The 72,089-nt window shown below is 39.9% G+C and overlaps 1 protein-coding gene, 1 long non-coding RNA gene and 1 pseudogene across 4 annotated transcripts; all 3 read left to right on the forward strand.

Annotated features, from left to right (window-relative positions):
- The first annotated feature begins 2,626 nt into the window (after positions 1-2,626).
- On the forward strand, positions 2,627-2,776 carry LOC120301412 (annotated as a pseudogene).
- Positions 2,777-17,882: 15,106 nt separating this feature from the next.
- LOC120301382 lies at positions 17,883-19,088 on the forward strand. The gene is made up of 2 exons (XR_005554873.1): positions 17,883-18,456; positions 18,791-19,088. It is a non-coding gene; the product is annotated as an uncharacterized LOC120301382 (long non-coding RNA).
- Positions 19,089-22,664: 3,576 nt separating this feature from the next.
- Positions 22,665-53,461, forward strand: GATA6 (GATA binding protein 6). 3 transcript variants are annotated; one of them, XM_039328546.1, is made up of 7 exons: positions 22,665-22,858; positions 24,489-25,469; positions 36,904-37,070; positions 44,101-44,226; positions 45,726-45,813; positions 45,903-46,012; positions 51,805-53,461. In XM_039328546.1, the coding sequence occupies exons 2-7, from the start codon at positions 24,554-24,556 to the stop codon at positions 51,973-51,975; spliced, it is 1,578 nt and encodes a 525-aa protein (XP_039184480.1). In that variant the 5' UTR covers positions 22,665-22,858; positions 24,489-24,553; the 3' UTR covers positions 51,976-53,461. The 3 variants fall into 3 exon arrangements, with proteins under 3 accessions (XP_039184480.1, XP_039184482.1, XP_039184481.1); XM_039328548.1 differs by lacking the exon at positions 22,665-22,858 and adding an exon at positions 23,786-23,894; XM_039328547.1 differs by lacking the exon at positions 22,665-22,858 and adding an exon at positions 23,903-24,035.
- The last annotated feature ends 18,628 nt before the right edge of the window (positions 53,462-72,089 follow it).

Consider the following 72,089-nt stretch of genomic DNA (forward strand, 5'->3'; position numbering starts at 1 on the left):
GAACAGGCTCACATCTCCCTCCAGTCAGGGAACTCCTACTAGTAACCCAGAGCTGAGAAGGTCACAGAGAGCAAAGAAATCTCCTAAGTACCTAGAGGATTATATAACATTGCTGGCAAAGCAAAAGCCAGCAAACAGTGGAAGCACTGGGGAGCGGAACGCTGTATAGAACAAATGATTATATGTTGGTAGTAGTTTCAGCCCGGGGGAAAGGGGTGTTATGTCCCGAGCCTTGCAAACGGCTCGGGCGTTTGCAGGCAGTCCCAGGCAGGTGCAAGGCTGCCCGGGACCAGACAGGCTGTCGCCAGCGCCGTGCGCATGCGCGGGTGCTGGCGCGGGAAAAGTAACACATTTACCTGGGAGTTGCCTATATAAGAGGCTGCGAGCGTTTGGGAAGCTAAGAAGCCATCTACTTGTAAGCTGAACGCAGAATAAAGAAAACTGAGAACTCCAACTGCTTCTCGTGTCTGCTTTGCGCCAAGGACTCAACAAATACTACTCTTGTTTCAGGCAGCCACGTAACACTGTGGCTTTACTCAGCATCCCAGAAGATTAAAACTAGCCAAAACTTCAATGCCCCCTCCCCAGCCAGATCTAAGGTCTGATACTGCTACATAGTTTATTTAAAAAACAGCATTTTTATAGCATTATTTTATAGCATTATTTTTTCAAAGCTAATGTTATACAAAACTACCATAGATTAACTGCAAGGTGTGGGTGGGGAGCATACTTTTGCTTCTGAGTTCTCCTATAAAGAATATATGAATGTTTTGGTGAAGTAGCTTGCAATAAATCATTAACTTTTATTCTTTTTCAATAAATATGTTTGGATCCTTAAAGCTGCATACGTTGGGGTCAAATTTATTATTTTATGTATTTATAAAATGTATAGGCTGTCCATCTTATCTCAAGGTAACTCTGTTTCTGTAATTATTGCAAACAACTCTTTTGTGTTCAAGATTCAGAATTTGAACTCCTCACTTAAGACCTGTTTCACACATTAAGTCTACGTATTGTTAAAACGTTTTACACATAAAGCCATAAAGACTGTGTGTGTGTGTGTGTGTGTGTGTCTACAATAGTGAGCAGTAATGAGTTTCAATTCCATCAGTTTCCAAGTAGGTTGCAGTTGTCAATGATCCTGATGAATCAGGGATTATATTTGGTTTGGGTGGTTAAATACTATGGATCAGCCTTGTACACAATTTATTTTCTGAGGATGTGCTGCTTATGAAAATGATTTAAATTGTTGAGATTAACAAAAAAAAGTTTATAAACCTGTGGTAGATTGGACATTATTTGGGGGAAAGCTTCAGTGAAATCTATTTCTAAGCTGATATGTGTAAGATGGTGTTCATAGAGCTTTACCAGCTGAGGAATTGTGTCCCCACCACTAATGCCATCTATAAATCCTTAAATAGTATTACAGGCCACTTTTCATCATGCCAGGACCCATAAACTTTTCAAATTCAAATTCGAATTTGAATTTGTCTCATAAACTTTCTACTGTGCATAATGCAGTTTTGCACAAATAATTTGTAAAATCTGAAGTACACAGTGACACTTGAGTACAGTTGAGTGGAAGGCTTGATTTCCTTCCTGTATAGATCTGGAGCCATGTCTGATATGCCATGCTCTATTAGTGTTGATGGAGCACGTGTTATACCTAATATAGATATATTTCTACCTTGTTAAAATAACTGTAGTCAATAACTGATAACTAATATTTACAGACCAAACTCAGATTTTTTTTCAACATGGATCTGTATGTTAATATTAGTATTAATTTTATTATTGGTACTACTTGTTCTAAAGAGCAAAGGTGTCAAGTACCAGGAAAATCAGGAGATCCAGATAGTTCAAATGGGTATAAAAATTTATTGTAAGCTTTGAGCTCTCTACAAGAATCTGAATTACTAAGGGCCAAGGGAAATTAGCGGGAAATAAGAGTAGAAGGAATTCAAGGTGGGCTGGACTTAGATCTCTTGTGGGCGTGAAGGGACTCATACAGATGACACATTTATCCCCTCCCTTAGGCTGAGCCTGGTCATCTACGTCAGGTACTGAACTAGTGATTGATTTATTTTAACTTTCTAAAGATTTGTTTCTGAAGAAAAGAAAATTTCACTACTGATTTTAAGTGACACTATATTGGAATGTTCAGGGGCAATAAAAAAGGAGGCTGAGGATACAGGTATCTTGTGCTGTGGATGCTCATCCTTGTACTTGAAGTTTCAGCAGGATTATATATAAATAACTATGGTTGCTCTCTGGACCATCTGGTAAGGATCTACTGGATATGTCTTATTTACAAGGCTTCTAATTATTCTAAACAAAGAGTCGGTTTAAGAAGATGGTGTCACTTTTTGTGCCATGTACATGAAGTGCAAGAAGATATTATCAAGAGATTTGGGCTATGTAATGAACAATATCCAGATGACACATAGTTCTATTTCTCTTTTTTCTTCATTTTGTTTCTGTGCCCAAGGCTAGGAGGTTCTGGGATGTTCATAAGCAGCAGACCGAGACCTACAGTGGCTCTCTTACTGTGGTTCTCTTGTAACTTGTATGTGAAGACATATTACCTGGCGATTATATAAACATTTTGTTAAGAAATTTAAGTTGTATTCTTACCTGGCAGGGGAGACACCTTGATCATGAAGGAGATTTTCCCAGGGTGAGGCTCATCCATTGAAAAGGAGTTAAAGTATGTTATGGATTTGATTGTTTGTATAGTTGGGTAATGTTAGTTAGATTATGATTGTTTATTTGTAACTCTGGGAAGTGGGGGAGGGGGGCAGGGGGGAGGGATTTGGGATATATATTGTATAAAATCTTTAAAACTTTTAATAAAAAAAAGAAATTTAAGTTGTAAGAGCTTTCTTAAAAGAAACACTCCTATTGGCATTGATTAATTTATAAAATAAAAACAAAGTATGTTTTATTTGGGAAGTAAATCAAACATTCATACAACTATCACTATGTAATACGATGGCAACCCTTCAGCAATTAAGACTTCACTTAACTGCTTTTGTGGAGCTGCCCTCCCCTTTTTTAAAAATCCTCATTATCCCCTCCATTAAAAAGTGATATTTCTTTTTGCTGAATTATAAATGGGCATTAGGAAATTATGGCTCTTATTAGACCCAGTCCATTAATTTGATAATGACAAGTTTACAATTTTACCAATCACATAGTGGCAGCTGAATGCCCTCCAGAATGCATGAAGTAATTGCCATTTCCAGAGCACGGCACAAAAACTGCCTTCGTATGGGATTTTATTTATTTAAAGTGTTATTTGATTCCTAATGAAGAGAATATTTTTTACATTCCTTTTGACAGAAAGCTAATGTTCAAAGAGCATTCAGGGAAAGAAGTTCAAAAGGTTATTGCCTGCAATATTTAAATGAAAATAATTTGAATTCTTATTCTCACTTTTGGTCAAGCCTTGAAAACATAAACCACTCTAGAAGGGTCAAGCCTTCATGGAGGATATCTTCAGAATCTTCTTTAGCAACACTTCTTTTCATTCTTTTACTTGTCCAACCACCCAGTTTCTCAGAAAATAATATGGCATGAAAAGATTTCTGAACAATTAAGATAATTTCCACTGGTTGAAGTACATTGGCTTTAGACTTCTGTATAAAAGAGCGCTGACAGCTGCTGGTTCTCCAGAAGCCACTTTAGTGCATCCACATCATTGGCTGTCTGGGGCTGTGAGGAACTGAACTTTAGCTGTCTTTAGCTGTCTTTGGAGGACAGCTCCCCACTCCTGTTACAAAGAAGAAATAAATTTGAAATTTCCAAATAAGAGTTATTTGGAAAGTCATATATTTAGGCACAGCCTATCAGAAGCTGTAGAGAATCAACTATCTTAGCATGCTTAACACTATAATTTTTATGGACAGCAATAAAGAAAAATGATTAAACAATAGCAAAAGTCAGTATTACATTCCTTTCCCTTTGTTGGTGCAGCAAAATCTGGAAAAGGATGTGATATAAGCTCCATCCAGGAGCTCCATCTTTAGGAACTCCAAACTGGTATGGTGACCCATCTAAAAAGAAAAAAGTACCTCTGGACATAACCCTTAAATATATACCCTCTTCCCAAACTCAGTGATTTGTACTACTAAAAAAAACGGACATCATGCATGGCATGGTGACACTCCCCACTTAATGGGGATAAACCAAGATGCTCAGAGAAAAGGAAGTGCTGCAGGATGGCTGGTGTGTTCTGCATAGTTTAATGACACTCTTAGAAATTCCAGGCAGTTCTCAGATGATATAGCTGCCTCATGAACTCTGTGCAATTGACCTCTTCTTTGTTATTTTTTTTTTTTTGCAGTGCTCTGTTTTCGTTGGATAATATAGGAACAGATCCAATGTATATTGCAGTCAATATAAGTTGTGCTTTTTTACTGCTTAATAGTCCCAAATGAATAACTGACATCAAAAGAAATAATTAAATGATTTTGTTTTTAAAACATACTAGGCACTTTGCACTCATGCCATTTATTTCGATGATTAATGAATTTCATTTCATGTGTTGTGAAAATAAAATGCTGCTAAACTTCCTTTGCGAATTTCGGTATCTAGTATGTCATTCAGGATTTAGCCATTAGTTTACCATACTATGTTTTATTTTCTTTTGGATTTTTTAGTCTGTAAATGTAGAATTCTTGTGGATCATACAGATAAACATGAATAAACAATAGTATTACTTTGTCTTAAAAATAGTTTTCTGTGCATGCCATCCCTTTTTCTTTCTCTACATAACAACCATAAATGAAAGACAATTGAAATATTACTTTGATAGTCTCGCTTACTAAATTACATTATCTGTACTAGAAAGTCTAAAACATATTTGTGACTGACATATTTGATTCATGACTGAAACTCAAATATCACATGCTCTTCAATTTCTGTTATCAACTGCCAAAGTTCTTTTACCAGGTTTATGTTGTGGGGAAGTATAATGCCTGAGTGTTGGATTAAAACCAGGAAACCTGCATTCAGATCTTCATTTAGAAAATCAGTGAGCCATCCTAAGCTCAATTATCATCTATCTCACAGAGATGTTATCTGAAAGAAATGAAAGGGAAAACAGAAGGAATACTAAATCGCACCTTAAGTTTATGAGAGAAAGGTGGGATATGCATATATAAAACCAGACTTTTTAATGTTGTCTGAACTTTTCTAATCCTCCAGGTATGTTGGGATTCAGCTTCCATGTTGATTGGGAATTTTGAAAGAGATATTCAGAACATCTAAATGGGATCCAGTTAAAGGGATTAAATCAAAAATATGATTCTAAGTTACAAAACATGGGAGAACAAATAAGAAAAATAAACACAAATATAAAAATGGCATGGATTAGGAATTATTTGTTTCTTTGGAGCCATTTTTTAATGTAAAAAGCTCTTGCTATTGTCTTCTGATTATTTCTTTCTAAAGAGTTTTTTTTTCTATTTTGAGAGTGGTTGTTTGATTATGTTGTTATTTAATGACTTTTTAACAAACCATTGCCTGTAATCAAAGCTGAGACATTGCTATGCTTTACAGTTCTAACTCTGCCACAATGTCCTTGAAGTCAAAAAGAGAGAAAAATGAAAGAATATGAAGCAAGGATTATTGAAATAATACTTAGCAAAGGGATAAAACATATGGGAACAAACAGATGCAGAGAAAGAGAAGAACATTGGAAAGGAATTCTGTGAGAGGCAAAAAGACAATATGAACTATTGGCTAATAGCAAGAAAGTGAAAGAAAGAGAGAGAGAGAGAGAGAGAGAGAGAGAGAGAGAGAGAGAGAGAGAACAAAACAAAGAGATAAAAATACAAAGAAACAAAGTACAGACAATTGATGGAGTGGAGGAAATTGTGAAATTGTCTAAAGTACTATTTTCAGTGCTGAAAAACATTACTGAAACTTCCATTACACTCACTGATGTGTCCAAAGTCCAAAGAAGTGGATCTCACATCAGAGCAAGCTCAACAAGGTCACACTGCATGAGCAAATCATAATATATACACAACAAATAATTGTTAATACAAAGGTTGCCCTAAACTGGTAGGTAAGAAATAAAATTGAAATCAGGAATCAGAAAAATTGAGAGATTCTTTCCCTCGTATCTCTCTTAGTGGAGCTTTTAGTGGAACTTTTTGTTCCCAAGTGACTGGCAGCCTTCTGAGTAAAGTTGCTATTCACTTGCTCTAAATTATATTACTAAAAACAACTGATATAACTACAGGTAGTTCTCGACTTACGACCACAGTTGAGCCCAAAATTTATGTTTCTAAGTGAGAAATTTGTTAAGAAAACTTTGCCCTATTTTACGACCTTTCTTGCCACTTTTGTTAAGTGAATCACTGCAGTTGTTAAATTAGTATTACCGTTGTTAAGTGAATCTGGTTTACTCATTGCTTTTGCTTGTCAGAAGGCCACAAAAGGTGATCACACGATCCCAGGACACTGCAACTGTCATACATATGAGTCAGTTGCCAAGAATCTGAATTTTGATCACATGAATATGAAGATGCTGCAAGGGTCATCAGTGTGAAAAATAGTCATGTCACTTTTTTCAGTAATGTTGTAACTTTGAACAGTCATTAAATGAACTGCTGTAAGTTGAGAACTACCTGTACTGTAGTGGTGGATTTTTCACAAAAGGTCTATAAGCTCAGCTTTGTTCTCTAAAGCAAAGAGTTCATGATGATGTTTTCAGTTGGCAATGATGATTGATGGATCCCAGGATTCAAGCAAATTAAAAGAAATAGAGTTCTAAAAGCTTGGATTTTTATGTTCCTAGCCTATTGATGCAAACTGTATCCCAAAATATGTTTATTCAAGGTATCTCCCCCATTCTTGAAATTGTGCTCCCATCACTATAATATCGGAAACCTATTATTATCATGACTGAAAATGCAGAAATCATAATTCACTATCACATTCACTTCATGTTTCTTTTCTCAGGAAACTCCTGCATGTGATACACCAGAGTTTTTCTCCCTGTCTAAGCAGTACTTCACCAGTGCAAGCAACAGCCAAATGAACGTTTTTCCATTTCTTGAAAGTTGTTTCCCATTGTACAATCAAAAGGAAATTGTTTTGAAGATTTTTGATGGAAGTATCAATCAATAATTTATGCTAAAGTTACCAATGGAAATATACACACACACACACACACACACACACACACACAAACACACAAATATAAAAATATGCAGAGTATCATGATTAAGAAGGTTGAGAAAAGCAATCATATACATTTGTCTTAATGGCAGTTATGTGAAATTATAAATATAGTCATTTTAGATACTGATTAAATCATTTTAGACAAGTTTGCTTTGAAAGTCAGTATTATAATAAAAGAGATGCAGCTATAAGCCACAGTGATGTATATTGGGACTAGAGATATGTTTTTCCTACCTTATCTTTCTCTTATATTTGTAATAGGAAATCTGTAATCTTCCAGATGTTGCTGAATTACAAATGCAGCAACAACTGAAGAGCTGCTGGGTCAACATGTCTTTTTCATGAAGCTTACAGAAAATAAAACTGTTAAAGCAGCACACTTTGCAAGATCTATATTTCCAAACTTTGGAAGAACATTGGGTGTAGAAAAGGCAGGAAGATTTTTTTTTCCCCAAGAGGACTGAAAAGGGGATTTTGGAGCCCCTCCATACATTTTGGCAAATTATTGACTTATTCACAAGACAAGTGATAAGAAGGAAGACTGGATTGTTTGTTGTGTTTAAAAGCAGGCATCATTGAATTCCAGATTTTTTTTCACAATTGATGATTTTAATATATTTTTAAAAGTTTTTATGTTGTAAGCCACCCAGAATCATTGGATATGAGATGGGCGCCAAATACATACATACATACATACATACATACATACATACATACATACATACATACATCAGCCTATCTCCACCTACACCGGTTTATAATACAGTCCTTTCAACCGTCCCAAGAAGATTCCACACCCATTTGCACTCTGATTCAGGTGATCCTGAGAGTACAGATAAACCCCTGAGTGGCTTCAATGACTCTCAGAGAGCTAATGACCAGATGACTGTCAGGAATGTAAATCCTTATATTCCCCACCATTCAATCAGAACTGAAGAAGCTTCTTGGATGAGAAGTGAAATGTTTTCAAGGGGAAAAAAAACAAGAAAATCCAGTTGCTTTTTTAAAAAGCACCTCTGGGTCTTCATCCACAATATAATATATAAGTGAATTGACATGGGTATGAAAAACTATGCTTCAAATCTTGCCTACAAGTAGTCCTCAACTTATGACCATACATTAAGTGAGCATTCAAAGTTATGATGATGCTTGAAAAAAAAGTGGCTTATGGACCTTGCACTTATGACCATCACAGTGTCTCAAAGGTCATGTGATCACAATTCAGGCACTTGGTAACTGGCATGTATCTATGATGGTTGCATTGCCTCAGAGTCTTGTGGTGATTTACACAGCCAGATTCCAATTAGCAAAGTCAATGGGGAAAGTCAGATTTGCTTAATGAAATATGCGCAGTCACATCATGACTCACTAAATGAATGCCTTACTTAACAGTGAAAGTTCCAGTCTAACTGTGGTCATAAATCAGGGCCTACCTGTAGTTTTGATAGTTCTTAGGTGAGTTTGGCAATGCATCACAAGATGCACAGCCAGACATTCATTTTTTCCCAAGTCACCCTCCCTTGTATTTGGGAAAGTAAACAGCTGATCAGAGCTCTCTGCAGAAATGACAGAAATGAAATCTGCCAGACAGAGGTATTAGAGATATTTTAATAACGAATAGCCTCCTACATGTGTTCATTTTCAAGAGAATATTAAAGTTTTTTCTCTCTCTCTGTTTTTTATCTGAATCAATTTTGAACTATTTATGCTGCTGGCAGCCTTTTTAAAAAATCTTATCTGCAGCAAACATTTTTCTTTCATTGCTTTACTTATTTACCCCCTATTGTGTTTTTAAATCTATATGTGGTGTTCTGGCTTGTGTAATATTTTTATTTTGCTATCACTTATAACTGAGGATAATATCCCAAAAGATTATTTTAAAAACCCCAATATTAATAATTATGCAATTGTTATAATAAAACAACAAAGCCTTTGGTATTACAATTACAGGTAGTCGTCGACTTACAGCAGTTCATTTAGTGACCGTTCAAAGTTACAACAGCACTGAAAAATGTAGCTTATGACCGTTTGTCACAGTTATGACCTTTGCAGCATCCTCATGATCAAAATTCAAATGCTTGATGACTCGTTCGTATTTATGACGGTTGCTTTGTCCCCATGTCCTGTGATCACCTTTTGCAAACTTCTGACAAGCAAAGTCAATGGGAGAGCCAGATTCATTTAACAACCGGGTTACTAACTTATCAACTGCAGTGATTCACTTAACAACCATGGCAAGAAAAGTTGTATAATGGGGCAAAGCTCACTTAACAAATGTCTCATTTAACAACAGAAATTTTGTGCTGAATTGTGGTTGTAAGTTGAGGACTACCTGTATTTATTGTGGCTTTCTACTAAAAAAATATTCCTCCAACACAACAATCGACTGTAGATCTAAATGAGCTCCTGAAACCTCAATCCTCATTTTTGTTGATGTTTGTTTGTAAATGGGGAGTTGACCATGTAGATTTTATATTCATTTCCATTCAAGAAGTTTCCATGCTTGTTTTAGCAGGTTGTATATATTTCAGGGCAGCCCTTTCTAAATTGACTTTCCCCAATATATTGGGTCTCTCTTCTCCTAATTGCATAGGTTATTTTTATTATTAGCTCAGGATGATGGGAAATTATTTTATTTATTTATATTTCAAAGTATACAATTGCCCATTTCAAGTCATGACTCTGGAAGGCTAACAACAGTTAAAAAGCATAATAAAACCTACAAATAATAAGCAACAAACAAACAATCAGAAGCAGAGGTAAAAACAGAAGAATTAGCCTTGGTGGCACAGTGGTTAGAATGCAGTACTGCAGGCTATTTCTGCTGACTGCCAGCTACCAGCATTCAGCAATTCGATCCTCACCGGCTCAAGATTGACTCAGCCTTCCATCATTCCAAGGTTGGTAAAATGAGGACCCAGATTGTTGGGGGCGATATGCTGAGTCTGTAAACTACTTAGAGAGGGCTGTGAAACACTGTGAAGCGGTATAGAAGTCTAGATGCTATTGCTATTAAGTTATAGTCTAAGGCAACGTTTCTCAACCTTGTGAACTTTAAGGCGTGTGAACTTCAACTCCCAGAATTCCCATGTTGGCTGGGGAATTCTGGGAGCCAAAGTCCGCGTATCTTATAGTTCACAAACTTGAGAGACATTGGTCTAAGGCATTGAATAGTCTAGATTGAAAAAAGTTACTTTATAGGTTCAGGTTCTGTTAAACCAGGGTTTTATAATACATAGAGTAGGATCTGGAATTGGTGTGGGAAGAAGAAATATTTTAATTCAATTCAAATGCCTATAGTTTAAACATTAAACAATAGGTGATTAATGTTTTATGTAGCCATTTTATATAACCTATCCTTGGGAGGCATTTTGCCTTTGGTGGCAGCCTAGAAATATTTTTAATAAATGAATTAATGTTTGCAAACAAAAAGCATTGCTGCTGAGATTATGGAGTTATGGTGAATGGAAAAGTCGTGTAGATTTTTTAAAATAATAACCAACAGTTTTGCTATTATATGAACACAATTTGGCAGCTGGTGCAATGCTGTCAGCACAATAGTACTAATGTGCCTATCAGACTTGCATTTATCCTTATTTGCATCATTATTTAGAAGAATTGATGTTAAGATGTTATCATCTTAACAGATTTTGCTCCTCTTTTCATATAAACTAAACCCCTGACTGACCAGATATTCTTTTTCACAGAAAAATAGTCAAAAGGTGAAGATCTATAAAATAAATAATGTGATATATTTATTTCATCTGGTTTATTATCTGATCATTTCTAGATTCCTCCTATTCTCCACTTAAGTGGAAATCACCCAAAACTATAAGCTCAAGTCTGAACCTTCCTTTGGAAGAATGAGGTATGGTCTAACCATCAGGAGTAACTTTTTCAGCTGATGTACAAAAATAGAACTGGAACTGAATAAAAGAATATTCTGTTACAATTCTAAATCCCCATTCCCTCTTTCTGTTTTCAGGGAACCTTCAGAATAGTTTTATGTCTGTCTACATTTAAATTAAGATTTAATTTAAATTTAAGATTAAAGTTAATTAATTTAAAATTAAGATTAAAGTAACCATCTTCAGTGGGAGCAGTCTTGATTTATGGTATACCTTTTCTTGCACTGATCTACTATGTGTCATCAAAATACAGCTTAGAGGTAAGAAAGTGAAAAGTGTGAAAGTGTGAAAGTGCTTTCTGAAATAGGAAAATCCCTACCCTTCGTTGGTCTGGCTGGTAACAGGTTTGTAGAGGGACTTCACTGTATCTGCAAACTATCATCATAAACATCAAGATTGTGGCTACAGTGGTGTGATCAAAGCTCTACCTGTTTTTTGTGTACATTGCAACACACACACAAAAATAGGCACTGTTTTGATCACATTGTAATGGGTGCCATATTGATATTTTTGACCATACTCTGCAATTTCCCCTGAGAATTTTCACATGAAAATAGAATTATAGTTTCTTGCTTTTTTCCTCTCTTCTGTTCCCATTCTTTTTTTCCATGTTTGTTATATATTTCAGATCAGTGTTTCTTAAAGTATATTTCTAGGATCCCTGGGGGTCCTTCAAGACCCTCTAAGACAGCAGTTCTCAACCTGTGGGTTGCGACCCCATTTGGGGTCAAACGACCATCTCACGGGGGTCACCAAACAACGCAGTCCGCCATTTCCCCCCCCCCTTTTCCTTAGCTGTGCTACTCTCTTTTATTCTATTGGCTTTTGAAAGCCAATAGGAATTGTCCAGGCTGTCTCTGCCCTGCTGAGCCCGTCAAAAGCCCCAGTCTGCAAACGGTGCTGCAAGCTGTCTGCAGCGAAGGCGAGCTGTCTGGAAGCTTCCACCCCTCCCTGCTGAGCAACTACTAAAAATGTAAGTAAAAGAGGGCCAGGGGTGGGAGGTGGGAGGCCGGCGGGCGCAGGGAGGGTTGCTGGCGCAAGTGGGGCCCGGCAGGTGCCTTACCTCCCTTGGGCTGGGCCAGCTGGTGGCCCAGCCGGTGGTCGCCCTGCGCCGTTGCTGCCCCTTGCCAGCTATGCCTCAGCCAGCGCAGGGGGCGGCACCACGCATGTGCGGCGCACCCGGGCAGGAAAGTCCTCGACTTACGACCAGTTGGGTGGTCCTCGACTTACGACCGGTTGGGGTTGCAGCATTAAAAAGGTTGAAAACCACTGCTCTTAAGACATGGGTGTCAAACTCATGATATCATGTGTTGCCACGTATTGCGACTTTTTTCTCATTGTCGGGAATGGGGTGGCCGTGGTTTTGGCGTGACTCATCCAGCCCATGGGCCAGGAGTTTGACACTGATGCTCTAAGACATCCTCAAAATCAAAATTATTTCCCAGACTATATTGAAAAATAATACAATATTAAAATCCCATCAAACAATAATGAGAACTGGTAGTAGCAGCAAATGTGTTAACTTGAATTTTTAATAAAAAATTAAACAGGTAATACAAATAAATATAATTGTTACAAACAAAAGCTCTTTGGTATCCCCCATAATTTTTAAAAATGGAAAGAAATAATGAGAGAAAAAGTTTAAGTAATACTGCTTTAAATTAAAGGTTTGTGGACAAAGTATTGTGCAATTCCAACAATTCATACTGCCATGTATAACCCTGTGGAGAACAGCTAAATATGAGAAATGTGTGAGCTGAGATAAACTTAACTGACAACATTTAGTTATAATTGATGTCAGTAACCAAAATATGATAATGTGTAGTTATACCCTTAGTGACAGTCATATTCACAAGATTCAGCAATAAAGATAAAAATGGCCACCTATGTGAGTCAACCAAAAGTTCAAATAACACTGGTTTCTTCTCTATGCATTTGCAAAAGGAAAAAAAAAAGTCCAAATCAAAAGCAGAGTAATTCAAAATAAATACAACGCTAAACCCCCAAGAAGGTCAACTTATATGAGTAACCAATGGGGAGTCTGGAGTGAGATGAAAAAGTAACTATGAGAAACAACATTTCTAACTGAATAGTTGCTTATCAAAATCACTCATCCATTGGTGCATGATTTAAAGGAGTGCAAAATTTGCCCAACCCCATACAAACTGTGTTGTGTATATTTCTGTCCCTGGAACACTAGAAACTGTAGGGAGATTACAGTAAGCAAATTGGTGGGAAATACAGATGTTGATATATTTAATCTGGCAAGCTGAACCTTGCCAGGCCTCTTTCCTCCTCCTTTTTTTTCTTCTCCTCCTCCCTTCCTACTAATTGGTCATACAGTCAGCCAGATGTTTAGACTGATTTGGCATTTTGGTCTTCATTTGGCATTTGAGTTCTTCATAAGGATCCGGTAGACAGATATTATTATTCCATTCCACCTTTCTTGTATATAACTCAAAGTGGCAAACCTAAACTCTTGCCTCCTGTGTTCCCCACAACAACAACCCTGTGAAGTTGGTTGGGCTGAACTGGCCAGAAGTCACTCTTCTGGCTTTCATGGCTAAAGCAACACTAACATTCAGTCTCCTGGTTTCTGGGCCAGTATCTTGAACACTACACCAAACTGCTCTCAAAAACCTTAGGGCTTTAATGAAAGTTCCCTATACCCTCACCTCCTTTGAGAGGTGATACACACTGACAATATGCAGTTTACATTAGCCTGAAATAAGTGAATGTATGACCAGATGGAGGTACGCTGGATACCTGAACAGGAATAGAGCCCTAGAGGCTCTTCAGAGGTCCTTTTCAAACTAGCCCTGTTCCATTGTATTCCTATCTAAGAAGCATACCCAAGCAGCCATGGTTTAAGAGGTCCTTCTAATAGTGTGCCCAGAAACAAAACACAACTAGGATGAAATCACAGAATTTTCTCTCCTATCTTCTTCTGAAAAGCAGGTATAGATCAAACGTCGTCGAAGTACTTTGGCTGCACTTCAGTCCAGTAAGGGTCTCCAATGATTTAGTGTGGAGGGAGAATGTGAGGGGCAGAAGTGCACTACTGGGGAGAGGGTTCATCTCCCCAGCTACACTTTGGGCTCTGATTTGAAACAAATGGCCAGTTGGCTAGTTGCTCTCCTGGACTGCAAGAGTTTTTCCATGATGAAGCGTGTGGGGAAAAATGTACTTTTCATAAGCTGAAATTTGAACTAAAAATGAAAACAAGGTTGGAATAAAGCCCCACCCAATGAATCAGAAAAGGAGCGCTAACGTTTCAAACCCATTCAGACTATAAAGTTCAATGATTAAAATCATCAGCTGTTCTCAGCTTGTGACACATGGTGGAATACTCTTGGCTTGCTCTGTGTGGCAAAGGATGCTCCTGAAAGCAACTGGACCTGAGCTTACCAAAAGAAAATGTGGGATTGCAAACTCATGTAATCTACAGAAAAACCAACAGCAAAGGAGAGTGAGCCTTAAAATTGAGCCTTTTAGTCTGCTTAAAAGAATAAGTTTTCTGTGAGTTCAGTTCAGTTCCTGGAGACTCAAGGGACTTCTCCATGCAATTTTCTTAGCAGCAGCACCAATGTAGTTTACCATTACTTTCTTTTTGAATGGTTTTCACTTCCCACTCAAACCTACAATCCTGGTGGTCTCCCATCCTAGTACAAGGTCCAACCCTACTCAACTTTGTGCTTAGATGCATTATGCCAGCAATTCATACCTGTACTATCTCCACAAAGCACAAAATGGTATGTGAGGTTTTTCTCCCCTTAGTCATAAGTAGCTGGTTAATTATAACCACAAATTGGTGAAGTAGGCTAAGTTCTATGATAGCAACTTGCCTAAACCTTTCCTGTGAGATTTTGAACCTTGATCACACTAGACCCAGTTAGACAATCTATTCCAGCATTTCTTAACCTTAACAACTTTAAGTTGTTCTGGACTTCAACGCTCAGAATTCTCCAATCAACATTTTAACTTTCTAAGCCAGCCAGTATGTTACATTGCTAAGGATGAGAAGGATTGTTTATTCTAATTATTCTGCCATGTTCCTACTTGGTGCTAAACCAGGCAAAAAGGTGAGGGAGTGGTTCCTTGAGCCAAGCACAGCCCATTAAAACAACCCCTTTGTTTTTGAAAAAGCCTAAACATGTTCCTGCTTTGCATTTTAATTTAGTAGGTTAAGTACTAAACACTGCAGATGTTGTAATGAATTGTACCTTGAATAATTGCGAGAGTTTTTATAGCTGATCGACCAAAAATCAGAACAAGGCACCAATTTCCACAGTAAAAACCAGAGGTGATAATTTGGACTAATATAAGGAAGTCATCTTAAACCCAGCATGCTAAAGATTGTGACGGGCCATATGGCTCCCAGCAAGTTTATTAGAATTTATTTTATTAGGTTATTTGCATTTGGGAAACTAACTTTTTTGTTTAAAACTTTTTTTTGTCAATTCCTTCTGCAGTACTCCCAAAGTTAATACTGAAAAACAGAAAACATTCCTTTTTACTACTTTTGGTGGATCACTAAGCCTGGTTGATTAGATGTATTTTCTAGGATCAAAATAAGTATCGCTTTTAAGGGAAGGTAATTTAGACCAAGAGAACACAAAGGGTTTTGAAGGACTGGCTCCGTGGGTGTTGGGCCAGCTCGCAAACGGGTGGCCTTGATAACCTCACTTTGAGAGGGGAGTGGGAGGGCAGCCTTCAGGCGCAACTGAGAGTTGGGCTCAGCAACTCCCTCCTTATCAGGCCACCGGCCTTGAGCAGCGTTTTGGATAGCTCGACCTTCGCGTTCCACAAACCCAAGGAAAGAAAGCATCTTTCCGCTTCACGATCCAGTCTGAATGTTCTTCTCGGTCCATCCTCAGGCCGGCACCTTTGGGCTCCAATTGCCAAGCCCGGATTACGTCCGGACCACCTCGAGATACTTTTCAGGGTAGGCAAATCAAAGCTCAACACTGTCAACTAAGGAAAATATGCACTTATTGTAGCTCTCTGCACATGTTCAGTTAAAAGCGTTTTTCTCTGTTCCTTGCGATTGGGTGACAATGGAGCAGGTCAGATTGACAATAGAGCATAGTCAAACATAACAACAACGGCCACGACGACTCTGACCAAGACGATGATAAAAGTCGTGGAGTTCAATCTCTGCTCTGCAATTCAAAAGCCGCTACTCGGTTACCCGCTTACTTTAAGAACCTCTGGCTATTCTCCGGCCCGGATTCCAAATGAGCCACGGGGTCCGTGCAGACGGGGAGAGGAGGGCTGTTACGGTTTGGATGAATAAGACCCCTCAAAAATACTGACCCAGAAATATTTATAAAAAGCAAATATCCCGACTCGAATATTTTCTCCCGCTCCCATAGTGCCTCGGAATTTTTCAGCCGTAGTAAAATTAAACCGAGGTAGGGAAGGTTGTTCATTAACGTCCATGAGCAAGCTGCAGAGATTTGCAACAGGCGATCCCCCGATCCGGATAAAACAAGCTGTAGTTCTCCCAGAGCCCAGAAATTCGCTTTTGTTGGAGTTTTGTTCAGTATCCTTTTGCCGATCCGGAGCATTTTTTTTTCTTTTTTCTTGCTTTCTAGCGAGTTACTGTAATTCGATTGAGCTCATCGGGTCCAATAACCCTAAATGTTTCCAGCGGTAACAACTTCTTAGGATGGACTTCAAAACAATGAAGGGAGCGCTAAAAATAATATTTAATTTAAAATATAATGGTGAAACACGAGATTGCGCCCCGGGGAGAAATCTAGAATGTAAACACGCTCCTGTGTAAAGTTGCTCCAATGGATCGGAGCCTGGGAGATCAAAGATTAGCAACCAAGAGTACACTGCCTAGTTTAAGGTTCCGTAAATTCCGTCATCTTTAAGCTTTTAATATTTATTTATACCCCGCTTTTATTATTATAAATAATTCCAGATGGCGAACATACATAGTACTCCTAATTTCCCCAGAACAACTCTGGCCAATTTCCAGACTTTAGGTGGCACTAGAACTCACAATCTCCACTAGAGTCAAATTGGCGGTCCCAAACATTCTTCGTTGTACTTCTTCTAGTTTGTATATTACTTGACGGTAAGCACTAGAAATAAAATGGCAGAAATGGGCCCTAGCTCGGTTTAAAACAAAACAAAAAGCCTTTCACATTAATGTCAAGAGCTCAGACACAGGGAGGAACAGAGGGGCAAAGTAGTTGTGTATGTGAGGGGGGCTCCCAGGAAAAAAAAAGCCACAAACGTCTACACCGGCAAGTCACGCATAACCGTTAGCGGTTACTTAAGCCCAATTTTTGAGTTCTGGCAAAACAACCACAGCTATATTCTCAGTGGGTTCCGCCAACATGCATGGCGCGAATGTGGTTGGCCTGTTTTCGGCTCAGCAATGCGACAAATCGGCCAATAATGTCCCGCGAAAGGAAGTGCTCGCAGCGTGAGGTTAAAAAAAAAAAAAAAGTCAAGATGGCAGCCGCGACGCACCTAAAAACCGTCCACGCTTCAATGACAGCGTCTCGGCTGCCATCTTGATTTTTCTGACTATATTCAGCGAACACCCTCTCTTGTGGAATTTGAAATGACACTTTGTAGTACTGTAGAAAAAACTTTGATGGACTAAAGTGCAACAAGGTCGTGGCTATTAGCGACTGGGAAATAGCTCCCTTTTCTACAACCCAAAAGATCAGAGGCCTCTTATACACCAACCCTTGAGTGCCAAGAACACCGGCCTCTTTACTCCCAAGTAAGTGCGTGTAAAAACCTGGCGCGCTCCAGTCCGCGGGATGTTTAGCAAACCGTCTTGCAAAGCGTCTGTTTAGTGTTCCGTGCCGAGTGGTTTGTTTTGCCCGATTCGGAGATCGAGAATTGCAATATGTTGGCCAGGCGAGAGAAAGCGAGCCCGCGCCTTTTTTTTTTCAAACCAAGGCGGCGTTTTGTGCCGCTTGATTTCCTTTTTTGATGCACCAGTTTTAAGAGGCGTGGACTTTTCCACCTCCTCCTGTACTTGGGAGTAAACCTCAGTGGACTTTGTGGAACCTATTTTACAAACCAAGGTAATCCGGATCAGGGCAGGCTAGAAAGGAAAAGGAAATGAAACGAAGGGCTGGGAAATGCAGGGCGGCCTGGCCCGGCGCTTCTATATTCCTGCTGGACGCGCCCCGTGACGTTTCTCTTCCGGCTCTACCTTGGAGTTTGCGGGGAGCGGGTGGATGAAGGCCGGCGAACTTCGAACGGCCTGGTTTATTCCAGCTCAGCCGCCGCCTCGGAAGAAAAAGATTTTGGATTTTCAACGGCGTTGTGATTGTATAAACGGGTTTGGATTCGGATTAAAAAATGTCATTCTAAACAGGTATGCTCCAAAGTAGATCTCATCAAAGTCAGTCAGAGATTGGCTCCAATCACATAGATAGGATCAAGCTGCCTGGATCTTTTTCTCTGAATTCTGTACCACTTAAATCATTAGTGATTTTCAATACTGGCTACAACAATAACTACACAACAACCTGAGTGTGCTGAGAAAGAAAAAAACTGCTTGTTCTGTGGACATTTTTGGCCCTGAATGGCCCTAGAATAAATTGTATTGAAACAGCCTTTCTGGCAAAATTCCAATTCCTAAGTTCATATGACAAGTGCCTTTCATTCATAGGAAACAGCTTTATTAGCTTTTACCTATTTGATTTCAGACACAAGGCTTACTGGATAGAGACCGATGGGTGAAATGGAAGAGGACTTCTGAGCCCTGCAAAATAACAGATTCTTTTCACCAACAATGGCAGAGGGGATTTCACAACCTGTCTTGCTGAATGCTGTCATCAAATTTAGAAGTTGAGTGCCATGAAAATGTGCATCGAGCAGAGAATTTGGGACATCAATTTCAGACATACAGTATACCACAAATGTGATGCAATGCACCATCTCATTGACCCCATTTGTGTTGAGCTTGGAGATTTCCTCATTGCTGCTACATCAATAAACCTTAAAGAGGATTACATGATTGACTGAATTCCTTCCACGATGATTTAATTCAAATTCTTAAAAACTTTCCAAGTGTCAAATTCACCTAACATTCTACTCTCTGTGTCCCTTTGGAAGTCATAAGTTTTTCATTAGTTTTATAAACCTGACTAACCTTGAAAAGGCTACTGAGATAAAAATGAACAAAATGTCTGAGAGAACATTCTTTCTCCCCAGTTTGGACCCAGAACACTAAACAAACAAAACCTGTCATTGTTTGAAAGTTATTCCAGCCTCCTGGTCAAAATGAGGGATGATTCATATAGACATGTAAGTGAAATGCATGTCTGCTTGGAATTAATCTTTTAAATTAATTTAGGCAGTAAAACTGAACAATTAAAAAATATACGATCTCAAGATTTATTCTTTCCAAGTACAGAATGGACAGAAGTATAAAAATATTGGTAGTGGTATATGCAAGGAAATGATGAACCTACAAATTAATATGAATCTGTTGGGGAAATGTTACTTAGATAAATCTTATCCAACAAAATAGCATTTACATTTGAGTAGTCATATATGAGTGAGCTTTTATTCACTGTTGCTTAATTATTGTAAGAAGCTGCCAAAGCAGAATATATACATCCACAATCCTGTGTATATCTGCAAAACCATGCAATTTGCGAAGCCAAAGGAACTTTTAAGAGGATTCCTGCCTCTCCAGTTATGATTTCAAACTTCTGGCTAGCTGGCTGACTGGCTAGCTGGCTGGATGGGTGAGTTTCACACATATGCACATGCAGGGGGAAAAGGACAGGGACTTGATGTGTGTCTCCAATCTCAACAGCAGAAGGCATCACTGATTGAAAGAACTGGGATTATGGTAATTATCCCCTCTTTTTGTTTTCTTGTTGGATTGGTGTACAATGTAGAGTGCATTTCTTTATTCATGATTTATAGCTCTTTATAACTCTTGTAACTGTAGTATTCCTGTTCTTCTGGATTAGTAATGAGGGCCGGGTTTATATCACCACAAGGATAATTGGATGAGGCTCAAGATGCTATAATCATTTGTGAGGAAGATGGATGAGCTTTAAGGCTATATATGGTTCTAGAACTTCAGGTAAGCACATTGGCAACTTCTAGCTGTGAAGCAGGTCAGGTCCATGGTTGACCTCAATTGGCCCAGGAGACTTTTGCTTCTGAAAGAATCATGACTGTCAACAGGGCCTCTCAAAAGCCCACTTGGGATGCCTGAAGCAGAAAGGTACCTGGAACAGTTGATCTAATTGTCAGAAAACGGGGGATAAAAAACAAGTCCCCTTTGGAAATCTTACATAAATATTTTAAAAGGTGTGTGTAAGGAATTTTTTAAAGTTAAAATTGATTATGAGAGGAAAAAATCCAGCCTGCAGGAGGAGGAATTTAGTTGATCCCTTCCAGAAGAGTTTGGGAAAGTTGGACTGCCCCTATGATCCATTTTTACATCTCAGGGACCTTCCACTTGAGAAAGGGTGGGGTTTCTGAGCAAGAGCTTTTGTGAGGAAAGGTGGTGTCTTGTGGGCAAGGCAGACCAACCACTCCTCAAACTCTCATAGGCAGAGCTGCTCAACATACAGGTGTTTGCCTCAGTTTCACCAAGCACATAAGTCTCCTTGCAAACACCACCTGATTTTTGAGTTCAGCTGTAGAAAGTGCTGGGGAAGAGCACTGGAAGGGTTCTATCATTGTTTCTGTTTCATGGCCTTGCAATGGAGGTGGATATCTCAACAGTCCAGTGCAGTCTCCCACAGCCCGGTCTGCCAGGCAAACTAACCTGAAATGGAGGGTTAATTGCAATATTGTTTTTTTAAAAAACGGGGAAATACTTCATTTCTATTTCTTTGCATCCTGTGCTTCTCCCAGAAGTTAAAGCAGTTTACATGGAAGGAACTCTTGGTTTTATGCAGATAACCCTGTGAGGTAGGCTAAAAGGAAATGTGGCTTGCCCTAATCACCCAGTGAACTTCCAGGACTGTAGATGGAATTGAACCCTGTCTCCCTGCCCAATGTTTCAGCAACTACTTCCAAGCTAGGGACAGGGTGGCACACAGAGGGAGGCTCTGGGACTGTTAGATTTTCTCGGGCTTCCATTTCTTAATTCTGGCTGTTCCTTGGCAGAGTCACCTCTGGGCAGAGGAGCCATGGGGGGGGGGGTTGAGAGGAGAGACAGGTTTAGCGTACGAATTCTTAAGCCGGGTATTTATTCCAGCAGTTTCTAAATTTTCTCTGATTTTGTGGCGTTTTGTTTGGGCTATAAGTTAAGAAAATGCTCCCGCTGTTTTCTGCCTATTTGGTTTCGTGCTAATAAAAGGTGTTGCCAGCCTTGGTTTCGAAAACTTTTTCTGAGTACAATTGGAATGTGCTTTTTGTCCCAAAGGCAAAAGGTCCATATGACCCTTCCATAAGCCTGTTTAGGCTTCAGGCGACTCGTTTTCAAAGGCAATAATTTCCTCTGGCGAAGCAGTAATGTAACAAATGCGTACTTTAACCTTTTAATCAAGCTTTCCACTGAAAGCAACAGTCCAGTTTTCACAAGACGTCCCTTCTACTTCTAAACCTTTATTGCTCGTTGCTCGAAACAGACTTGGTACGAGAGCGAGCGAAGATGGTATTCATTCACCTGGTGAGCCTCTCCTACTTCGTCTTTCGCTCAGAACTCGCGCTCGCCGAAATTCGGGTTTGCGGCGGGTCGGAAAAACCGCCGAACCTGGACACAAATGGGTCCGTTTCTGAACCAGCTCTGGAAGACAGACATCCTCGATCGCTTCAGAGGGACTAAGTTCTTTTAACTTTCAGTCACTTTCCTGGCCAGCACTGTATGAGTTTGGGTGCCGTTAAGATAAGAGGGGTAAGCAACGAGGGAGACACGCAGGCAAGGACCCGGAGGGCTGAGCTGGTGACTGGAGCGGAATCCTTGCAGCTGCGGTCCCTTCCGAAACGCACAGATCTGAACGGCCGTTCACCCTGGTAACTTTCAAAAGAGAAGGGACTCCCATTTCCCTGGAAACGATCCCCTTGCTCCCCTTTCTACTACCTTTCAGGTATTGCGCCTGGGAATCATTGAAGTTGTGTCCAAAAGCCCCAACAGAGAAGCATGTGTGGGGAGGATTGGCGGAACAAAATGTTTGCAAAAAAGTCTAACAAAGAGATGGGGAATTCTTTGCCCGACCCATCAACGGAGCAGAAGAAACCTCACCTTTTACGTTATAAGAAAAACTCGGTGCAGGAACGGGGTAAGAGGGGAGTATAAAGACAGAAAATGAAAGCGACGAAATAAAACCCAAACAGCAAGACCGTCTTCTCGTTTTTTAAAAAAGAACGATCCACCCCAAAACGGGGGAGGGCATCTCCTTGCCGTCGCCTCTAGGTAAATTTCGCTCCAAGCGCCCTCCCTTTCCTGGCTTGGCGCGCACGCGTTGGTGGCTCCCCCCACCCCCGGGCCTGGGCATTGCCTCTCCTCCCAGGGCCGGACTGGCCTTCCCGGGGAGGGCCCGACGCTGGGATTGGCATCCTCGCCGAGAGCCCGCTGGCGCCTGACACAGCGCGCCTCTCTCTCGCGCGCGGGTGTTTGTTTAGGGTCCCCTCGAGCCAATCAGGCTGGCCGGCTGCACTTTTCCGGCGCGGCTGTTGGAGGAGGCGCCTCGGTCGCTCGCTTGCTCCCTGCCAGGCGCCGCTCCGGTCCGCGCTCTGCCTTGGCCGCTCGCAGTCCGCCGCAGCCGCAGCAAAGAGGAGCCTCCGGAGCCGCGGCTCAAGAGGTGGGTGCCACCGGGGCAGGAGGGCGCTTCTCGAGCCCGCGCCCCGCCGGACGAGGCGGGACCGTCTTCTTCCCGGGGGGGGGGAACAATCGCCTCCTCGCTCCGCCAGGACTCCTTATCTCTGCGGCCGCGCTCTTATCTCGCCTCCGGTAGGGGTCGCGAGAGGCGCGGGGGCCTCTGGCGGTGGAATTTGGGCGCCGGGAAGGGCAGGGAAGGGGGGGGTCGAGGCGCTGGGGTGCAGCCCCGGCGGACGCGGGCCTTTGCCCAGGGGGCCGACGCCGCGGCCGACGCTCCTTTCCCCTCCGGGTCGCGGCGTAGACCGCGCCAGGAAAAGGCGTAGATCGCTCTAGGAGAGGCGCCGCGTTTCAAGTCGCGGGCGATCTCTCGGCGAGGTCTCCGGGTAGGGCTGGGCTTGGTCAGGCAGGGCAAAGCAGGGCGGCGGGGACGCGGGGACGCGGAGCGGGGCTGGCGCTCTGTTGATTATGGACGGCTGCCATTTCTAAGGTGTGCCGGAGCGCGGCGGGGTTTGGAGCTGACCGGGTCAACCTGGGCAGCCTGGAGGGACGGAGGGAGAGAGAGAGAAGAAAACGTGGAACAGACTGGCACCGGGGCCCTCCCCCCTTGAGATCCCGAGGGAGAGAGGCAGTTTTGGAAGGGCCGAACCTCTAAGCTTGCGGTCTCTTCCGCCCAAGAGCTTCGCCTCTACCTGGCCGTCGGGGTCTGCATTTCGGCCCCTCCGGCTACCCTGAAACGCCTTCCCCGCCTTCTCCTTATTTGCCTTGCTAATTGTTTTCATTCTGGAACGAAATTCAGTGAGTCATTAGCTGAAACCGAAAAAAAGAGCCCAGCCGGAGCGGGGAGGGTTGCGGGGCTTGTCCTACCGGAGGCGCTCCAAGCCCCAACGCCATCACTTCCCCCCCCCCACCTCCAGCCCTTTGTCACTCATTCGCTCTGTAAGCTACGTCAAAGGAGGGAGTGCCTGTTCGGAGGCAGACAGGCTGTTCTGGGAAAATTCTTGATCCTGGAAGATCCAGAGGTGGGACAAAGCGAGGGCCAGCTCGAGATTTTAGTCTGGCTGAAGCGCCGCGTTTTCCTTGCCGATGGGGTCTTCGGGATTTTGCGCCAGAGTTGCTCCGAAAGAGTAGCTCGCCTCGGTTTTACAGAGGGGAAAACCAAGGTTGGGGGAGATGTTCGGGATGACCCGGGGGGGATGGCGTTGGACCGGCGTCTCTTTTAGAGGCACTAGCAAAACGGAACTCCCCTTTCGAGGGGGAAAAAAAAAAGGAGGCAGGAAAGGATCCAGCGATGCCCTTAAATAAAGCAAGCTGGGCTGTGAGATTTCTGGCGGACTGCGGCAGCCCCCATCAATGTATATGAATTCAAGCATAAGGGCGTTTGGGCGAAGGCCAAAGGGACCTTGAAGCATCTTGCCCCCGTCCAGCTGCCTAGTTAGAGCGGTCCAGGAATTGTTTACCGATCCTAATAATGAGAGCAAAGCATTCCACACATGCTCAGAGAACATGTGATCAGATAGAAGGTTGGGCAAAGCGGGGGGGGGGGATTAGGAATCGATGGAAAATGAGCCTTGGCTAACTCGCCTTTCCTTTTCTCTCCTTCTCTCCCCTCGCAGAGGCTTGTCCTGACCGGTACGCGGAAGCCAAACTGCGAAAGGCTTGCTCAGCGCCGCAGGGCTGGATGGCCCTGGCCGAGGGCGGCTGGTGCCTGCTGAAGCGCTGCGGTCCCGACGACTCGCCCTGTCCGTTGGCACCCCGGGAAGCGCCGGGCCCGTCGCCGTCGCCGTCCTCGTCCTCGGGCTGCTCCCCCAGCGGGGGCGGGGGCCCGCCCAGCCTCAGGAGCTTCAAGCAGGAGCCCGGAGGCGCCCTCTCCACCTCGCAGCCGATAGGCCTGGCCGAAGGCCGAGCCTTGCTGGGGCCTTTTGTGTCTCTGGCGGCGGCCGCGGCGCCCTCGAGCCTGCCCAGCTGGGAGGACTTGCTCCTTTTCGCGGACCTGGATCAGGCCAACAAACTGATCTGGTCAAGCCGCGCCTCGGCCAAGCTGAGCCCGGATCCCGCGCCTCCGCCGCCGCCCGCCGTCGAGGACATGTACCATCACCCGCACGCCCACCCTCACTCCCAGAGCCTTCAGGGCGGCACCTATGACGGGACGTCCCCGGGCAGCGGCGGAGGCGGCTTCATGCCTTCCACGGCCGGATCTCCCGTCTACGTGCCCACCACCCGCGTCGGGTCCATGCTGCCCTACCTCCAGAACCCCTCGGGCGCGGGACAGGCCGGGGGAGCGTCAGCTTGGCCCCCGCAGGGCGGCGCGGAAAACCCGTCCTCTTCCTACGGCGGCAGCGGCGGGGGATGCGCCCATCCAGGCTCGGGCCGGTTCTCCTACCCAGCTGGCAGCCCCCCGGCGTCCAACGGCGCCCCCCGGGAACCGGCCGCCTACAGCCCGCGCGAGCAGTTCCGGCCGCTGAACGGATCCTACTACAGCCCCTACGTGGGCGCCCAGTTCAGCCCGCCCGGCTGGGCCAGTCCCTTCGACAACTCCCTGCTGCACTGCCTGCCCGGCCGAGCCACCACCCTCGCCGTGAGGCCGTCCAGCGCAGGTAAGAACCCGGGCAGGCCGGGCTGGTGGGCAGCCGGGACGGGGCCCCGGAGAAAAGTCCGCGGAAGGAAAGAATCTGGGTTTGCCGGGAAGGGCAAAAGCGGTTTGCTTGCCAGTTAATGCAGGGACCCTCTCGTGGGCCCGGTGGTGGTTGGCAAGGCTTTATTTTCTGATGCTGCTTTTCGGGATTCTGTTTGCCTTTTGGTTGTTATGTGGTTCCTGTTTTACCACTGTTTCGATTATTATGAGCATGGCTGGATAAATGAGAGGCGTATGGCGTTGCAGAAAGCATGGAGAAGTGTGAGCGAAATAATGTGAGTAAATACGCAGAGAATTTAGGTGGATTTAAAACTGCTGGAAACATGGTGTAAATGAGCCAGCGGTTTTCATTAAACACTTGAGCACCAGAAAATTTTATACCGTGTGATCAAATCGGAGTGGTTATCCATTGCTCTTTGAGTGAAAAGGGGTGGTGGGTTCAACACAGCCACCAATGGAGTGGGGCCAATACGAAGCACCCCAACTTGAAAGGGCTCCAAAGTTGGAGGTAATCAAATTGCATTCAACACTCATAGAGGAGACCCATAACTCAGAGTAGCTGGGAATGTTCACTTTTTTACTCATCTGGAGGCAGCTGTCAAACCTTCAGGCATCCTGGCTTCAGAATCAGGTCCCCTTGCTTTTCTTGGTGACATTGGAAGCAGGTATTTAATGTCTTTGTGTCTCTTTATAGTGAGAGAAGGTTGAGGTCTCTAAGTATTTGAATCCCTTTTTATGGGCCTTGTATCCAGATTGTCAGAAATGGGGGTATGTGATTGGGATAAATTCCTTTCCTATCAGCAAAGCCATTGGGATGGCACCTATAGTGGAATGATATCTATAGAAAAGCAAAAATAGGTGGGAGGGAAACAATGTTTGAAATTTAGAAAAGCCACAAGTATTTGTAAGAGGGAGGAAATTGTTAAGAGTTTGGCTGTTGCCTCCAGTATAGTTAGTCATAATTAAATATGTTTTGCATAATGTGCTAACCCTAAGCTACAAATTATGTTTTAATGTATGGTATGCATCCAGCCTCTGAGAGGTCCTGGAGGATGCAGGGTGCTTAATTGAATCCCACAATTCTCACTATAGTTTTCCCCCTTTTCTTCCCTTCACTGAAGTCCATAATCCAATAAACAGGAATATGGAAAGTTTTTTTATTAGATTTATTGAGGTGAATGAAAAATATGTGAACGGAGGGGCCTTTCCTGTCCCAGGCAAACACCCTGTCTATAAGTGGTGATCTGGGAAGGGGCAAAGCAGGAAAAGAGTGAACCTCCTTATCCTCACAGGACCCCCTCCAGCCCCATACATGGATCACAGACTTGAGACCTGATATTATCTTGGAGTGCCAACTTGACCTTCAATGCAAAGAAACAGGAGCAGTATATGTTCAGAGGGAAGACCACACTGAAATCCTTGACCCCATAGGATTTTCAGAATAAGTCCTAATGTTGTGGAGGGGAGGAATATATTTGTGGAGGCCAGCTCTGTAGTGAGCCCCAAAGTTAGGGGAAAGAGGAACCAGAAATGCACAATATCTTTTAAAACCAAACAGAGGAGCAAATTTAGGGGGATTCTCTATTTATCTCAGTGGAGCCAGCAGAGATAGCAAGGGGTGAGTCTGCTTTTCTTTCAAATGCTGTGTTAGAAAAGACACTCCACCCCACCCCCAACAAAAGGGCTCCACCGAATAGGGGAGGTGATTGCATAAGTTAGCTGATGCTTTGCTTATTTTCCCAGATAAGAAGCCGCCCATTAAATTTATTCAAAATGCCTTGGCATTCACTCTGAAGTCTTTCAGGGCCTGGACTGAGTATTAAGGCTATGTATGGTTCAATGTAAGTTGGTTTGGAAGAAGCATTATGAGTCCTGTTTTCTGTGTGGAGAAAAATGTCCAAGGAGGCAATCTTATAATAAAGCTGCAAATGATTTAGTAAAAATATACACGTTTCAGTTGAACTTACTGTGCCCCCAAAAACAGGTGGGAATCTGGACAGCACACCTTTGGGATGTTCACACAAGGGATTTGACAAGACTAAAATGGGTTTGGGTATTTTGTGGTTGAACTGTGATGTGGGAATGCAGATGTCAGCTCAACATGTTGTGTGAAGCAGAACTTCCCATTGTGTCACACTGCACTGTAGTGTGTTCTGTTTGTCTGAGCAAAGCCTGTTATATGTGGTTAGCAACTGTGTTTTACTAACTCAGGTTTAGCCTGTTGCTGAAAATATTTTAATCATTCTAAGAATCTGTTAGGATATGTCCTTTTATTTTAAGATAGAGAACCCAGGAAATTAAATAGAATTGAATAATTTATGAGGGGAAGGGTTTTTTTTTTTTAATCCCAGATGGGAGAAAATGAATAATTCTGAGTATCTCTAGATTTTAGTTTTAGAATAATATGCAAATAAGAACTAATAAAATTATTGGGTCACTTGAGGTTTTTATCAGAGACAAATCTGTATTTTGATTTCTGCATCTGAAAACCTGAATACTACTGTATATCATTATTACTTTTTTTTTCCTATTGCCAACACAGTAAATGATGCTACTAGGATAGATTTAAAAGGAACCAGTTCAAGGTTAAATGTCGCATGGTAATTTTCCTTCTGTTCATAAATTAAAAAAGGAAATGGGATACAATTTCTTTCAGAAATTTCAGGTTACTATTATCACTCATTGATAATCAATTATTTTAAATGGAGCGTTTAACAAGAGTTTAATTAAATCTACACACCTGGAATATCTCCAGGCAACCCCTGGACAGAGTGCTTTGTTCCAGTAATATACTTTGAAAAAGCAAATCTTCCTAACATATGTAACATAGAATTAGGTGCATTGCTGTATTTACTCCAGCCCCACCCCCTATATTTTACTGATTGAACTTCAGCATTCACTCCTCCACCCTCTTTTCAAATGAGAAACTAACACGTTTGAGGGGGGAGTACAGGTTTGGAAAATGATACACCCAGTGCATTTCACAGAATTTTAATGAAAAAGAGATAATTTTAATTGAATCTGGAACCAGGAGTCCAATCGTCAAATGCCACTTCCACATACACACTAATTCGTATTTTTTAAAAAAGGATTTTGCATCCCGTATAGCGATCTTTCCAAGATTTCCAAATCATTGAACTTCGATTCCCCCCCCCCCCCGAGATTATGCGATGTTAAAATAACGTTAACCTTTGCGATCAAACGCGACTTTCGGCTGCAGTAACACAGAAACGAGTTCTTTTCGTTATTGGAGAAATTAAAGGAATTTATTTCGAAACCGAAAATCCCACCGACTTCCTTGCCGAAATAGGTCGACCGCAACCAGGGTACTTCCCTCCCCCTCCTCCTCGGGAAATATGTGGGGAAGAAAATACACATAGAAATATGAAAAGAAAGAAAGAAAGAAAGAAAGAAAGAAAGAAAGAAAGAAAGAAAGAAAGAAAGAAAGAAAGAAAGAAAGAAAGAAAGAAAGAAAGCCAGTTAACCAGGGTATATTTCTTCCCAGCCCTGGTGTCCCCCTCCCCCAGTTTCCGAGACGGCCCCCCCCCGCCAGCAAACAGATGGCGCAGGAGAGGGTCTGCCCAGCTCCGCAGCCGGCGCGAAGCAGCCAAGCTGTCCGTGCATCGGCCGACAGCGCGGCAAAGGTCGCCGCAGGGCGGTAGGCGCCGTCGAGGTGACCCAAAACGGGAAGGGGGAGGGGTGTTAAGAGAGGATCCATGTTGACGCGGCGATTGGAAATGGCAAGATCGAGTCTCCGGCGCCGCGGGTTTTGCTGCCCTCTCGGCTAGAAGGCGGGTTCACACGAAGCGCTGAGAACAACAGTAGTGGTTCTGGTTTGTTATGGCCTAGTTATGGCCTAGGCCAGGGGTAGGCAACCTTGGCTCTTTTATGACTCGTGGACTTCAACTCCCAGAGTTCCTGAGCCAGCTATGCTGGCTCAGGAATTCTGGGAGTTGAAGTCCACGAGTCATAAAAGAGCCAAGGTTGCCTAACCTTGGCCTAGGATTACTTCTCACCCAAGTGGTGGCTAGCTTCGCTCAAACCATGTTTATCCGAGCGTGGTTTAGTGCGACGTCGTCTCTCGGCCTAAGAACATGGGACACCTAAAAACAGAGGCCATTCGAGCTGCTAAGCCGCAATCCGCCCTTGAGTCCGGACGGCCTTTTGGGCCTACGGGAGTAATTTATTGAACCCGGAGTCCCTGCGCTTGCCCCTACGTCTCGCTTTGGGAGGAAGCCCTGGGATGACACAAGGGCACCGACTCCCGAAAAAAAGCGGCCGGGGGCTTTTCGCGAGGCAGCGGGTCCCACTTCCCCGGGCAGAACGTGGTCCTGCCGAAGGCCGCGACTTTAAGCCGCAGGGCCTGCCCTTAACCTGGTTCTCTGCCAGGACTGCGACGGGGCATTTTCTGGGAAGGATCCTCTGCTTCTCTTCTCGTGACCGACCCTCTTTTGAAAATCCCAGATTTATCCTCCATTCTTTCCCGCAGCCATCTGTGCTTCGAGCCTGGCAGGAGTATCCCTGGCTGAGGGGCTGCAGATAATCGGAATTAACCAGGTTCCGCGCTTAAACCCGTTTATGTCCACCTCGGCTCTTGGCGTGGGGGATGGGCTCTTAATTAGTCCTTCCACAATTAGGCGACGTGTCCCTAAGAAAAAAAAAAAAAGAAAGAAAGAACTAAGGCTGTTGTTGACTGGCTAAAGTTCAGTTGAGTGAGCCGCCTGCTTTTTTAGCAGATTGATTGATTGGGTAAGCTTTTAAAGCAAACATTGCTTCTTTCTCAATGCCCAAGCTTATTTTTTAGAACAGGCTTTCAGGACGATTTCCCAAATAATTAACAACCAATAATTCTGCATGAAATGACAAAAGAAAACCTTTTAAAATAAATAAGGTACTTGACTCATACGTTCTCTTAAAAAAATAGTTTACAAACACAGGAGTCTGATCACAGTTCCATTCTGTGTCCAAAAATGCTAGACCCTAGAAATATTTAGGATTTTTCAAATCCTCCCCCCCCTCCCCGCCCAATCTTCCAGAGTAGTTAGAAACATAGAAATATGGATGAGAGGATTCTGATTAAACATTTTACGGAGTCAGTTAAGATAGGAAACAACTCCACTAGCTGAAAAAGTTTTAAAAAGCGCTTATTAGTAAAGCACCCAGAATTTGTCTGAAATATCTGAAAAAAAAAAATCTTTGTCTCAGACAACAAACTTTTAAGAATCTGAAGCGTATCAGCTGGAGGGACTTGACTATGGATTTACTTTCTCTTGGAGCTGGCTGCCACATATATTTTCTCAGCTACTAAACTTCTGAATAAAAGTTTGGTGTTACTGAAAATTCTTGGGGAGGCTCAGTACTCCCGGAGTGGCCAAGAACTTGAGTCTGTGGTTTGTTACTGTCACAGTGACATTTACTATTTTATCTTTCACTCTTAACAGCTATAGGCTCTACACTGGACTGACATACAATACTTAGAAGTTTCAAGGTTTTGTTTCTTTCAGAAGTGTTTGTCACCTTCTTAGAGCATCTGACTAAGTCACTTGTTAACCACAAGACCTCATTCATGGTACAATAAATAATTCTGGTATTCTCCATACAAGGCTACAATCCCAAGGGTCAAGTAATGAGATCTGAATAGAAGGCAGGGTTACATCTGTAGCTGGGATGGCATACGGCAAGTGTCATCTGAAGCCGAAGGGCCCTGGCTTCAAGTGAAATGAATTGTGAATGTAATTAATGGTCTTAATCTACTGAATCTCTTTTCTCTTAATGAATGATCAAATCACAGTGGTCTTCCACAGGACAATGTTGTTGTGACAATCCTTCAATCCTTCAGGGAATTATATGAAAATCAAGTAATGATAGATAGTAGTGATAAAATACCTTTTGTTCTGCCAGTTATATTGTTTGCTACAGACTCAGGGGGGATATTTAATGGAGATCATCAGTTGAGAAAAATTAATTTTTATTTGCCATGTAAGAGGCAAGCTTAGAAGATGGTAAAATCCTGTAAAATAATAATAGTAATAATGACCCATTACCACATTAGATATTTTTCTTTTAAAATGTGCCAATAGTGCAGTTCTGAAAAATGATTTAAGGTGTTTTAGTATGATTGGCTTTAACTAAATGCAGTTCTTCTAGAGTGTGACCCTTAGGCTCACTTGCTTCTGTATTAGGATCTGTGTTGATTTATTTAGATTAGGATAGGAGCCATTTCACAGATTTGATTCTAAAGCCATCTATCAGCCAGGTGATTAAAGTCAACATTGCTGTACCATACAGTGACCATAACCCAAATGATATATCTACAGATACTGACTTCAATTTACAGATGCTTGAAAGAATATCTAGGTATTTTTGACTACCTGGCCTGAATAATAAATAATAAATTTATAAATCATTTAAGGTATTCTCAAGAAATGGGATAACTTGAACATTGAAACTACTTACAAAATGGATTTTAGCTAAAATACACATTATTTGATTAATCAAGTTACTGTAACGCAATCCCCTAAATGGAATGGAGGCTCTTATTCAAAAAAATTTCAAAAAGGCAGTTGTCCAGATCCTTCAGCTACCACAATGGACTATGGAAAATGTAATTCACCTCTGGAGATGTTCATTTTCAGAAAACTCGGCACTAAAAATTATCGATAAATCATTGTTTTGTTTCTCTTTAAAAATGCCACCCAAAACAAAGATTTAATTTGTTTTAGGATAGCACACATTTGGTACTGGAATGCATATGTATTATCTTGTAGCTGCAATTACACTCTCTTCAAAAGCAACTGATATTATTTTTAGTGAGCAGTCAAGTTTGTTATAGTGGGATCTGGAAAATTAACTCAGCAGCAATAGCTTCCCGGAGTCTTCCCTGTAAAGTTCTTCTTCTTCTTTTTAAATGGCGTTTTAGTGATAGAGGTGGGAACTTAAATCCGATCAAAATGTAAAGTTGTCGGATGGCTACTATGATCCAAAAGCGGAAATAATCGTTTCCTCGAAGAACTTTTATATAGTTCCGCAAATTGTCCCCTGGTCTCCTGGATGCCCAGACCGGGCTGCTTCTAACGCAGAAGCGAATCCGCGATCGGCCAGGCGGCCGCTGTGCAGCCCAGAAGGAGTAGCGAGTCGTTGCCGCCGTGTCTGACCCGTCTCTAAAGGCCACCGCTTGGGGCGGCGGAAGCGTCCCGGGGCTCCGGCTCCCTATTTCTGCGCTCAAAACGGGAAGACCCAAAACTCTCCCCTGGCCGCCTGGCGTGCCAAGGAAGAGGGGCAGGACCAGCGCCCGGGGAGAGAAGGCGGTGGGGGGGGGGGTTTTGCTGCTGGCAGGCACTCGGCTCTCCTTCGAGGCAAAGCTCCCGCCACGCCAGACCGACCCATTCCAAAGGTCTCTATGTACACGAAGGCAGCTGGCCTTCTTTCATGGCAAGGGAACCAGAAAAAGTGGGGAACGCCATCAGCCAGGGTTTGCCAGGTTGTGGGAACGCAGCCCTTGATTCTCCCAAGGCTCAAGTCCTGGGCAGAACCCAAAGCTTCCTCTTCTCCCTCCTCCCATGGGGCCATGGAGTAGTCCAGGCGCCTGTCTAGGATGAAACAAGCCCTTGGCTCCAGAGGTTGGGATAGATCCCTTTCCCAGTAGGAGATGCCTACTGAGGCAGAAAAGAAGCATTTTTCCCAACCTTCTATATGTTCCGGATACCTTTTCAGCTCGATTCCAAAGATGTGTGCGAAAAGGGGGGGAAATTGATAGCCTTTGCTGTAAGAAATAAGAGCCACTGGGAACTGCATCTGGGAACTCACTTTTTTTCACCTTTCTCCAAAATCACTTAAATAAACCGAGGTGCAGTCGTGTTATTTGGGATTTAGATCTCCTCCAGTTTTGTATGTGGTGCCTACTTACCACATTTAAGTTAACTCAGTGTGGTTATGAGGTTGCAAATAAGCGGCTTTGTGTGCTCGCTTCCCATTAATTGTGTGAAACGACTGACCCAAATTGGATCCTGTGTGCAATTTATTCTGCAAATGTAAGTAAACCTCGATCACCAATTAATCTAAGCCATTTGGAAGGGAGGTGTAAAATATCTTTTCTAAGAAATTCAATGGAACTTTTTACTTGCGTCCAAGAGAGTCTTAAGCTTTGCAGACCAGGCTTGCTGGGAAATGAGTCATAGAGATTCCAGCGCTTCCTCTTGCAAGATTTAATGGAGTTTGTTGGACAAACCTTCCACCAGAGGCTACTGAATTTAAACTGAATCTCAAACCAGGTGTCTTCTGGAGCCTGAAGTCAATGGACCAGCTTCTGATCAGCTGAAAAGGGGAAAGAAGTTCCAGTCTCTTCTCACTATCCTTCTCCATCAACGGAGGTGGGGGGCGGGGGAGAATTACAGCATTTGACAAATCCAAAGACAGACATCCAGAAATGTCAGAAACTTTGGTTGGGGTCATCCTTGTGGTTCACCGGACTCTGGCTTGCTGAATCCACCCAGTTGCCTGGCGAGTTCTCATAGTCACTGGATTTTAAGCCAACCCATCGCATTGCACCGGAAGGGAGCTCCAAGGTAGGGTAGAGCCGCTGCTCTTTCAGCCTTCCTGCCAGCTAGGGGACAGTGATCTGACCTCTATTGAATGGCCAATGAACAGTCCATGTCCAGCCCAGAGTGGCGGTGGAGGCTTGACTCTGCTTGAATTAAAAGTCCCTTCCTCCACCCGGCAGCTCAAATCTCCCCAGAGCTGTGAGGCCTCATCCCAACCGAGTTCCTTCTCCTGAGCCTCTTTATCTGTACTGATAAGCTGCGGATGCCCAGGCTTGAGGCGATCTTGATTTAAAGTATGAGATCCATGTTCCAGCATAGAAAATCACAAGCCGTTGCCGGGGCGAGTTGGAGAGAGGCCAAGACAGAAATCAGGGTCCTGATTTCTGTCTTGGCCCGGAGAGGAAACCCTTTTGGCCAGGCCAAGGTTTGGAGGCCACCGACTGCAGGCGCCAAGGTTTTCTTTTTTCCTCCTTGCTGTCCAATCCTCTTCCCTCCCCACTTGGTGAGCTCCGAGTCCTGGACCATAATCCACAGCAAGGAAGCCTCAAACCTCCTGGAGCAGGGGTAGGCAACCTTGGCTCTTTTATGACTCGTGGACCTCAACTCCCAGAATTCCTGAGCCAGCATAGCTCAGGAATTCTGGGAGTTGAAGTCCACGAGTCATAAAAGAGCCAAGGTTGCCTACCCCTGCCGGCTTCCGTAAAGCTCCTAAATCTGGGCTGCAATAATCCAGACCGGGAGACGCCCGTCCAGCATCGCAGCCCGGATCTAGGAGCCCCTCGGCCGAAGGGGAAAAACGATCCTTATTGTTATTATTATTTTCTCCCGTTATAGCAAAGGGACTTTAGATCTGGGCTTAAGGACCCTGAGCGGTGGGCAGGCTCTTCAGCCAACCTCGGGCATTTCGGGAGGATCAGGCCAAGTCGGTGGCACCAAAGAGACCGATTAACAGTCAAAGGCGCATCAGCTGTTGCCTTCCCGGCTCCAGCTCGGATAAGGGAGCCCCCGTGTCTCAATCGGGCTGCGGAGCAAAAAAACGAGCAGCCGGTCGGTCGGCTCGCGGCAGCCCAGGCGGACCCTGGCAGGAGGCCCGTCGGAGTCCGCCGCGGCGTCGGCAGATGGGATTTAAGAACCGCTCGGAGCCAACCAGCCCGGGCGGCTTTCAGGGTAGACGGCGAGAGCTCCGCCCGCTTGGGCTGGAGAAGAAGAGCTCAGCCCCGCGAAGATCTGGAAGGCTCCGGGGCGGCGGGACTTGCCTCCTATTTCCTGGCGATAACGCCTGGTGGCGGAGGGAAAGCGGGGGAGGGGACTTCCTCCGTGGCCAAAGGACCCCCCACCCCCACGTCCCGATGACTCATGGGTTCCCTGCTCGGTTCCTGAAACCGCGGAGGTAAAGCAGATAGTCCAGGGCAGGGGTAGGCAACCATGCTGGCTCAGGAATTCTGGGAGTTGAAGTCCTCGCGTCATAAAAGAGCCAAGGTTGCCTACCCCTGGGGGGGAAGGGTCTTCTTCTGCCTGTAGCTGCCGGCCCTTTGGGTGTGGGAAGCTCTAACGCTTCCATGCAGCATCAGGCTATGGAGACTGACAAAGAAGGGAGTGATGTAAGGCGAACCACCCAACAGCCAAACGGATAAAAGGCACTTTTGCAAGCTAAACAGACAGGGCCTGAAGTGAGAAATGGGAGCCCTTTTGAGCAGAATATGATACCAGTCACTGCTGATCCGCTCATCAGGGGTGCTCCAACACTGGAAGTTTTTAGGAAGAGATCGGACAATCATTTGTCTCAGGTTTCCTGCCTGAGCAGGAGGTTGGACTAGATCAGGGGTCGTCAAACTTGGCCCTTTTATGACTTGTGGACTTCATTTCCCAGAATTCCTCAGCCAGCAAGCCTGGCGGAGGAATTCTGGGAGTTGAAGTCCATAAGTCATAAAAGGAAGGGCCAAGTTTGAAGACTCCTGGACTAGATGACCACCAAGGTCTCTTCCAACTCTGTTGTTCTGTTATTCCCCAGTGATTTTGAGCCAGATATGACTTTTCCACCAAATGAGGGCAGGGGAGAGAATCTGGGTACTGAATTTAGGCTGCTGCATAGTTAAAGTTGGAGTGTGAGGCTGAGGCGTAATTATCTCATAGTTGCAAAGGTGGGAAGGGGGAAAAAAGGGAAGCTGCTCAGAATATCTCCATGGGGAATGAATAGAAGAGGGTCTGATAGGAGCTGAAGCAAGATTAGAATGGAATTCCTATTACATCAAGTCATGTCAAGGGGAGGGGAAAGAATATGGCAGCATTTTAATATTGTTTCTGCTATTCATATGTAATAATATGTGATCAAAATGACCAGGTTACAGAGTCTATAATTAATTGCACCTTTGTGAACAAGGGCTAATAATAGGTTTGTCCTACCTCTTATTTACTCAGAAATCTGTTCCACTAAGCTCAGCCTGGAAGCCTGTGTATGTTTAGCTGCAATTACTTCTATTGTGTAGGCTTGGTCCTAGGAAAATGTGAATAAGGTTGCCTCATGAAGGCGCTCCTACTAGGGCTCCTACTTTGGAAACATAGCTGGGTGGGTGTTGTCTCACCTCATGAGTTTGGTGACATGGAAATTCATGGGGATTTCCTACTGAAGAGGTTTTGTCTGTGATTGAAACAATTTGGGAGATAAAGGTAATATTTTCTATAAAGCAGTGATGATGGAAGACTCCTCTTTGCATTTGGAGGGGGAGTTCTGATGAGGATGTGTGTGTGTGTGTGTGTGTCTGTGGGAGGGGAGGTAAAATAGCTGAACAGTGCTTCAACTGGGCCTCCCTCTTGACTTCCATGCTAATCCAGCCTTCCTGCCTGCCTTTGTTGTAGATCTCCTGGATGATCTGAATGAGAGCCGGGAATGCGTCAACTGTGGCTCCATCCAGACCCCCCTGTGGAGAAGAGATGGGACTGGCAACTATCTTTGCAATGCCTGTGGGTTGTATACCAAGATGAATGGCCTCAGTAGGCCCCTGATCAAACCTCAGAAGAGAGTGGTGAGTAGTAGGGTTGATGGTGCAGAGATAGAAGTATTATAGTTCTGTTTCCTCTCTAAAGTTGTACCCGTAAATTGTCTATTAATAACATTAAAAAACAGTCCAGTGTGAACTCAGGAGCTGGCGTTACACAACCCATTGAATGTTATTGAATTATTATTTTTTTTGCTTCCCATGACACTTTAAACCATGTCTAAAGTAAAATAAAATAATTATTGTGTTGTGTGAATATAGCTACTGTACCCTTGATAAAACATTTATTTAATTTATACAATATAGCTGAGCATTTTAGACAAGGTGACCCTGGGTGTAAAACAATTATAAAATAGAAATAGGGGTTGCATGTGAAGATAGCAATGTTATAAGAACTCAACTCTATACCTATTTAAATTTAACCACTGAAATATAGTACTGAAATTGGTATTGAAATATACTTAATGGTGTATTGAAGTTGCCTTTCTGCTTGATTTAGTAGACACAAATGCAATATTGAAAATATTTAATACTGCAAATCCTTTTGCAAACAACGGGTGGTCACATTATTTATCTTTGGTTAACTGACCTCACTTGCATGATGCATCTGAGGAAGTAGCCTTTATAGTGAGAACTGAACAGTATATGTGCAAGCATAATTTTCTGTGCTCTGATAAGGAACACCAGGTGTGACTTTGATTCTAAAAACCATTATTTACTCTTGAGATTGTCCTCCTTTCAAAACTATATTGAAGCCTTTTAGAAATCTGTTTTGTTTTTACATTTTTAGGTGCAACTTTTTTGGTAATTGAGAGCAAGCAAAAGGTCTTGATTGCAGTTGAGCTTAGCATATAGACTTGTTGCCTGCTTTGTTCTAGTAAAAGAGTATAGATACTGTCCTTGCAAACCGTTGGGGCAAATACACTGTTTTCTTTCGAAACCAAAACTGAGATGCTCACTCCTGACCAAGTGAGCCTTGAGATTTTCGAGTCTTTAAAGAATTTAAAGTATGTCAGTGTACATAAGGATTAGAAACCACCAGTTCTTTAGAATGAGACAATCTGCAAAACATAGTTCAAACATTCCTGACTATTTTTATTGTAATGTCTTCTAAATTAATTGATGCAAGAAATGTGTAAACCCTAACTGTTGTCATTCATGTTGAAGGGACTTAAAAAAGATTTAATTTTTAAGGAGATGTCTTTTTAAAAAGCCACGTGACTGGTTTGATCTTTCCTGTGCCAAAGGCAGATGACCAATCCCCAATGCCCCAATGGGAGTTTGAAAGAGCAAAGAAAAGAAGCATCTCCATTGTCCCCAGGAATTCATTTTGCAGGAAAAGATGAATAGCATCAATAGACCAAAGAAACTTTACCTCCCGGTACATTATTCCCCAATTTTTTAATTCCAGTATTTCCCCCACTGGTTTCACTTCCCTTGCTTTTCTTATTGTTGTTATTATAATATTAACAACAATGTGAAATTACAGCTACCAGTTCTTTAGCTGGTGTTGGCCTTGATATCCATTAAGTTTTCCTAATAACTTAGATGTGCAAATGGTGTAGTGTATGTGTGGATCCAAGCAGTATGGCATTTTGTAATTGAACATTACATGAAAATGTTTCAATGTGCAGATTGACAAGATGTTTTGGTATGGCACCCACTGTGCCGATAGCCACTTGAATCATCATAGCTTATTTATGCCATAATCTTTCAAACTTGTGTTTTTTTCAGATTTTGACATTTTGTGTTTCTTTGTGAAACTTTAACATAATCATCATCATCATTATTGAACAGGTTTGGGATATATGGCCAGTTACAATATCCTACTACTGGGTTACCATAGAATAATAATGGCATCATAACAGAAGTTTTTATATATTGGTATTTTTGAAAAAACATATTTTTGCAAAATGTACGCAGGACAACACTGAGAAGAAATAATTAAAAATGTTGCGTTTTGAAACAGTAATTTGAAGATTTGCTGTTAAACAGTGTTTTTAAAATGAGCTGATACTTGTAAAATAATAGATGCAAATTTTAAGTTTTACATATATTTTCCTAAAATAAATATTAAAATACATGAAGCTATAAACAAAGAGCTAACAATTTATCTCAAACTCTTTCAAGTTCACTTCAGTTTTTTCAAGCTGTGAGCTATTATTGTGTTAACTTTGTTTAATATATGTTGTAATACAAATAATCAGCACTTTGTCTCCATTCTTATTTATCTAAGATGTGTCATCTCTGCCAATCTGTTGAAGGACAAACAAAAAACAAATAATGCCCTCAAATTAGAAACAATGTATTTTAAAAAATCACACTTTCCTTATGAGGTTATTGTCTATACAATGAAGTGCCCTTAAACCAGAAGGCTTTTCAAAGTTAATCACTGCCAGGATTTTGCAATTGGTTATCTCCCTAATTTCATTAAGGCAGCATAATCTAATTAGAAAGAATGAAAGGAACTGAATGCTGTGTCATTTTTTTTTTCCTATTCATTTGTCCTACCTTGCATGGTAGAGATTACAGCAATAAAACGTTGTCCATGCATTTCAAACAAGCAAACAAGAGGGATCACGGGAGTATATTTCTTATATATCTGAAAAATTATGTCCATGTTAACATTTAAGAACAGAAATATGATATGCATTACCACACTGTATTTCCATGGTAGTACTGTATATTTTTTTTAAATAGTTTACTAACAGTAGCAATGGTTTGAAAGGGATATATCATACCCAAGTTCAAGGAGAAATGTGTTCATTTAAATGGGTTTCTTGGAATCTGGAAAATGAAATTCTGTTGAGTTTTTTTAAAATTGAGAGTATAGTGATACTGTGACATTTACTGAGTGTAATCCAGCAAAAATTAGCCATACTGAGATCAGAAAAAATTCTCTCTATAGCAACTGCCATGTAAACATATATATTTATTTACTTGTTTAGTTCCTGTGGTTGTCCACTCACCAGCTGACTGAATTAAGGGAGACTTCCACCCAGATCAGTCTATAAATTTATATCTGTAACTGTGAAGTCTGCTTATCTTACTTTCAATACAATTTGAAAATGCCTTTTGCTCTATGATGTTCATTCTTAGCAGTTCCATTTAATGTACATCTGGGTGGAGGTTAAACTTACTAGACGGCCAGCCTTATACATGGTCAGAGAATGAATTTTATCTACAAAACTGTTTGCCATTTTTTTAAAAATTAGAACACTGACCAGTTTGCTTCTGATAACCTTGAATACCTAGCAATTCATATTTCTTTTTCCAAGAATGATATGCTTGTACAGCATAACATTAGAACAACATTTAATGGATGTGTTCACTCTATTTTGGTTATCTTAGTTGGATACATCTTATTGATCTGTGTAAAATATAACAAGAGCATTTAGTTATAATAGTAAATAATATAAATAACATCCTTAAATTAGAAGGCATCAATCACCTTATTTTATTGAGTCATTGCAGCACATTTCTCATGTAGAGACATCCACTGAGTACAGGCAGAATCGCAGTCTGGCAGATCCCAGTGAATTTTTCTACAGAATAAAGAATACAGAAAAACCGAGCTGGAAGTGACCCTCTTGGAGGTCTTTTAGTCCAACCCCCTGCTCAGCGCTGCTTGAGGAAAAGGAGTCTCCCTTAGTTTATTTGACTCCAGGTATCAGAATAAACATGTGCAGAGTGTTTTCTTAGCTAGTTATAGAACTGGCTTGCTTCTTCTGGGATCTTTTCTTATATCCCACTCTAGTCTACTACCCTTTTTTATATTATTTGTCACATTTATAGGGCTGCCTGACTCCAGGAAGGTTCTGTATGGTGGATGATATTAACAACAGCAAGAAACGGTATAACAAAGGAAAGAATGATTGTGTATCCAGAAGTGAATTTTTAAACCAGCATGCAGAACCCTATGAGAGATTAGGCTAGGGTCAACTGCCCTAAGCCAAGGCTAAAACTGCCCAGAGTTACTGGGCATATTACAGCATACCAAGTTACAGCATATTAATGAATTAATGCAATAAATGACCATGATTTTAAAGCTATAGTAAGTGCAGGGACACATGGACCTTAATTCTAGAGGGTAGGTGTTGTGATGGAGAATTCTCCCTGTCACTTCCTGGGTGCCATCAGTTTAATCAGTGGGACCTGGGATATCCTCCTCTTCCAGTATTGACCAGCCCTGTCTCTGCTTAGTTTTCTCAGGATCAGCCAAGGTGATCTGTCAAAACATACTTAAGTAGAGGCATAACTTAACATTTTTAGATATACAGAGTGCATCCCTGATTACAGTAGAAATAGAATATTTTAAGAGTGTATCCAATGATATCTATTCACTGTGGTTGCTTTTGTAGCCCCTAGAAGTGCATCAGAAAGATTGGTTATCTTCCATAGCAGACCTGATGTCATCTATAAAGAAAAATAAAACAAAGTAGTTCTTTGTATAAGTGAAAGTTGGCTATTGCAATTTTGTCTGTAATAATAATAAAAATATTACAGACAAATATTACAAAATAAAATAGTTTTATTTTGTTTTTGTTATCCTGGTTAGATTAACAGAACCAGAATTTCAGAAATGTTTCTAGTAAGCCAATGGATCCTTTTGCAGAAAGATGTATGAGGCTGCCTAAGCTAAGTGATTTTTGCTGTAATGCATTATTTTATGACCTTGAAGGAGGCAACTACAGCTTCCTGGAATGACATTTTCTGTGCTGTATTTATATGCTTGCAAAGCTCAACTCGTACACTTTTTTTTAAAAAATAAATAACACAGCAATTCTTTTGCAAAACAGCAGATTTATGATATAGCTGGAATTCCTTGTCTCTAGATCAGTTGCTGCAAGAAATGTTATAACCCCATCCCCTTCACTTTATATGTTTAGAGGGACTCGTTCCTCTTTGGATATACTGTAAGCTCCACAACTGTAGAATTATTTCTGATGAAAAGTTGCCTCTTCTTGGCTTTCAAACACCACAGACAACAGTCTTAAATAACTTGTTTATAATATAGGCCTTTTTTGTTCTGTGTGAGTTTACTGATATTCTCTCTCTTATCCTCTAAAAGGCAAGCCCACTTCTGGAAAACATCTTGGAATGCCGCTTATTTTACAGAACTCTCACAGGCTAGAGGGAAGTGATTTATACAGTCAGATGATCCCAAAACAATTCTGAGTTGGGGGGCAGACTTGATACAATTTCCTGAAACCATCCTGATTCAGAAGGCTGTCTTTTTGACATGGCTCTTATTGCTTTTTATTTCTTATTTTGTGCAAATGGGAAGTGTTTGTTTTTTAATAACCGGATCAATTACTGTGGGAACTAGGAAGAACTGGAGAGCAGATGAATTAACATAAAATGATACAAGAATGTCACTTAATATGTACATAATATGAACACATATCAAGGTTTCAGTAACACAATACATTTCAAAATATTCTAGGGCTATTTAAATATAGTAGAACATAGTTTATAAGAATATTTCATTATATTTTTTCGTTATAGTATTATATTTTTATTAAGCATTTTTAAGAAAAAAAAAGAGATCAAAGAAAAAAAATTAAACACAAAATAGATAAACAGGGGAAAAAAATCAGTATTTTAATGATTTGCTTTAAATAACTGGATGTACTATAATGTATTAGAAACTACAAATCATTGATAAAACCCAGATAATATATCAACAATAATCAGTGCAATATAAATCATAAAATTACAGTAGTTTTTATTGGGTTCTTTATCCACTCTGAGTTTGGTTATTTTCTTGCAGAAAATACCAAGAACACAACAGTTCAACTCTGAGCCTCAGATAATCACTCTAACTAATATCAAATATGGCATCATATTCTTTAGAAAATTCTGTGTCAGATTCACTTTTGAAATACAGAATTATTTTGGACATCAAGGCATACAACTAGAGCTTAATTATAATTAGCTATTTTTCTGCAGAAAGAACCATGTTGACTTTCCAATTAAAAAGTGTAGAATAACTTTGCAGCCATTACTATATACTAAGTTAAATCAATATACTTGGGTGAGAATATAAGGTTTAGTAATATGTAATTTCAAAAAACAGCTGATTGGAAAGGGAATTCAGCTTTAAAATGTTGTTTTATTCTATTGTGCATCATTTTCTAAAATTGTTGTGCTTACAATATTGCCACCAAACATGGAAAACTGGTAATTACATTTTCAACATTTTTTAGAGAATGAACTGTTTTAGCAGCCACTTTAGAAGACTCCAGAACTGGAGTAATGTATCAATAATAAAACATATTATGCCAGTTTTCTCAAAGTATAACATTTTGTGTGAATTTAACATATTTTCCCACTAATTTTTTTATTAATGCATAGTAGCTATTGAATCTAAATGTTGCATTTATTTCATCCAACAATCTTTAATTTCTTGTGTCCTGAGCCCTAGTTCACCAACAAATGATAAAAAGTCCCAAATTTTATGTTATGAGGTTATCAAATTCAGACATGTGTCTATACAGTATATTCCCGCATGGTTTTGTATTTTTTTTAGAGCTATATTCTTTATTTGAAGATATCAAAGTCATTTGGGTGGTTGTGGCCCATTCCAGAAAAGAAAAATCTGCGCAAGGATTTTATCCTTGGCTAATTACTAATCATTTCTAGTAGTCTATACAATTTATACCTTTTCTTGACTGTAAAGAATCTCAGTGGGAAAAGTTAACCCATGCTCAAGCTGAGGCCTTGTTTTTGTCCAGGGGAACAAAAAGCAACAAATGTAGTCTGAAATCACTCAGATAAGCTCTGGGACCAAATGCGTAAGCAGTGACCGAAGACACAACAGGATTCTTAGCCCCAAAGATGTGTTTCAAACTTTCAATGCTTTTATGCTATAGGGACCTTTATTCTTGAGAAATGTTGAATCTCTGTCTTGCCTTATCTACCTGTTATTTACTGATGCCTCCTCTTCTTTTCACAGGCCCGTTTATAAATTTCTGCAGCTGCTTGTGGGGGAGGAAGGTCAAGTCACACATTGGGCCATTGATGTTTTCCCCTTCTCTTGTGTTTTCCTCTCTAGCCTTCTTCAAGGCGACTGGGCTTGTCCTGTGCGAACTGTCATACTTCTACCACCACTCTTTGGCGCAGGAATGCAGAAGGAGAGCCTGTGTGCAATGCTTGTGGTCTGTACATGAAGCTTCATGGGGTAAGCAGCAACTTCAGGAGCTCTTTCCATTTCACGTGCAACTGATCCTCAGGAGAAACGCTTGTTAAGATTTATAGAAGGCCATACCAAACCCTGCTGGAGAATTCCCAGAGGAATAAAAATGCTTTTCTTGCTTGTTTGTTTTATGTGTTTGCAGTTGCATCTAGAGCTAAAAAATACAGGGGAATGTCAACAGAGAAATGGCATCCCTCTCTGTCACATTCTCCTCATATAATATTTCAGCAAAGGTACACTGAATACAGAACAGAAGTACTTTTTGTTGCTATTGCCGGGCCTCATATATTACAAATGCATTTTAAAGAATCTTTCAATTAGAAACATTCTAATAATAAATAAGCTTCCTTATTAAATGCTATTAAATGAAAAATAATAAAGGAGACTAGTTGAGAGGGACTACATTTTAATCATATACAGACAAGAAAGCTTCAGAAGAGGAATGTTTGTTTTTATCCATGCACTTATTGTTTATTTACACCAAGGAGCCCTGGTGGCACAGTGGTTAGAATGCAGTATTGCAGACAAACTCTGCCTGCAGCCTGGAGTTCAATCCTAACGAGCTCAAGGTTGACTCAGCCTTCCATCCTTCCAAAGTCAGAAAAATGAGGACCTAAATTGTTGAGGAAAATATGCAAATCATACTCTATATTGTAAACTGTCCAGAGAGTGCTGTTAAGAGCTATTGGGTGATGTATAAATCTATTGCTATTGCTATAAATCTACATCTAGTGGGAAGGAAGTGTGGGGAAGGAAGGAAGGAAGGAAGGAAGGAAGGAAAGAAAGGAAGGAAAGAAGAAAGGAAGGAAGGGAACAAAATTCACAATGGAAAGAGCTAACTAAATGCTTAAAAGTTTCTTCAAAGGGTCTTCTTCAAAGCTTAAAAGTATGGTGAGCATCTTGCTAGTTTTTATGTGCAGTTCAAGTGACCTAATCTCTTCCTGAATTTGTGCTTTGAATGTTGCTTTTGTTCCCTTGGACAACAGGTGGAACTAGAATGTGCTTTCTATAGTGTCATCCAGTGCTGAGGTTCTCTCCAGCATAGGAGGCAGAAGCAAGCTGATCGTTCTCTGACTGATGTAGAAGGCCAAAGTGATCTCTCTAGTTGCCCCGATTCTCTTCCTTGGCAGACAGGAGATTCAGTCTAGTGAAATACAGGACATTTTGCATGCTCAGAAAATAGTCCTGAAAGGAGGAAGAGACAAAAAATGTTGAGTGACATAGTAATTCCAAAAGCCTACATGGAGGCTGAGCTCTTGCTTTTTAATGTATTTTATTTTTAAACTTTAAAATAACCATAAAACAATTATAATTGGAAACATTGGGGAGAATAAACAATCATGGATCTCAGGCTTAAGATCATTCTGCTGAATATAATTGCGTAATTTCGCTTATGGCAGAATGGGTCTAATGGAGACTGGTAAATCTCCTAAGAGGAAATAATTTCTGAAATTTGATGTTTTATGTTTCTACATTCTCATTAGGTGCCTCGACCTCTTGCTATGAAAAAAGAGGGAATTCAAACCAGGAAACGAAAGCCAAAGAATATAGCTAAGACAAAATCGTGCTCTGGTAAATATATTCAAAGAGTTTGAACAGGGATAGAGAATTTTCTATGATGCAATTGTTCTAACACAGGGTTGTTGTTATTACCTTTGCAGGTAATAATAACAATAATGCTGTTCCTATGACTCCAACTTCCACATCTTCTACAAACTCAGATGACTGTATAAAAAATACTTCCCCAAGCACACAAACAACAGCCTCAGGGGTAAGTTATAAAATAACATCCATACTTGCAAGTGGATTTCCATTGCTCATGTTATCTCCACTTTTATCTTATCTACTATTATAACAGTAATCTAAATAAACTGTTCTGTTTGTTAGCTGATACTGGAGTGGGAATTTCTCAGGAAATTGCCTATAAATGCAAACATAGTGTAAATCTAAAGTACTTTACAAACATCTTTATTAAAGGTTTGCTTTCAGACACGTATCTTATTTATACTATATTGGATTATATATTATATTGTGTTGTATAATATATATTACATTGTACTAAGTTGTCTAGTAGACATTGGCTCTGATCCCAGGTGGGAAGATTCAGAGGCTAAAATATTGTCCATGTACACAGTCTGCATCCTTTCTCTAAGCTGTTATCAAGAATCATTTAAAGTCAGCAACGAAACTAAGGAGGGAATTCTCAGAAAAACTATAAAACAATATACAGTAATTGTATTCATATAACATCTCAGTCTCACTCCCTCCTTCCAGAAATATACTTTTATTTCAACTAGACATTTTTGTAGCATCTGGTTCCATTCAAAGTTGGAGACAATTAATCTTCCCATCCATTGTCCAATACTGCAACCCCATAACACCTTCTTTTAGCTTAATAGTAATATTATCAAAATATCTGTTTAGAAGGCTTTTGAGGCAAAAGAAGCCACTATAAAGCAATTTAACAAGATCCTATGAAAATTACTGCTTTGTATAAAAAAACAAAGCATTATTTTGCAGAACAAGCAACAGAATTTTCTGCGATGAGATTCTCTATCCAACTCCACATTAAAAGTACAAATCTGAATTACTTTTGCACATTAATTTCTATGAAGAAACATTAAGTTGAGGATTTACTATACTTAAAAGTATCATTGGAATATTGTATAAGAATGAAAGCTTTCATATTAAAGATTAAAATGCTTTATTTTTTTAGATTCACAAATGAAGAAAAATTACAGTCAGGCTATTCAAATAGCTATCTTTTAAGTCAAAATATGATACATGTCAGTATAATGAAAACTATTCTCTTAAGGTGACATTTAGTCTGTCCCAGATTTCTTTAATAATGAACAGGTGACAAATTTGTTTTAATTATTTAGTAACAACCTACCCTCTCTTTTATTCCATCTACAGGAAAGTGATTATACAATAAATTTAACAAATTTAACAAGAATCACATATTCCAACTTTACTCTCCAAAAAAACCTCCCCATATCCCACTGTAACTGAATCAGTCCTTTTGGGATTAATTTAAACTTTTAGAACTATGTTATGGATGTTCTCCCAAAATGACTGCCATGGAAAAATTTGACTTTTCACAAAATGGCTGCCACACAAGATTGTTATTGTGGGGAACATAGGAGAAGGAAGGAGTATTATGTTTAATTCCTTGAGTTACTTATAAAATAATAAAGGTGGGATCAAAATCTAATAAATAAATAAAAATTAGCCATGGCTTTACCTAAGCCCTATATTTAATATATACAATATATACTTATCACAAAACATCCATTTCTTACAAAGTAAATTGTTCTCTTTCTGTTTGGCGATTATATATCTCATTCCACAAGAACTAGAAACTTATCTTTTTTTAAAAAGAGAGTTTAGCACCTGATTATCCTGATATAACAATTACTATTCTCAGCAGGTTTGCTGGATTAGTTTAAATATATTAAATATATATTAAATATAGGGCTTAGGTAAAGCCATGGTAATTTTTATTTATTTATTTATTTGATTTTTATCCCATTTTTATTACTTTGTAAGTAACCCAAGGAATCAAATATAATACTCCTTTCTTCTCCTATTTTCCCCACAATAACAACCTTGTGAGGTAGGTTGAGCTGAGAGAGAATGACTGGCCAAAGTCACCCAGCCAGCTTTCATGCATAAAGCGGAACCAGAACTCATGGTCCCCTGGTTTCTAGGCCAGCATGTTACACCAAACTGGGTCTTTTTTTTTTTCCTCCCTTTGATTTTCCCCCCCATTAATTTCAGTAGGATCAAAATGCAGTTAGCTTTCTCTGACTTCATTCCATTATTCTCAATATTCCTCACTTTTATTTTCTGCTACAATAATAACATAATTAACATACCCTTAATTATGTCACTCACATTTGTTAGATTAGAATCCCCTACAGGAAATCAGGGGGGAAGGTTACTGATTGCAACAAATGAAGAGGGAAAGTTACGTACCCTTGACATATTATAGAAAAGAAACATTCTTTCCTTGGTGGCTATCTATGCTTGCATTAAGTATATGTACTGATACAGTTTAAACAATGAAAACTAGTCTGAGCTGTTAGAAATATTTACTTAAAGTATCAATGGTGAGGAGCATTTGATTAATTTACAGACTGAGCATGTAGCCTTAAATCAAAAGTGCTTTGTCTGGAGTAGACGGAGATGAGACACAAGTTGGCCAAAATCCTCTCCTACTTGGGAAAAACTCTTTCTCCTGGTTGACCCCAAGGATTTGTTATCAGAAAAATCCTCATCTCTGCCCAAAATGTGCTGGCAGAGAAAACAGAACTAAATTGAGACAGGGCAGGATGAGAAAAATAAAATAAAAACACATATAAAGCCCTTCCAGATTAGGGACCCACCCAGATTATTGGCACAAATAGAGGTCAAACTAAGGGTAACCTTCATAAATTTCCAATGCTCTACCTTGATAATATTGAAGCCAATATATAGTGCAACTGGACTTCCCAAGCATTGGATTACTTGGCTTCTAAACATTTTGGCCATGTGAAAAAAACATTCTCCTAAGAATTTAATGCAGAAATAGACTACTGCACTTCAAAACCTCATTCAGCTTCAGAAACCTATCTAACTACAGTATTGTTGAAACTTAGTAACTTTGAGGCAAAAAATGCAAAATAATTTTAGGTGTTATCTCTAAAATTTGGTTAACTTAAATGACAAAGCAAAGAGCTCCACACAACTCTTTGCAGTAAAATAAAGCTCTCCTGTCCACTTGGCATCATTGCCTTCTCCATCCTTGACAACACTGCCCTTCTCCCATATTAACCATGGAACCATCCACAAAAATGTTTGTATATGTGCATGTGTGTGTGTGTGCGTGTGTGTGTTTGTATGTATGTATGTATTCATTTTGTATACTGCTTTTATTATTTTTATAAGTAACTCAAGGTGGCAAATGTATCATACATATACTCCTTCCTCCTCCTATTTTCATGCATTTAATTTAATTAGCATTCATGCAATTAATGTGGGATGAAACTAGGGCTATGCTGAAAACTGAATTTGAATTTGAAGGGTAAACATGATTCAGAGCGCACATGAGCATGTTTAGGTTTCTTGTTGGAAAGACTCTGAAGCAATTCAAAGAGCTGCCCTCTGTGATCCTGAGAGAAGAAACATCTGGTTTGAAGATATTCTTGACAGTTCTTGACAGCTTGCACCCATCCAAAATTAAATTTTACCATTTGGATCTGGATCTCTGCACAACCGTTAGAAATGTCTACAAATATATTAGCAAAACTCTCCTCTGAGCAAATTCAGATCTGTACAACTTTCCCTTGTTTTATACCTTGATACAAAGGCAGAGTGTTCTCAAGAAATAGTATTACCCAAAACTCAAAAGTATTTGCTCATACAAAATCATATGAAAATGAGCTGATGGTGTCAATCCAGACACTTGATTGGGCCATAAGAAAAGCAAAAGGGATTTTGCTACAGAAAAGTTGGTTTGTTGCATATATATATATAGTGCATAACTGTAAAGATATACACATTTCAAATCACGCTTTGGTTAGTTTAGATTTAAAGCTCTTTTAAATTCTGGTGCTGTTTCATAATGGGACTTTTTTCTTTGCATTTTAAGTGTTTTGTGTTCAATATCTTTTGCAAACTATGCTCCATTCTGGTGGCACTCAATCAGGAACAAATTGCTGAAGATAGAGCAAGATGGATTTGAAAGGGTTTTCTTAGACTTTTCTAATTTGACAGCCACTGGATGTGTGATGTTCTTCCCATGTGTTATCCATTGTTAACAGTTGTTCAAACCTGGAGACTGGGAATAATGGAAAAAGTAGTCCAATATAATTGGAGGGAGTCAAGTTGGGGAGAGCCAGATATATTGCATTGTATTGTTTTGCCAATCAGAAAAATTCCAAATTAACAGGAAAGATTAAAAGATAATGTTCAGAACTGAATAGGAAGGAAGTTTTAGACACTAGTGTTTTTCAGTTCTTGGAAAAATTGTTAATGGACAGAAGAAAACACATTCTTTTCCTGGGATAGAAATGATTTATTACGTTTTTCTAGACAACTGTGCCAAAAGCAGTACTGAAAATGTGGAGATTCAGCAAAAATTCATAAAGACAACAATTATATTCAGCTGAAACTCATTTTAATTCACTCAGACAGTGAAAACTTTAGGAGGGTTACTGAGGCAAGAAGTGTGCAAGAAGGCAGGTAAATTTAGACTCAAAATGATCACTGGCATCTGATTATGGGCATTTTAAAATAATCCCCGGATTATGGACATCTTCCATCCAAGAGCATAGGAGCAAATAGGAGGAGACTGTTCAGGTAGTCCTACCATTCATTACAACGGCACTAAAAAAAGTAACTTGCATCTGGTCATCGGACTTATGGCCATCAGAGGAATACCACAGTCACTTGATTAAAATTTCAGGGCAATCCGTATGTATTTATAATGGTTGCAGCATTCTGGGGTCAAAAAACTCTAACCCTAGGTTCCATTTGCAACCGTCCCAAACTGCTTCTGACAAGCAAAGTCAATGGGAGAAGCCAGATTCACTAAGTGATTGTATGATTTGCTTAATAAGTATGGTAAAAAAGGTTGTAAAAATCAGACACAACTCACTTAACAACCTCCTTGCTTAGCAACAGAAATTCTGATCCCAATTGTGATCATAAACCAAGGACTGTCTGTAATGACTGACTAATGAAAGAAACACTCTTTGAATACCCTCAAGTCTATTGGCGTGTTTACCCCATTTAGTCTTGACCTCAGCCATGGCACCAAAAATACTGTTACAGGGGATGTCCTCTTTTCTGCACATCACCTCCTGGGCAGGATAGTTGCTGATCTACTTGCACCATTCAGAGGGGGACCTCAAACTCCTTCCGCCTTGTGATTTAGCCCTTTAAGGACCCCAGCCGAATGACATAGAATTGACAGATGGTAATACCCCAGGGAAGTGCCTGCTTTGGGCATGGTGAAATAAAAATGCCTTATTTGGGTGGTGGGTTAGGAAGCGGGGTGGTGGGAGTTAGACCCACTTCTTTGCTTGCCCCCAGTCTGGTGCCTTAGATGCTGCTTCTTGGAGTCTAATAGCAAATTGTGGGCTTGGTTCCAAAAGGGCAGCTAATAAATAGTGAAATGTGAGCTAACCTTAAAGAAGAAGCGAGGATTAAAAGAACTGAATTTTCAAGGATGTGATCATTCAAAGCAGCTCAGTAGGCATTGTCTAGAGCAGTCAGTCTGTTTTTCCATTCCAATGGCTGATCTGTTATCACAAGGTCAGTTCCTGGAATTTACACTGAAACTTTGTACTGAATATTCTCCAGGGTAGTCTGTAGCCCAGACTGACGATCAGTCACCTGCAGCTGCAGTCCAAAGTGAGCATCTGAGCAATGGGAAAAGTACCAGCACTAGCATATGTTTGTGTGTGTGTGTGAGAGAGAGAGAGGGGGGGGACAGGCTTTGGCCATTTCCTGTCCCACCTCAGTTGAAGTTTTCTTTTTACTGAACATTAAATAACATTCTTTTTTTCCTTGCTGCAGGCAGTCTCTTCTGTGATGTCCAGCCGGGACGAGAGCACCAGTCCTGAGACTAGCACACTCAAATATTCTGGCCAGGAAGGGCTTTACTCCGGTGTCAGCCTGACCTCCACTGCAGAAGTGACAGCCTCTGTGAGACAGGATTCTTCCTGGTGTGCCTTAGCTCTAGCGTGAATTGGTGGCACATCAATGCTGGTCGATATTTGCCCTGGGCTGCAGCCAGTGATTTGCCCTTGTGCTGGATATTTTTGCCTTGATCAAGCAGTCCAAGAAGCTGTAGCAGTGAGGGCAGGGACATTTTGCCCATCATACCTGCTTCTAGATACATTTCGTCCCTGCAACACTGACTCTCCAAGTCACCAGTCTGCAAGAGATTCTAGGGAGTTGGAACTGCTTCTTTTACTCAACAAGGAGTGCCCTTCTGCACTATTCATAGATCTTCACCATGACTATCTATGCTGCCTTGTGTATTTGAGGACTGTGTCTTTGTTTCACTCCCACGTGACCAACATCCAAGATCTGATCGATGTTGACTTTTTTTTCTTTTTGTAGACAAAGTAGGCAAAGCTTACATTACAATGGATAATGCAGTCCAGAAGAGCAATGCAAATGTGCATCTTGTCCATATATGTAACTGCATATCTTGTACTTGACAGTTTCTGATCTTTTTCCCAGGTCAGTGTTCTCAGCTAGTGCCTTCTGCTCTATATTTTCTGGGTAGTTTTTCTGAAGTAACTTGCGATAAAGCCCAATGAAGGAAAACATTTGGTACACCCTTCTCAAGTTAGAACTTGCTAACAAGAAAGTATACTAAAATATTTGCATTATTGTCTTTAAGTATATACTGTGATGGAGAAGGTGGAGCATCTATGATGTGACTGAACTGTATGTAGTCAGTCAGAATTTGTAAACAGGGTAGCCTTAAAAAAAAAAAAGATCCCTTTTGCATATACACAATTTTGTTTTTATGAAAAGTGCAATTTCTGTTGCAGCAATCAGTGTTAAATCATAAGCATAAGATTTAACCGCAGTTTTTATACGAATGAATGGAATGAATGTAAACATTTTAACTTAATGGTACATAAATAATTTAAAAGAAAACAAGTTAAACTAGGCATCTTTATAGGGTTTTTTTTATTGCAACAAAAATGTTTGATGTCTGTGTTTCTGATTTTCAAGCAAAAGTTTCAAGAACAAAAGTTTTCTCAGGAAAAAAAGATTGACCTGTCTAAACCAGCCTTCCACAAAGCTGTTGGCCTCCAACCGAGTTGGATTGCAATGCTCAGAACTTCAGCCCAGTATAATGCTTCCATTCATGCTGGTTGGGAATTCTGATAATTGCAGCTAAGCCTATTGAGTAAGGCTAGCCTATCTAATCATAAGCTTTTATAGATACATAGTCATCCCCACTCTCTTGCCACGAATAAAGTATGAAAAGTGTCCATTGCAATAAAAGTTTACTACCTACTGGCAAAATATGTAAATACTTCATCAGAATTTTGAAACAATGTTCAAATATTGGATGCAGTCTGTAGAATATAGACTGACCTGTAGCTAGGTTGTTTTACATATTTTTCAAAGAAAAGCCAATGTTGGGATGTCATGTGGAAAGTTGTTTTCACCAGAGGATTAAAAATAAAAGGATTACATGTTCTGTCTATATGTGATTTCTCTTTAATGTACTGCAAAATAAAGGAGTATATTCAAGAAGCCTCTTCCCATGACCTTGCAAAAAATTCAGGTAAGAATTAAAAAAATATTCAGACTTGTTCCATTTATAAATATAAATATTACATTTTCTTATTTATTCCCTTGGTCAACACTGAGGATTGATTGGCACACCTAGACCAATGTGGGTGATTCAAATATAGGAAAATCTTTGTCCAATTGCTAGTTACTAATTTCCAAATTCCTACATTTACACATTGATGCTACGGCAACAATCAAGAAATATTGAAATGTCATGCGTGCCAGGAAATCTGCTTATTTCTATTTTCCATTTCTTCTTAGTGGTAAGTACTGATAAAGAGATGGGCTTTTATATAAAAAGTTATTTCAATCCTGAGAGCTGAATTACTTTTTTTCTCTCTTAGTAGAATTTTTCAGATGTTTGCTAACATAAAGATAAAATAGAGCAAGATACTGTTGTCTGTGAAAAACTGAGATTTTATTTATCCCATGGTTTTTCAGCAGTGAATTGCTGAAATTTCCAAAAATACCAGGAACAGGGACTTCAAACAGCTTGAATCCCATGAAAGCAAACCAAGGCTTCCAGAATAGCATGTAAGAGTATCCATCGTGCAGAGCACAATCTTTGAGGAGAAGAAGCCATATTTATTGCAATAATCGTTGGGTGCCATATTTAAAAGAAAGAGGAATCCTGAGCAACGACAAAGCAATGCTTTTTTTTATAGATGTTGAGGGGTACAAGATAGAAAATCCTAAGAATCTGATCTCCTGGCTGGTTTGAAGGAAGTCTACACTGAATCTTGTACACCTTTTCCAAGAATTTATCTCTCTATTGGCATTTCTGTTTCTTGCTTTCCGTTTTTAATAGACATATTCCTTGCCAATGAACATGGCAACTTATTCAAATTAAAATGTTCTATGATAAGTTGAGCAAACTGTAATTGGGGAGGGTGGCAGATTTACATGGGCAGGTCAACAAAGTGAAGTTGATAAGGCCATATAATAATCCCATACAAGACATTCTGTTCTTTTCCTGGCTTAGGGGAAGGTTTGTTTATTTTCCAAGTATATTAAGCCTACTTGATGGCCTATATGACAATTGGCATGCACTTCTTATCCCAAAATGGTGAAAAAAAAATATCCCTATAGCTTTAGGAAAGTATAATTGAAGAAGGTACTGTGGACCCCAAGAAAGGACTTGAAGAACTTTATGGATTCAGGTGGCCAAACCTGTCCTATGATCTGTTCTCTTAGTGTTCCCTTGCCCTTTATCAAATTGAGTTACGTATATTTCTGTAGAAGATCCTGTGGATTCAATCCGTAGTGATCACTAAGCAGTCATTAAGTTCTATGATCCTGCCTTGATTTCAGCAGAACTTATCTTTTGTTCCATGGTGACTACTTTGCAGTGATTTGGCTTTTAACATTAAGGGCAATATGAACCAATTAGAATTTACTGCCAATTCCTACTACTGGGCTGTATATTGGGGTCCTTCCTTTTACATCTAATTTAGAAAGTGCAATTTTGCCTGTAAACATTGGGTGGGCAAATGAACATAAAATACATTGAAATTAGATATGGGAAGATATTCAGCTTCTGTAAAATAGCATGAAAATAGGCTTTATGTGTAAAACAGCCATCTAGAGTTAGAGGAGTGATATATCTACCCTCTCCAGGATGGCAATCCTGATGGAATAGCTAGCTGTCTGGCTTCACATCCCCTAGGTTTGGCCCCCTTTTTTTGCTTCTTCCCTTGCATTTAAAAGTAATTTCAAAAATAATCTCATTATACAAAATATAGACTGATCGCCACTTTTTTTCCTGTATGCTGCTACCCTGAAGTTTCCAGTGGAATTGAGCTATTAAAAAACAATCTCTTTTCTATTTCAAATAGGGGATAAGAAAGCAAAAGTTTCTTCTCTCTCCTTCCAGGTTCTGGACTTTCATTAAAATATCCTTCTTTCCTCCTTAGGAGGAGTATTACACAGTCTTCTTGGTCCATTATCACTTTCCCTTTTATTACCTGCCCATACCTCCTATCTCAAACAATAATTGCGACTAGATAATTGCCAGTTTCCCAGACTTTAATAATAAATCTGAAAATGCTCTGATGTGGTTTGTTGCTTCTCCTGTTGACCCCTCCTAACTTTTTAGAGTATTATCCAAATTACATCCTGGAGTTATGCATGCACTGCTCCATCATGCAGACACCAGTCTTTTCTCTGGCAAAAAGGTGGAGAAAGATTCACCTACCAAGAAGTAAAGACCTGTGGCTACCAGATAGTACAATGCAGCTGCCAGCATGTTTAACCATTGGCCATGCTAGCTGGGGCTGATGGGGGATGGAATCTACAAATTTTCTCAAGCCCTTGAACTAATTCATCCCTTAGTTCATGTTCTTGAAGGCCTTATTTTCTGAATATGCTGAAATATTGATACTATACATGGGCACAGCACTTTTTTTCCAAGTAAACTACAGGCAACAAATGAGCATTCACAGAAGACAACCTGATTTCCATCCACTTCACTCCATCCACCCACTCCATAACAATCCATTCCATATGCAGATCTCATGGCTGTGTTAATCAGTGGCTTCATACAAGGAGTCTGAGTATTTCCATTTAAGACAAACATAGTGCAAGCTGATTCATTGTATTCTTTAACAGAAACACTTTTTGACTAGTATCAAAGGGCAAATATATATACTAAGAGGGAGTAACTGAAGGACATGTGATAAATGAGTCTGATGTCATGGAATAATTTGTCCTTGGCACATTTTTGCTGATTGTATGGAAAGTAAAATAATTCAAACACAGATAGAATTGTTCAGCACCTTAAAGACATGGTGCCTAGCAGAGTAGTTGGTTCTCACATTCAATGGAGATTATTTTGCTGACCTGTAACCATACAATGATGCGTGTGTTGGAGAATTTATCGTCAGTCATCTTTGAAATGTCGGAAATCTATTACCACATGGCTATGTTTTATCCCAGATTCTCCTGACTGGGATAATGGGAGGCGTCAAACATATCCAAACAGAGCTAAGTTGGAAGAAGAGTTTTGTATTCATATTCAATCCAGTTAACCAGTGTTGACTCTGCTATTGACATCATCTTTCTGAGATAGACATTTTGTCTCATCCTTTTGCTTGATAAAGGCAGCTGGCGGGGACTGACAGAGATATTAAGGTAGGCTAGCATGTTTCTAATCCAAAATGGGAGTTGGACTAGAAGACCTCCAATGTCCCTTCCAACTCTATTAATCTGTTCAGTTCTGATGATAGACTTTATTGCAAATTCATTTTTATGCATGCTTTGAAACTGCAGGAGGAGAAAGGGAAGAAACAGATGGTTACTTACAACTAAAGACATGTCTCCATGAGCAAAGTTCAGAACAGCCCTTCCTGCAGCCTCATCCAAATGGGTGTTTTCCAGAACTGTTGGACAACAAAGCTCATTTTCAACTAGGCTGTCTACAGACTGACTGGTGATGTAGGACTTCTCAGGGACACCAGCCTGGGAAAGGCTGTGATGTAAAGTCATTTTGAAGATGGAGAGTGGTCTGTACTAAGCGATGATGTTACTACACTGGATTGCAGGGAGGAAAGAGCAATAAGCTAAATGCTTTTGCTAAAACGGTGGCTGGGTGGGTGGAATCTTGCCTCATTTGTGGAATTCCAACTTTGAAAAACTAGTTTTTTTGTTTTTAAAAAAGGTCACATATGGGTATAAAGTCCTTTCTTTCTGGAATATGTCTTAGAAGACCAAAGATCATAAAAATCTGAACATACTAAAACAAACGTGGGCAGCTACAGTTTTCTAACATGCCTCACTTCTTGTCACCATTGTATTTTCAGTAAAAGGAAATGCAGTTTTTCTTTGTGGGATTTTTCACTTTCATTTCTAATAGATGAAGGAAAGAAGAATATAAAAGGAAGGAAAATGAAATGAAGAAAGGGAGCAGTGATAGCATCATTTCCTTCCTTCGTTCCATTTATGTTTAACAAGAGCAGAAGTAGGAAGAAGTGATAGACTGCAACCTATCACAACAGCTAAAAGTATTTATGTTTCTCCTCTCCTCCCCAGAGCATTTTTCAAACATGGGATTAAGGTGATCAAAATGCTTTGGTTTACAGGCCATCCCTTACTGAAAGTAACATAGAGAAACATGTACCAAATGATTCTATCTCTAAGACTTCACAACTTTTAAATTGATATGTTTTGGTGGGCAATAATATGTCTTGCACATATTATAGAACAGAGTTATTTTAAATTGCTTAGGCATTTTTAACTACTAAGATGCAACAGAACTACAGTGCTATTACTCAGAAGATCAGAACTTGGTTTCTGAATTAAAAGCAACCATTTGCAAATTTAATGATTATAATTCCAGGGAAACATGATACAGGATAATTGCAGTCCAAAGTCAAACTGTGCACACCTGGACCATATCCTGCATCCATGAAATTGTGTGGATAATTGTGTCTTGCCTCAGGATTGCAATTAACTTCTGATGTCATTACAGAATCATAGTCACTGTGAATGTTAGATTTATCAGAGTAAAATAGTTTCTGGTTACACAGAAGAATCCCACAGGAAATTTTGTTTAATTATTTTTGAAATTTAGGAGAAGGATGAGGAATTTATGTACTGTAGACCAGATTATTTTTGAAACTGGAATAATAGGGATATTTTGTGTACTAGACCAAATCTCCTGAACTAAATGGACTACATACCAAAGTATTAAAGGACATAGTACACAGGGGTCAAACTCGATCTCATCACATATTATGATGTATCGTGACGTTTTTTGCCTTTGCAGAGCCAGGGTGCGCATGGCCTGTGTGTGACAAATCTGGCCCACGGCCTGCCAGTTTGACACCCCTGACCTAGTAGATGTCATCTTTGAGCCACTGATTGAAATCTCCAAGAAATCCTGGAGCACAGAGGAAGTGGCAGCAAATTGGAAAACAGCCCATATTATTCGGTTTTTTAAAAAAGAAGAGGAAGTTGACTCAGAAAACTACAAGCCAATCATCTTAACCAATACTTGAAAAAATCTCAGAAAAGATTATCAATTTCTTCTTAAAAATTTCCAGTGTTAGAGAATTCACAACTTCTGGAGGCAATTTGCTCACTGATTAATTGTTCTAACGGTCAGGAAATTTATCCTTAGTTCTAGGTTGCTTCTCTCCTTGATTGGTTTCCATCTGTGGCTTCTTGTTCTGCTCTCAGGTGCTTTGGAGAATAGTTTGACTCCCTCTTCTTTGTGGCAGCCCTTGAGATATTGGAGCACTGCTATCATGTCACCCCTAGTCCTTATTTTCATCAAACTAGACATACCCAATTCCAGCAAAGTTCTTTGTATGTTTTAGCCTCCAGTCCCCTAATCACCTTTGTTGCTTTATCTGCAGTGGTGGGATTCAAATATGTGAACAACTGGTTCTCTGTGTGGATGCCACTTCCGGTAGTCCATTCTGAGCCTGGGCAACAAAAAATTAGCTACCAGTTCTGCCGAAGTGGTGCAAACTGGCTGAATCCCACCACTGTTTTTCTGCACTCTTTCTAGAGTCTCAACATTTTTTTTACATTGTGGCAACCAAAACTGGATGCAGTATTCCAAGTATAGTCTTAGCAAGTAATGGGCTGATGAGCATTTAGAAAGTAACAGTGTTGTTACCAGAAGCCAGCATGGATTTGTTATATGCTGATCATGCCAAAGATATCTTAATACTTTAATTTATTTGACAATGTGATTTGATTAGTCAATGAAGCGAATGCTGCAATTATACTGTATGTGGATTTAGCAGGACATTTCATAAAGTACACCATAGCATCCTTTGTGATAAATTGAAATGTGGTATGGATGGTCCCACTGTTAAATAGGTTCTTAATTGGCTCAATAATTGTAACCAACATGTAGTCTTTAATGAGTCTATGTTCACAAGTAGTGACGAATGAAATGGGATACTTCATGATTCCTTTCTGGGACCTAGTACTCTTCAACATCTTCATAAATAACTTAGATGAGGGAATAGAAGTGATGCTTATAAAACCTGTGACTGACACAAGTCTGCTAACACCCCAGAAGACATGCTCAAGATTCAGAAGGATCTTCACAGACTTGATCATTGGGTCCTATACAACAAAATGTTGTTTAATGGTGTAAAATGTAATAGTCTACATTTAAGCAGGAAAAACCAGATGTGCAGGGTCAAAATAAACAGTATCTGTCTCAGTAGTAATACTTGCAAGAAGGACCTGGGAGTTTTGGTAGACCGCAGACATTAGCCAGTGATGTGCTGCACTTGTCAAAAGAGCTAATGTAGTTTTGGGGTGCATGAACAAAAGTGTTGGTACAAGATCATGGTAAGTGATAGCATTGCTCTAGGCTGCACCTGAAATATTGTGTCTAGTTCTTGTTGCCACAATACCAAAAGGATGCTGAAGAACTGGAAAGAATGCAGAGAAGAGTGACAAGGATGGTAAAGGGCTTAGAGGCTAATCCCCACAAAGCACGGTTAAAGAAACTTTAAAGCTCCAACAATAGAAGGCTAAAGGGAGATACTGTAAGATCGTTCAATACATGAAGAGATGTCACAGTCACAGGGTAAAGATTTATTCTCCAGAGCACCAAGGGTAAGACAAGAACTAATAGGTGGAAGCTTAATAGAGAGAAGTCCAAACTTGACATAAGAAGGATTTTCTCTGCTATGAGAGCTGTTAAATCGTGGAACAGCCTTCTCCTCAAGTCACGGATGATCTATCACTTGATGTTCTCAAGAAGATTTTGGACAGCACAGGATTTCTGTCCTGGGCAGAGGGTTGGAGTGGAAGACCACCAAGGTCCCTTTCAACCTTATGATTCTATTACATTTAGGTATAGTTTATCAGCTGGGATCCATTTAGTCCCAAACCATTTTCAGAGACATTGGTGGATTTTTTTTACCATGGGCTTGTTGCTACTCTCCAGGAAACTCAAAACAAAATTGATGTAATCTGTGACCAAGGCTTTAATTTCAGAAATCAGAATTTTATATGTGGCAATATATCCATCCAAGATTCTACTTGTTTGTTTGCTGTGAATAGTATATAAGATTCTCATCAGGCTGGACTGACTTTTTTCCTGCAAATTTTCTGTGTGTTAGTCAGGCAGCTCTTTCTTAAAGGGTTTGCTTAGATTACTCTGAGATTACCTTCATAGCATAAGTGGTATAATATAAAGACTCTGAAACAGCAATCCTACCTTTTCCACATGCCCTCCACCCCCAAACACAAACAAAACATAAATTCTGTTAGGAAGCCATAGGGCAAAGGTCTCTGAAGTTGTGTTTATTGCACAAGTTTGGTCCAATAAATGTGTACTTTGCCCAGGATTGACCCAGCAGTTAGAAAGGCCCACGCAGTAGTTTAAAGTCCTTCCTTTTATTAGAATGAGAGATTTATAGGCTTGGTTTGGAATAAGTTTGGGCTTATACCCGATACCATACCAGAGAACAGAAATGAAGGTCATTAGTAAGGAGGAAGCAAAAGAATATAAAATTGTAATTACTCCACCAGTAGGGAAAGTGTTATAGTTAAAGCATGTTAAGTTTTGTTTGTTGTAAAAATGAAATAATCTGTAACATTGGTATCAAGAGAGTTCTGAAGTACAAGCTGTTTGTTATTGGATGAAAAAAGGATGATTTACAGCACATTGCAATTTGGAAGCCACTGGTGTATTCAGTTAGGATTTCTAAAATCTCTCGCAATTGTGTAAGCAGAGAAACTGGTTAAATTCTTTCTCTGAGGATCTCCATCAATTTCCCAAAGGCAGAACATATGGTGGTGTCACTATTAGAATAATCCAGTGTTTCCCAAACTTGACAATTTTAAGGCATATGGACTTCAACTCCCAGAATTCCACAGCCAGTGTTGCTGGCTGTGGAATTCTGGGAGTTGAAGTCCTCATGCCTTAAAATTGTCAAGTTTGGGAAACACTGGATAATCCAATAGAAGGAGCTCCCCATTACCTTTTTCTTTGAGATTTAATGGAAAGGTGGGCTGTAAAGGAAGGAAGCATATCCTTGGAGAGATATTTGTACAGTGAAAAATAATATATTAGTAGTTAACATGTATACTTTCTGTGGTCATGAGAATTATTCAGAAATTCCTTTACCAAAGAATTACCTGGTCCTATTCCATCTTCATATTGATAGTTGCCAAGAGCGACCATCCTATCTAGTTTCTCCCAAATCTTTCAGCCTCAGTATAATTTCTTTGCCCGTCTTGATCTAATTTTTACAATGTTCATGATTAATAAAGAAAGGCAGACATCCTTACTTTTTGCTGCAGGTATATCCATGCACTAACTAGCTTGACCTATTGTTAAGAACCTGCTATAATAACCTCTAAGGGCTCTAGTTTTGCAGTCAATAATTTTTACTATTGCACAACATTAGGTTTTATGATTGTTCAAGATAGGCAGTCAAGATATCATAACTGATTCATAATTAAATTAGAAAATGAATTCTGTTTTCTGGGAAAGCTCTGGAAGAGAACTGGGATCTTGCCAATTCAAAGATAGTAGTTTGAGTTTTTCCTAGCCACAAGAGACACCTCAGATTTTCATTGCAGCTACTCCCTAGGAAGCAAGATATATATTTACTTGTTTATTGATGTGTACTTTCCTGAAAGTTATAGGGAACCAAATTCTTTTTTCCGTGAGAAATGTAATTTCTCACAAGGAAACCCAGAAGCAAAAGAATAACTAATAGAGGAGAATATTTGTATCTCAGGTTTGAACTCTAGGGTCCTTGGTGCTCTCTGAGACCTTGGTGATTTTCATGAAGATGTTTCATTAACAAACCAGGTAATGAACACTGATGTTATTACCTAGCCTGGTAATGAAACATCTGCAAGAAAACCACCAAATTCAGAGACCATCAAGGACCCCACAAATAATTAACTAGTAACTTCTACTTGATACATTATGTAAACTGCAGAAGTTGCTTTTAACCTGTATCATAGAATATCACACAAGATAGAAAAGGACATGACCCAAACTTAAGGTTGTCAGACCTAAAACTGGTTCACATTCTTCACTTTTCAGAAAAGTCAGGAATTGACAAAGATCGGTTAAGGGGAGTGGTAAATTTCCTCTATCTTTTTTTCAAATGTTCTTAAAATGATTACTGTATTATCCATGTTTTAAAATATTTACTATATACCATATATCAGCTTTAAGAACAGAAAAAGGACATGCAAATAACAAATGTTTTCTTTGTTGTACACATATGTTTTCTTGTGTTTAAGAGAGGAAGTCAAACTTCCTTCTTCTCAAGCAATGCCAGACATAAAGTCTCATATTGCCAGACTCTCACAGTCTTCCGTCTTGTCTTATTACAATCCACGTCTCTTCTTGTAGATCTACATCTTGATAATCTGGGGATAAGCAAATAGAGCTCAAACATATGTTCACTGTGAAATATGTTAGGCCTAAGGACACTTTTCACAAGATCAGTATGCTGATGCACTGAATATTTGCATTCCACAAGGACTATTGCCTTCAACTATGAGCAATGCCTGCAACTTGCTCATTCAAATTATCAAGGGTCAGTGCAGATGGCCCAGCAACAATAGCTCCAAAAAAGAATGTAATCATGATTCTTTCCTATGCTATCTTCCACTCCAACGGTAATAGTAATACTAACCATGATCTGTTCCATTCCTAGTTTGGCATTATGACTTCTATCAAAAGTGACCCCAGAAGAATTCTGAAACTCTGTATCTTTGAGATAGAATAAGTTACTTTGTGAATTCATATCCATGAACAACAATCACAATTTTGAAGTCCAAGAATTAAACTTAATTGCCATTATAATCTTAGTTATGCTATAGCTTGACTAAAGCACTAGATCCATTGTAGGCTAGAATAAATTTACATATGCAACTATATACTGTATTACGAGGTCCTGTCAAAAATACACAAATGTTTGAGTTTATCATTGTGGCCTACATCCTACATCTGAGGTAAGTTCCAATCAGTTCATCCAAAGCCTTTTTTTCCCAAAACAATGTAACCAACACAACACCTCATTTATGGAAAGAACTTCCATGTATATTCTGCCTGTCTGCTTACTTTGAGACAGAGATAGTAGACATCTGGGTGATCACGTTTGTACTTCCAGAGGCACAATCACAAAAATGGTTGAAGAAAGGGATGAACTATGCTATTCTGCTTCACATGCAAATACCCCTGTCTCTAATTACAGAACAGCCAGTTGGTTAAAACTGGCTATGAGAAGTGCCTATAGAACTAACTTCTGCAGGAGTTTTCAGAACTTCAGGAATTCCCACACACAGGCAATTCTCATATACATCTCCTTCACTGTTAACAGTTATCAGAGGCACAACATTAACAGTTCAAAGTTATTAATACTTCCTCTTTGCCTCTGAGTGTGTACAGAATGACTCTTTGCAGTCTTTTCCTTCCTTTGTCCTTCACCATAGTGGGATCACCTGATAGATTCTTTCAACAAAGCTCTATATACAGGAGGGAGTACTATCCATGACAGGAAGGAAGCTACTAATATAGAGTTGGCCCTTTCTCTAGCCTAGCTAGGAATCTCCCCACAGTTCTCTTGTCTTCACTAATCTAATCTAAGTAATTTTCATCATATACTAATGAATAATTTGGGGCAAAGGTGGGGGGGGGGAGAAAGAAAGAGTTTGGCTCCACTATTTATACCATGGTATAACTAGTTTGGCTCCACTATTAAAGTTATACCATGCAAGACATAATTTGTACAGAAACTAATGCAAATGATATTTTGATTTTCTTCTCTGAAGAATAAGGGTGCAGTGAAGCTGATTAGAGAATAGTGACCTGCTTGATTGTCTGCTATTCCTAAATGAGTAAACAAGGCTATAATTTTTTTAAAAAACCCACTGTAGCCTGCTTCAATTTCACTACTGGAATCTAATAACATCTTTGGTGGGAAGCTGCTTTGTGCACTGATGGGAACATCAATCTCCTTGTTGACATACTGTGAATCTTCTTCAGGATTAGTAGTTTCATGACCAAACTAATAAGCAAGTAGAAAATGGACTGCCTGGATGAGGTGTCCAAGATCTCTGATTACCATAACCTAACAGCCCACAGAGGTGTAGAGGCCTCCAACAAGTAGGCCAATTGAAGACCAGTAGGTCACTGACCCTATGAAGAGGTCTCCATAAGGTTTTCTTCCATCTTCTTGCAGAAAAGAAATACTTGACTCTAGCAGCTCATCCTGAGCTCACCTCAGCAGTAAGTGATAATGAGATAGAGGCTCTGATATGTACCAGGTTAAAAAATGGAGCCATCCTTGAATTGAGCAAGGAGGATGCATGGATGACTTGGAGCAAGGAAGATGCATGGGTGAATGCTATTTATTTCAAACATGTGGATGTCTTCCCTGAATTATTAGGTGATTTGCAACAAGAGTTTAGAAACAGCAAAGGTAAAAAAACACAAAGCTCTAATAGGACCATGAACTCTTTGCCAGATTCTAGAAACAAAACACTTGCTGGAAGACATGAGCTGCTATACACTTGAATCAACAACAGCAACTTTTCTGGTAGTATGGTCATGCAGTAAATATCTTTAAATTGCAACATAGCTTATACCTCAATGTTTTACAAGGGTGAATCTGCTCCAAAATAATAAGAGAGTCAGATCACTTGGAGAGAATTCTGTTCTCTCAGAGATATCAGGGAGGAAAAATGGGATGGACCCATGTGTATTTGCATAGTATGGTCCAAAAGATTAGGATGGAAACCGTGACAGTGCAGTTGAAGGCAACACACTTGATAAATAAATACATAAAATGAATTGATTGGAGCTCCAAACACACCATTATTGTAACAGCTATCTTGACTTTTTTTTTAACTATATGCCTTGGACACCCCTTAATGGAACTGAGCAGTTCACACTTAAAGCAGGACAGTACTGTATGATTGTTCCTGTGATGAACAGCTGAACAGCTAGCCCTGCAAATTAAAATTCATCCATTAAGAAAAAAATTACTGTTACAACAATATTGGGACTTAATGATATCTTTTTTGTTCTACTGTATATACTTAGCTGGTATTCTTGGAGTTTTCTCTTTCTCTGTATTTTTTTTTATAACTATTGCATTCTTTCTATAACTCGGCTTCCTCACCGCCTTTGAGAAGCTCACAGGGGGAAAAAAAGTCCAAAACCTCATCAGAGAGGTCATCCTACAGCCTCTAGGAAAAGGCCCTTAGGATAAGGAAAAGTTGGGTAAGGGAAGGGATGGAGAACAGGACCCAACCTGAAGAATGTGAAGGCTGGGAAGGAAAGAGCTGGAGTTATGTATCTTCCTGGTCACAGGGAGCTTCAAAAGAAAGCATCCATACCTGAAACTGAGCCTTGAAGCTAAGTAGTGACCAATTGACAGAATACGTTCAATCCTGTCTCCTGATAGCTATCAAAGGACAAGGGGCAGGCTTGTGTATAAGTTGAAGCTTGTCTTCTCACAATTGGGTAACTTCATTATTCTGCTCTGAACAAGTCATATTTTTGAGCATCATTTTTTTTGTTTCCTTACTTCACTTTTTTGTATATAATACCTTACATTAAACCTGCATTGCCTACAGTGCCCACTGGATTTAAAGGTATCTGTTTTAAATGAGCAAGATGAATAAAGTTATTGTCAAAGCTATCCAAAGCTTTATGTTGAATAAAGGAACTGATTTTGCTATCGGACTGATTTCCTTTTTTTCCCAAACCATCCTTCTATAACTTGAAGTCTTCTTGATGGTTTCAATAATCTTACTAAATGTTGGAAATATTGCCCGAGGATGATGGGAATTTTAGTCCAATGTATCCGGAAGGCAGCAGGTGTAAATGCTCCAGGCATTTAAATAATCAGGTTCCACAATATGATATCTCCAGAGATATAAATTGATACGTTTTACTACCATTTGCTTTCACTTTTCACTAAAGGTAAATAGAGATAATAATATAGTATCTCAATTCTCGAGTTCAAAATCAATGGGATATAGGAGCCATATTGAAGAATAATAATAATTATAATAAAGTTGGATGGGATCTTGGAGGTCATCTAGTCCAACCCCCTGTTCAGGAAGAAAACCCTATACCATTTCAAATGGCTGTCCAGTCTCTTCTAAAAAACTTCCAGTGTTGGAGCATTCACCGTTTCCGGAGGCAGGTTGTTCCACTGGTTAATTGTTTCTCCTTAGTTCTAGGTTGCTTCTCTCCTTGATTAGTTTCAATCCATTGCTTCTTGTCCTGCCTTCAGGCGCAAGAGCAGCACATGTCCAAAACAAACACTTGGGTTGAGCCTGGATCCTAGGGATTGCATTCACACAGTTTTTTGGCAGCATTAAAAAGGTCACTTATTGCCTTCTATGTAAAACACTCCAGTGAGAATGAAGAAAAAGACAGATTTTTGTGCAGAATGCAGTTGGAAAATATGATTAGTTCCAAGCATTTGGAAATATTTAAAAGTACCAAATTAAATTTGATAAACTCATCAAAACTTTGGATATCATTGATTGATTATAATCTCATAGATGACATCCTTATCTCAGATTGAGGATTTATCTGAACATATGGGCAACTGCACTGCCTCTGATTTTTATCCTATGTTCATGGGCCTTCAACAAACATTTCTAGCATTTGTGTGGGCTCCCAAAAAGCATAATGTTGTTCTTTCTTTTTCAAAAATATAAAATGCACCGGGAAGGCCTTAGTGGGTTCTCAGGATTGCTTTTAGGAAGTAAAATTGGAATAATATCTTAGCTAGGTGGTCCCAGCATAGCCCACTACTTATTATTTTTCCAGAGAGGAATATGGTTACTGCTAGACTCCCTAAGCTTGTCTTTACTCCTCTCAACCTTGATTAATGCTAATCAATTGGGGTAAGTGGAACCAAGCTGGCTGGTCTTCTCCTTCCTTCCTTCTTCCATGCTAAGTCATTCTCAGTAAAGATCATCTAAGGTGGCAGTAGTTACCTGAACACTTCTCTGCAAAGCTAATTAAAATCCAGGTATTTGTTTCTGAGTAGGACAACCTTTCAGGATGCCCACTGCCATTAAGTATACCTGGCTTTAGTTTTGAATTCCTCCTGTGCTCTTAACAAAAAACTGAGAGAAACAATAAGATGTAGAAAACAAGCTTTCCTTAATCCACGTTAAGAAGAATAATTGGTGGGTGTTTTCCCACTGCCTGGTGGCTTTCGATAGACAAGCAAGGCAACAAAGAATTCAGCATGCTCTGCTTATAAAAGTGTCCCATGCTCTGTGAATAAACATAATACCATTTTCCAGCATTATGTCTATGGTAGATTGGGATTCCTCATGGGAAAGTAAATATTACACCAGAGTAATTTTCTTCTGGCTCAAGGAGAGATGGAACACAATTTAACTGTATATCCCATACTGTTCATTCTCATGTAGTTACACTTCCAATAATTCCCCAAATCTTTGTATATGTGCTTGTGTCAATAAAGATGTAGGATAGGGTAATGAAGTTTTTATAGCAACAATATATTATGGTGGATGTGTAGTAAAAATACAAAACCTAAACACAGTTTTAATAATCTTGTGTATTAACACGGTAAGAGAATAATAAATGTACTGTGTTGGAAATCTGTGTCTTTTTGAATACATTGAATATATTTCTTAAATTCTGAGAGCAGACATGTGGCTAAAGTATTGATATTCTTAGCTTCATTTGTGTGTATACACACTCAGTTCTGCACTCAAACTTCTGCCAAAGTAATGAATTTGATTAAACAGCCACTATTATAAACACGGCAATTTGGGAAAAAAATATGTTTCTTCTAACCTCATTTAGGTGCCACACAGTATATTATTTTGTTGCAAATTATCAACATTTCAAGTATCTTCCTTTCCAGATGATTAATCCAAGGGTTTTCAGCAGGCTTATTTAGCACACAATTTCAGTGGCATTAAAAGCAGCATCTAGTTTTTTTGAGTGAAGTCATACAGCAGCATTTCCACAATTAATACAATCTCAGAATCAATGATCTGTAATAAAATCACTCTTTAAAAATCAAAATGAAAGACGGAGAGGTTCTTTAATATTGTTGCCCTAAGGAAAGGAAGTGGTGAGGGAAAATGTTTTAATTGAAGGTTAAAGCCTTTTAAAATATTGCTGTATCTTCATTTTCTGGTGTCATCTTTTTTCCTTTACCACTTCCATCTTGATCACATATTGCTCACTGAAAGCATTATTTTAAAGTTAAATTCTATTCCTCACATTTAATTAGATTTAAAAGTCTTTGAGTTGTATTCTGAGCTTCAATATTTCCCTAGTCTTTTTATTTAGTTTCAAAGATTTCCAAAACTAAGTCTAAAATGAAACAAAAGGATAAATTAGTAAGCAAATAATATAGTTCAGGCAACATTTTTACATTTGCAAACTTTGTGAATTTGAAACCAATCATTCAAATAATTAGGATGTCAACAAACAATTCATTTTGGAATATTATTAGAAAGTTGGCTTTCACAGGCTAGGATCCTACAATATGTTAGGACAAGTCCTAATATTTCCAGGCAACATGTCCAACTAATACAATTCCAAACACACAGTCATGGTGATTGTTACCTCTCCTTTCACTAATACTTAAAGAAGCATCTGATGGAAGACATACAAAACAAAAGGTAGGAGAAGAAAAAAATTGATTTTCGATTTTCGACTGCTCTTAGAAACACACAAAGTTGACATTGCATAAAGTGAAGGATACTCAATTTCTGAAGTCATCAGCAGTCTGAATAACTTGTTTCAATATTTGAATAAGTAATATATTGCCAGGAATCTTTCCTGGAAGACTATTTAAAAATAGTTTATATGATTCAACTTCTATTTATCATTTTCCTTTTTTCAAATGAAGTAAATTGGATTAAATGGAAACAAATTAATTCTCCAACATATGGACATGTATGTGAAAATGATGGAATACAGGAACTATGAGATAAATATTCATGTAGTTACTTCTTTTTGTGTGTTATTTCTGTAAGTGTGTGAGAGTTGATGTGTGTTAGCCAAAACATGTGTTAGAATTTACGGAAGACTTCATTCATTTATTCATTCTTTTGCTCAGGTTCTCTGAGGTGGCTATACAAGGGACAGTGAATGAAACGTCAGACAGGAACATTCCACATTATCTTTATTTATTTATTTAAAATACACATATAGCTGACAATATTACAAATCACGAAACAATACAAATGTCAAAAACCAAACAAACTAAACCACACTCAGAGAACCAATAAAAACTCCCTGTATGCTATGGCAACAGGTTCATACTTCATCAGCATCTGGCCTTGCTAGTCTGCTAGCCTACAAGAAGGGACATTTTTATAATGCTTGGTAGACATGTAAAAAAGCTAGAAAATGTTGGATCCAAATTTATACAGTTATTTAGAGGATGTTAGAGATAAGTATAAGATTGAGATCAGAGACTTTTTCTTTTGGGACTGATGGACAAAACCTGAAATAAAGGTAACAGAACTTTGTTTTTTTTTTAATATTATAGCTGGAATGAGATTACTGTATGCATAAAGATAGAAAGACTCAGCAATAAGTACAATGGAGGAATGGTTGGTAAAAATGATGCAACTTGCTGAGATGGGCTAAATAACCAAGGTGACTTTGATCAGAGAAAAGACTATATCTTCGTTGGTGACTAAAAAAACTTTTATGGACTTTTTGCATAAAACAAAAAAAATGAACGCATGATTTAAGGTTTTGATGATTAGACAGGATAGAATATAGAAAGACAAAGTGACATGTAACTTTAGAGAAAGAGGTTAAAATATAAATGTACTTATAACCTTTGTATAACCACTTCTTTGTGGCTACACTTCTTTGTATCTTTTTTTTTCTTTTCTTTTCTTTGTGGCTACACTTCTTTGTATCTTTTTTTTTCTTTTCTATTTTCGTTTTGTTTTTTCCTCTTCTTGCACTTTAAGCCTTCTCTTTGATTTCTTTTTCTTTTTTCTCTATTTTTTTCTTTATATTAGTTTTATCTTTTTTAAAACTGTTAATATTTTTAAAGGGGCTTAACACAGTGTGTCTAGATTTTTACCCAATTCCAGCAGCAGCATCACTCCAACAGTGCCAAGCTCCAGGGCTAAAAATCCTGATTGCCAACACCTGAAGAATTCTTCAGTCCTTAAGGAAACTGAGTAATGTTCTTTCTGCATAAATAATGGTAAAAGAATTGGATGAATGGCAATAATCCCCTGCAGTACTTGTAGTTTTCATATGGGTATCCTCTGGGGTCTGGGGGTGATGTGGCTTGGCCAAAGTGATCAGATCACCAAAAACAAAAAACCAGGGGTCCTCAGCCCCTGGACCATGGACCTTGTGCAGCCCAGTTCTTAACAGACTGTGGGCCGGTACTGGACCGTGGACCAGTACCGGCCCACAGTCTGTTAAGAACTGGGCTGCACAAGGGGAATGTGAGGGAGTAAAATTTCATCTGCGCATACATAGGATCTAGATTATGTGCAAAACCACACACACACACACCAGCTGTGGAAAAATTATGTTTCATGAAACTGGTCACTGGTGCCAGAAAGACTGGAGACCCCTGCATTAGATGATCTAGGTCTTAAAGTGCGTGCAGTTCATCACAGAGAATAGAATCTGAAAGTCAGAATCATAGGATGGAGATGAGAGTCAAAGGCTGATTGTGAATAATCCACTTGAAGGGAATGTAAGCCTAGTGAAACATGGCTGTTAGCAAAAATGAGCTGTTTCTATGTCCAGTTGTGTAGTCATCTCCATTTCTATTGCTACTGGTGCAATTGGTGATTTAAAAAAAATAAGTGTGAAGATTCAGTCCAGGGCTTGGGACACCATATGTGTTAAATAATCCATCAGAGGTCACAAATGGTTGGAGATGGGAGCAAAGTAAAAAAAAATGTGTACTGGAGATGAAAATATTTTGGCTCTTCAAACTTCAAAAGCAGCAACTTTTTCATTCCATTTCTACTCAAGCCACAGTTTTAGTAGATTAAAAAACAAACAAGCCTTGAGTCCGTCCCTCTTTTTTTTTTCCCCTCTGCAAATGTCTTTCCTCTGAGTCTTTCTTAAGTGATCGTGCATTTCAAGTTTTTCTTTCCAAATTCTGGTTAATTCCTCCTGTTTAGTGACTAGCAATAGCAGCAGAAAGATTTCTCTTTAGAGTTATAACTTAAAAAAGATATCTGCTGGAAGCCTGGCATTCCCACATTCACGTATGCATGCACACACGAATGCAGACATTGGAGGGGGGGGGGCAAATTATATCTTATTTCCTGAAGCAGTTTTAAGTAACATCTTCAATTCTGCAGTGCTGATAGCAGCAGGAGACCTCTGACTTGTTTCTTCCTATCCAGCTGATGCATGTATACCTAAATTCCATTTTAAAACAGATCTGAAACTGCCTTATAAAAGACATAGTTAATTCCAGTTAGCTGCAGCACACAACAATAACTACAATAAAAAGTATGTGTGTGTTGAAAAGTCAAGAGCCAACCAACTATTTAAGTGTGTTTGTGTGTATGAGTGATAAGCCCCA

This window comes from Crotalus tigris, unplaced genomic scaffold, assembly GCF_016545835.1.
Source record: "Crotalus tigris isolate CLP2741 ecotype Arizona unplaced genomic scaffold, ASM1654583v1 scf7180000024382.2542628, whole genome shotgun sequence".
Classification (NCBI taxonomy): Eukaryota; Metazoa; Chordata; class Lepidosauria; order Squamata; family Viperidae; genus Crotalus; species Crotalus tigris.

Coding starts and splice junctions, on each gene's coding strand:
- GATA6 (XM_039328546.1), top strand. CDS start 24,554: ATGGCCCTGGCCGAGGGCGGCTGGTGCCTGCTGAAGCGCTGCGGTCCC. Junction 25,470..36,903: donor CGTGAGGCCGTCCAGCGCAG/GTAAGAACCCGG, acceptor CCTTTGTTGTAG/ATCTCCTGGATGATCTGAAT. Junction 46,013..51,804: donor CACAAACAACAGCCTCAGGG/GTAAGTTATAAA, acceptor TCCTTGCTGCAG/GCAGTCTCTTCTGTGATGTC.